The sequence below is a fragment of the Hemicordylus capensis genome, chromosome 4, assembly GCF_027244095.1.
Source record: "Hemicordylus capensis ecotype Gifberg chromosome 4, rHemCap1.1.pri, whole genome shotgun sequence".
NCBI lineage: Eukaryota > Metazoa > Chordata > Lepidosauria > Squamata > Cordylidae > Hemicordylus > Hemicordylus capensis.
This window is the reverse complement of record NC_069660.1, coordinates 204,271,450-204,343,388: the sequence shown is the minus strand read 5'-3', so window position 1 is coordinate 204,343,388 and position 71,939 is coordinate 204,271,450. Positions and strand designations below refer to the sequence as shown.

Sequence of the window (71,939 nt, the reverse complement as noted above, 5' to 3'; positions counted from 1 at the left end):
GGTTTTACAATTTTTAAAAAGTGTAATTAGATCAGTTGCTTGTTTACAGACTCTAAGTAGGCTCTTGAGTTATGGGATCCTTAAGACCTATGCTAAGGGCTTTTAAACCAAATTAGCTGGGTGATGCACAGAGCATCTGAGCCTCTAGTTCACCGCTGCTTTCCCCCCTGTTGCCGCCACCATATCACCCACCCCATTTCCCACCTGCCCGCCTGCAAACCACTTCCCCCAGCCCGACTGCCACTCCTGTTGTTTCCTTCCTGCTCAGCCTCCTCCTTCTTCTGCCCAATAACCCCCGCCATTTTCTCTGCCTGCCCTCTGGCCGGCTGGCTGGCCACCACCACTGTTCACTGTTGTCTTTTTCCCCCCACCAGGCCCCTGGCCCAGCTGCCGCCACCACCACATAGGAACATAGGAACATAGGAAGTTGCCATAGACTGAGTCGGACCATTGGTCCATCTAGCTCAGTATTGTCTACACAGACTGGCAGCAGCTTCTCCAAGGCTACAGGCTGGAATCTCCCTCAGCCCTATCTTGGAGATACCAGGGAGGGAACTTTGAATGTTCTGCTCTTCCCAGAGCAGCTCTATCCCCTAAGGGGAATATCTTACAGTGCTCACACTTGTAGTCTCCCATTCATATGCAACCAGGGTGGACCCTGCTTAGCTAAGGGGACAAGTCATGCTTGCTACCACAAGACCAGCTCTCCTCACCATTTTCTTCCCTCCCGCCTGTACCCATCGCTATCCAGCAGTTGCTCGTGAACTCTCGCGAGAGCTGCCTCACACAAGATTAGCCACAGGCATGCCTTAGAGAATTATATATATAGATGTGATCCCAATGTTGACATATAGTACTGAAATATGGGGTTTTGCTAATGCTTTGCAAGTAAAGAGTTCAATCATGCTTTCTACATATGGCTTTGAGAGTATTAAAATCTACCCCAGCGTAATTAATTAGAGCAGAGTTGAACATTGAAGCTTGTGACAGACTTAGGGTGTCATGTACGCTTTCCTGGTATCTACCCTCAGTAGAGAGATGTCAATATAGGAACACACTGCTCCTTCTTCAAGGTAGGCTGCCAGCAACTGAAGACTGATCTAGAGTCAATAACCAGACTCAGATACCTCTTCAGCACCTTAGAACTGCTTGGCTTTGGACTTACTGGCACTGTACAGCCACAGTCCACAGAAATCAGCTCTAGATAAACAATATATTAGTCTAAAAACAATTAATCAGTTGCTGCTAAATTTGTGCAAAGGCAAGCAAAGTGCTCCATAAGATGATTGCTTCACTTGATTAGCAAGCATTATGAGTGATTGTCTCATGTATCTATGTAGATATAGGTTTTGGTTTTGGTTTTTTAACCTTGGGTAGCTTGTCCTGTATTTAGATTTAATTTGCTAGTAATTTGTAATGTTTATTCTGGTTCAATGACTGAAATAAAGACTCAGACTCTAACTCTAACTCATTCATCAATAGCACATAACCTTACAATGCACATGGAGAAGGGTTTTGCAACCCTCCAGAACCTTTTACAACCAGACTGAAGCCACTTCTAATTATATGAAATTTATTAAGAAAAGAAGAGTTGCATGCACACAGATAAGGAACTGGGAAGAACAGTGAGAAATGTGGAGTAAAGAAAAGCACACAGGAATACAAAAGAAAATACCAACACATTGGAGCTCTTCTCATGATCAGTGAGAAGAGCTCTGGGGCAGTCTGTGGGGAGAGCGGGTTACACTTACCCTCCTCGCAGATGACCCACCCAGACAACTGGAGGCTGCTCCCTCCAGCTCCAGGGGTCAGGGTGCAAGAAAGCACTGCCATGCACCACCCCACCCCCTGGATCTCCAATAATGGGTGGTGCATGATTGGGACCCCCCTCCACCACCCTGAGTGTGCCTGCTGCGGCTGCTGACACACAATCAAATAAATGAAGTTGAGGGAGTGCTCACTCCCCTAACCTCATTTTAGAGGGAGGCTACTTAGGCAGGTTAGCCACCATGCAGACGCCAGGATCGGGCCCAATCCCAGCAGTCCACACGAGCATGCAAAACTGGGCTGGGCTCCCTTAGCCCTTTATTGCGCACACATGTGAATAGCCTCACTGAGCCCTTTCTCACAATCAGTGAGAAAGGGCATGAGGGCGTGCAGGGAGGAAAGCTGCTGACACCTCCCCACAGATGATCCCTCATTTCTCCCTGGGTGGGCAGAGCCCCCAGCTGCAAGGAGGGTTGGGGGACGAGACGGCAAGTGCACGGTGCATTATGGGTATCCCAGCAGCGATGGGCAGGTGCCCATCACTGCTGCCGTGCCAGCTAAAATCTGCTGGTACTGCACACGAGTAGGGAAATTGGGTTAAGGGAGTGAGTGCTCCCTTAACCTCATTCAAGAGGGTGGCTGAGCAGGCAGGTTTGCCACTAAACTGCCACCGTCCGGCAGCTGTGGCGCTCCCAGTGATTCTTATGATCAGCCAAGCCTGGGCTTGGCTTCCTGAGCCTGGTTTGGCTGATCATAAGAACAACCTCATTAACTAACTAACTAAAATTAGTTTTACCTGAATTCAGCTAATAGGTGGGCCCCTGGCTGAGACAGCATCAGCAAATGACATCATCTGGATGCCCCAGAAAACTGCCATCTGGAAATGCCCATGTCAAGCAGCAGGGCTATGACCAGTTCACAACCAACTCTTGTTTCAGCTGAAAAGAGAAGAAAGCAACCCCATTCATTTTTTACACTCCTGGATATGCTGCACCTGGACATTTTTCACCCAGCAGACTTTCCTGTGAGTTTACTGCGAGGCTTTACTGCAAGTTCAAAGTTGCCCCACAAAACCCATGCAAAGAGTGATTTTTTTTTACCTTGGATATAAATTAGGCTACACTATAACACACAATGAAAAACTCAAATTGTGTGTGAAGTGCCCCCCGATAGCTCATAGGGACTTTGGGGTAAACCTGGCCGATATGTGAACACCCACCCTCCATTCTGGAAGAGATGTGAGCTAAAAGCCCTGTGTGAAAAATGCCCTGGGTACAGAGGAGATGAGTGCATCAACAGTCACAATGCCAGCTGCAAACCCTGAAATTTAGAAGACCCCTGGAATTTAGAGGACCCCCTTTCTCTCCATGACTCAGCCCTATTTTCCTTTTCTTCTTGTTGTTGTTGTTGTTGTTGCCTATGAACTGGGACATTGCTAATGCATTTACTTTATTAATTTTCCTGTGCATGAAGATCAACTATGAAGGCCTTACCCAATGTCTCATTACCATCAGAGAACTGGTGGGTGAGCAGGAAAGATGTGGTGTGCCAAAATGATGTAGCGCACTTCCTTAAGGAGCCATCATTAGGCTCATCTCTTCCTGCATACAGGTAGTTACAAGAAAAACATATTTGAGTCTGTTCATAAGTGTTGCTGATGGCTCCTCTTATATTTGCTTGCTCTTTTCCTGCGAGCGATGTGTTATTGGTCTATTGGAACAGGTTTGATGCAGGGGAGGGATTGTTAATCATTTTGGATATGGATTTATTACTGGAAAATGGGATAGAAAATTAGAAATGAATTGTCTGTGTCCTTTCATCAGACTTCAACAAGGATAGACGTAAGTATGGTACAGAGTGGGAGAACCATCAGCTTAAACCCCTCTCTCTTCCAGGAATAACTGCTGGAGCTTATCAGTTGCCCTATGACTACAGAGGCAATGGGGAATATACACTGGCTCACTGGCCAGAAGACCAAGGTTTGCTGTGAGATCATACTCACTCCCAGAAAGGACATTAGGAAGGGAAGGGAAGGGAAGGGAAGGAAGGGAAGGGAAGGGAAGGGAAGCCTGGACCCAACTGGATTCACATACCTGAAAACATTCATTCTGGTATTCTCAGACTTCCTCCTGTACCTTTCCCCTCCATTCCCCTCCCCTTGTGTGCCTATTCTTAAAGCTCATTGTAAACCTTTATTCTGATTTATGTTCAGTACTTAGTTACTGTCGGCAGAAATAAACAAACAAAAACAGAAAAATAGAATCTAGCAATCCCACAGAATAGTTCGCATCCTGGAAGACCTGTCTTCCCAGTAGACAGAAATGACCCATTACTGGCAAGAACCAGAAATCAATACAAGTATAGCAAAATCAATTGCAAGCCAGGGTTTGAACAACTCTGGAGCAGACACATAGGGACAATGGTGCAATGGGGGATTAATGTTCCTGGGCCATAGGGTCTGGGGGGACATCAGGTGCCGCTTGCCCACCCAGGATGCCCCTCACCACTCCATTCCATTGCCTTCATTTCTCTTCCTACAAACTGCTGCAGCTGCAGCAGTATTTCTCTCTCCACTCAATGCTACCACCTTGTTGTCACCTTCTTCTCCCCCTTGCCATGGAGGCTGAATGCACAGGCATGAGCGTGGAAGCCTACTCCCCCTCTCCAGCCGAACAGAAGAAGTCTTGCTGAGAGCTCATGGAAGACAAATTAAATAGAAAGGCAACAATTTGTGAAAAGAGATAATAGCAATAGCAATAGCAATAGCAATAGCACTTACATTTATATACTGCTCTATAGCCGGAGCTCTCTAAGCGGTTTACAATGATTTTAGCATATTGCCCCCAACGTTCTGGGTACTCATTTTACCGACCTCGGAAGGATGGAAGGCTGAGTCAACCTTGAGCCCCTGGTCAGGATTGAACTTGTAACCTTCTGGTTACAGGGCGGCAGTTTTACCACTGCGCCACCAGGGGCTCATAATGAGGAAATAGAACCCATACACAGGCATGGTCACACTCAAGCACACAAACTAAACTCAATCCTACAGTCTAAACATCCTACTTAGAGAAATTATAGGGATAATCCATTCCACTTCCTAATATGCAACAAGTTGTTCTAGTAAGAACTAATCAGTCTACTTTCCTTTCACTGTCTCTACATCTGAACTAAATTTGGTGCAAATTGAGATCCACAAGTTAGATCTCTTGCACTTCAAATGTTCATGTGTCCACCATCTTGGATCAGGATGGATGTTGTCATTACAAACTGTAAACTGCACCCTTGAGGTGTCCCTGTGTGTCATTCACTACACTGTTCCAAATCAATTAGATAGTCCTCAAGTTAGTGCACTTGCACCTCCAAAATTTATGTGTCCACCATCTTGAACTGAGGTGGAGGACATCATCACAATCTTCGCCATTGAAGTATCTCTATGTGTCCCTACAGCTGCAGCAAATTTGGCTCAAATCGGTTAAGCGGTTCACAAGTTAGACCACTTGTGCTTCAGAAGTTTATGTGTTTGCCATCTTGAATCGGTGTGGATGACATCACAAGCTATGTCATTGAGGTGTCCATGTGTGTCACTCACTGCAACTGTACTCAATTTGATTCAAATAGGTTAGGCAGTTCACAAATTAGCCTGCTTGTGCCTCAGGTGTTAATGTGGCCACCATCTTGAATTGGAGTGGATGACATCATCACACATGACACCATTAGGGCATCCCTAAGTGTCCCTAAATCTGTAGCAAATTTGGTTCAAATTGGTTAGGCGGTTCACAAGTTAGGCCACTTGCACCTCAAAGGTTTACACGTCCACCATCTTGGATTGGGGTAGATGACATCATCACAAACTACACCACTGAGGTGTCCCTATGTGTCACTCACTGCAACTGTACCTAATTTGGTTTAAATTGGTTAGACAGTCCACAAATTAGCTTGCTTGCACCTCAGATGTTCATGTGGCTGCCATCTTGAATTGGAGGGGATGACATCATCACACACCACACCCTTTGGCCATCCCTAAGTGTCCCTAAATCTGTAGCAAATTTGGTTCAAATTGGTTAGGTGGTTCACAAGTTAGCCCACTTGCACCTCAAAAGTTTGTGCATCCGCCATCTTGGATTGGGGCGGATGACATCATCACAAACTATGCAGTTGAGCTGTCCCTATGTGTCCCTACAACTGTACCCAATTTGGTTCATATTGGTCCAGGCATTTATTATGATACTGCTCAGGTGCAGTATTAAAAAAAGGGTATGTGTATGAATGATCTCCCCCCAGAGAAGGCTTGTCCCTGAGTAGTGATGGGTAGTGATTTCCAACTGGTGGAAACTATAGATGGGCCTCTCCAGATGATCTCAAAGGGTGGCAGGGCTCATAAGACATTCTCTTAAATACCCCAGGTCTAAGCTGTTGAGGGCTCTTAACCAACCCTAAATAGTTTGTGATAAACTATGCTAATTAAATAGTCTAAAAACATTCCGCATTCCAATTTATCAAAGGAAAAGTAAAGGTAATGATACTTTGGGGGGCAATTCTACTAGCTTATGAGTATTTTTAAGTGTTCCTGTGAATCCCGGGGTCCCTTGGAAGCATGGGCATTATTGGCCCTGGGACCACAGGGGACATTTCCCCAAATGTACCCTAAAGCATATCCCAGAATCTTCTGCAATTTGTAGGAATTCCTTGGCAGACTTCTTGATGTTGAAAGAGTCTCTTCAAGACAGAAAATTCATACCATCTAGTGTAGGAAAAACCACTGTACCGCTGGGCACAGTCCAACACAGACAGCGGACAGAGCGACAGACTTGAGCGCGCATGTGTGTTGAGTTATTGCCAAGGTATCATTTTCACATCTCTCTCTGAGACGTGTTAATCCTCACATCTCTACCAGGCACAGTTGTTAAATGACATTATGTTTTACTTCCTATTTGGGCAGTTTTCTGCTGATGTCTCTCACCCTGTTGCAGCGAGCGTGCGTACTTAAGTGTCTCCAGGTTGTCTGGGCAGAACATTTTCTATGAGGCTCTGCAGTCTGCATCTCTTTGCATTATGGAAAGTCTTAAGTTTATGAAACAGGACAAACTTGTCTTCCTCCTACTGCAATTACTTCATGTACAAAAGGGCACACGAACTCATTAAAAAGGGGGTCTATTATTCAGGAGTTCCAGATAATGTGCACAATGAGGGATACTTGAAGTGTAATTAAGGTCAGGTTGCCACTGATTGTTAGGTAGGCAACACTGCAGGCAGGCATCTCTCTCTATACACACACACACATGCACACCCCACTTTCTTCTTTTTGGTGTCCTGTTCTTTGTGTTTGAATTTTCTTTTTTTTAAAAAAGGTCTGAAAAACAGACTTATAGAGGCTAGGAAGCAGAGTGTTTATTGTATACCTATGAATACCATCAAATGAACATACGCAAGTGTATCCCCTCATGGTGCAGTATTTTATTTCTTTTGATACTGCTCAGGTGCAGTATAGTTTTTAAAAGGGGTTTCATGATCTCTCCCCTTAAACTTACTCAGCAGAGCCTCCTACACAATAACACACAAACACAGAGAGAAGTTCTTGCCATATAATAGTGACCTTGTAGCACACATACTGAAAGAGTGGTCTTGGTGGACAGCTAACTGTTTGTCCCTGGAGCCTGTGACATGAATCTATCACTTTTCACACTGCAGGTGCCACAGTCCTAGTTTCTGTATTAATTTAAGGGACTGCCCACAGGATTCTTTGGGCCCAGGACAAATGTTATTCCACTGCTTTGTGAGCTTCATTCTGTATGTACTGCTGGGAGCTCTTGGAAGACAAATGGATTAGAATGTAATAATTTGTGGAAAGAGGTAATGGGGGAATGGGAACCCATACACATGCATGGTCACACTTAAGTACACAACTAAACTTAATCCTACAGTCTAAACATCCTACTTAGAGAAAATTATAGGGATAATCTGTTCCATTTCCTAGGTAACATGCAAAACTGGGCTATATAAACCAAGGACACAGTACTTTAAAAGTTAGCTGTACTTGTCCTGCAGAAATCAATGGGTCAAGTTCACCACAATTAATCGACATCCTATTTATTTCAATGGGCCAAGTATCAACAGTCTCAACAAAAGATAATTTCTTCCAGGGAAATGGAAGAAATTAGATTTATCATAATCTAAATGTTTCCAGTTCCAACTGTACTCAAGACATGAGAGGATTTTAGAGAGACAGCTCAATGTACAGTTCAGCACTGTTATAATAAAATAGACAAAAATTTGAACTGTACATTGATTTATTGTACTGTACTGTATATGTTAGCATCTAACCAGGCCCAAGCAGTGCTCCAGGAGATTCCAAGAAGATGTCCAAAACAGGTGGCAGCAGAAAGGCTCACACTGGCCTGGTAAGGCCTAGTGAGCCTCCAAAGAGACACAAGATGGAAGGAACAGCTCCAAAAGGTTCCCAGAGGAGACCAAGCCTCCACAGTGTGCTGCAAAATGCTGGGGGTGGGGGGGAATCAAAAGTGAGAAAAAACAACCCCCAAACTCTCAAAGCTCACCTCCTTAACAATCCTCTTTCTCCAGACTCCTCTCTCAACCCACAGAGCATGTGCGGGAAGAGCATGCCCATATATGGGCATCTGAGAAAAACGCAGACACGTGAGACACACAACCGCGAATGGCGAGGTCGGACATCACTTTGCCACGTGGATACACAAGACAGCGACCACAATTGCCGAGGTTGGGAAATTGCAATTTTTTTAACTATAGACACGCAAGATAGACTGCGAATGGCAATGTTGGTCACAATTTTTAATTCGCGGATATGTGAATCCATGTATAAAGAACCACACAGGGTCTGCCTGTACTACTTTGAATGCATTTCCCTCTTTAATACATTTGCTAGAAAACTAGCAGTTCAGAAACAAATATCCTAGTGAAGGCCTCTTCCCTACTTTTCTACCATTCTACTTGCACGGAACATCCTCCCCCCTCCAGAAATGTTATTCCCCTCCCTACTACATCAGGATTCTACCAACTCATGCCCTCTTTAATCTTCATGATGGGAGCTTCAGTCTTTTGAAGGCATGGAAACAGATTCTTAGAGAGAGTTCTGTCATCCGTCATTCAGTTGAATAACACAAAGAGGATATTCACATGTGCAAGCAAAACCGGGCTAAGGGAGCCCAGTCCAGTTTTGCACATGCATGTGAACTAACAGGATCACACCCAATACCAGCAGCACAACGGCGGCAAACCCACCTATGAAGCCTCCCTCTAAAACAGGGTTAGGAGAGCGAGGGCTCTCCTAATTCCATTTTGGGATTGTCGGTCAGACTCTGGGGAGTCTGGGGAGGGGAGATCCCCATAATGCACTACTCACTCGTGCGGTGCATTATGGTATTCTCCGGGAGCCGGGGGCCAAGGACTGGGGCAACACGGGGTGAAACGTCCCAGCATCCGACACCCAGAGCCACTGGCAGCAGCTAGTGCTCATCTAGGCGGGCGATCTGCCCACCCAGGGAAGTCTGGAGAATTGTCGGGGGGGGGAGTTTTTCTGGCTTCCTCCCTTCAGACAGAGTAGCCCTTTCTCACTAGTCATGAGAAAGATTCCTTGGGCTCAAAGGAATTCCTTGGAGACTCATCATTACTTTAGAGTTTATAGGGCAATGAAATGTCTAAACTCAATCCTAGCAGGCTAAACATCGTACTTAGAGAAAATTATAGGGATAATCTGTTCCACTTCCTGATATGCAAAAATGGGCTATATAAACCAAGAACCCAGTACTTAGAAAGTTAGCTGTACTACATGTCCTACAGAAATCCATGGGTCAGGTTCACCACGATTAATCTACATTCTATTGATTCCAATGGGCCAAGTGTCAGTAGTCTAAACAAAATGTATTTTCTTCCAAGGAAATGGTTTGTATCATAATTTAAAGGTTCCCGGTTCCCACCACACTCAAAACATGAGTGTAGAAAGGATTGATAAATGCAACAGAATAAAGTGGAAGAATCTTGTAGTGATAAAGTGGACTGCGCCACTTCAGAATGCAAGTCAGAATACTACTTTTGAATGTGTTTCCCATTTAATATGTTAGCTAGAAAACTAGCAGATTGGGGAAAAAATATGCTAGCCCAGCCCTCTTCCCTGCTGCACTACCTTTTTCTACTTGCACAGAACAATACATCCCCCCACCCCAAAATGTTATTCCCCTCCCTACAATATCAGGACTCTACCAATGCATGCCTTCTTTAGGCTTCATGATGTGTGGCTTCAGTCTTTTGAAGGCATGGGAACAGATTCTTAGAAAGAGTTCGGTCATCAGTTGAAGAACACAAAGATTCTTTGGAGACTTATCATTATTTTAGAGTTTATAGGGCAATGAAATGTCTGGACAATTCCTGGCAGATATCATATCCGCCTGAAGGTAACCCAAAATTATATTGGCTGCTGGGTATTCTGAGTGTTGCTTGGAGTACTGCCATAATTTTAAGTAGCTAATACCTGCTCTAGGTCAGATTATTGTTGGACTACCTCAGGGTTGATTACATTTTGTGTATGCAAAAAACCTACATCAAATATATAGCACCTGATGGTCAAAAAATGCTCTAGTTGTTGACATGAGAACCTTTGTGGGCTATTTGAGAACCAGAGGTCTGTTTCCAACAATGGCCAGCTGGATATTTCTGGAAACAGTACAAGTATCAGGGGCAGATACCTCCTAAGCATTTGAGGAGTTTCCCCCTCACTTTACTGAATGCTCTCCCCCATCAAAACTCCAATCCCCCAAATTCTGTCAAAACATTAAAAAACAACAACCCCAAAACCATATCTTCAATCCCCAAACATATTTTTCTCCTCCTAAAGTGTCTCTGCTTTCCCCTTCAAATTTAAATGAGGAGCTGCTCCTCAAGTCTTCCCTCGTTGACAAACAGAGGATGAAGACAACAGGTCTCCTGACTCCCATTCCGAAGAATATTGCCTTTAGATTTGGTGGTTCCATTAGGCAGTGATGGCCAAAAGCTGTTGATAGATCATATCCTCTATGAATTTATCTAATCTCTTTTAAAAGTAATCAAAGCTAGTGGCCATCACTGCATCTTGTACTGAATTCACACACAAAATGTCATTGGTTTCTTACAGAACCAATCTGCATTCAAGATAGCCTAATAGTGGTAAGGCATTGGAGATGTGAAAGTAACCCTCATCATTGCCAGCCTGTAGGGCCATCCCGACAATCCCTTTTTAACTTGGCCTATACAGTTTTAATGGCCTCTTTTGGGGGAATGTTGGTTTTGGGGAATACTGCTACAACAGTGAGCTTTCAATGGGCATTATTTGTAAAACCTGGCAATACAGAAAACATCTTCAGTGCTGAAATAATGTCTCTTGGTGATGTAATCCATATGCTGTCTGCAGGGTATGTGATATACATAATTATGCTGCGTTTAATACTGTATATGCAGTATATGTAATAATCTATGATAATGATGTCTGATTATTACAAATGTCCAGTGTACGCATGATATTGTTTTCATTACGTAAATTAGATTTAATCAAATTGTTGTAGATTTAGAAATGCAAACTTGTTTAATGATTGTGGGGGTGTGAGCCAATCAGTATAAATACAAGCAGCTCCTAGAAGAGAACATCACACTCAGTTGGCAGTCTCTGATCTTCGTGCTGAAGTCAAGGTAATGAGCCTTCTTTTTGACCATATAGGCATTCTTGCTTGTGATAATGCATATCAACAGAAATGTCTTCTGTCTTAGATCGTCTTCACAACTGTGAGCTGCATCCAAAGTCCCCTTCCTCCAGAAAAAAGAGCTTCCTCTTCCAGAGGAAGACTCCTTGTTCTGGAGGAAGAAGCTTCCTTTGGGTGAAGATAAGCATTGGATGCAACCCTGTTGTTCTGGCGATCAGCTGTATTGCTGTGCATAAATGACCTGCAAAAAGTTCTCATTTGTTTGTGTAGAAAAAGTAGGAATAAACAAGCCTCCTGAAAGATCACAAACTAGTGGACTCTTTTATTATTTCCTTACAGCTTCTGAATTCCATCATGAGTAACCTGTCTGGAGCCGATGCTAAATTGGTTGTTGATTTTTACCATATACTGAATGAAGAACACCCATGTGACAACCTCCTGTTCTGTCCAGCGAATCTCAGTGGTGCCTTGGGCCTCTTGGGCTTAGCTTCTGGACCTGAACAGGCTGCTGAGATTGATAAGGTGAGAGAACTCAAGCATCATAAATGCATGAATTCAGACTGGGTTCTTTGGTAGGGATGTGTGAAACGTTTCGGGTACAAAACATTTTGTACTCGAAACTAGCTGTTTTGTGTGTTTTGTTGACCAAATGCCTATTTTCCACATCTGAAAGTTTTGTACACAAAACAAAATGTCCCTGTTTTGGCTACATCTGAAAGTTTTGTACACAAAACAAAATGTCCCTGTTTTGGCTACAAAACGTTTTGTTGTTTCGGACCTCCGTTTTGTGGCAATCTCTGAGTCAGTCTTCATATTGTGTTTGACATATATTTGAATTTCCTAGCCTTCCAGCCTTCTGATCAGTGACCTAAAGCATGGGCTTACCTGCTGACAATTCCCTCCTTGTTCCCCATTGGCTCTTTTGCCTCTTTCCACTCTTTATTGACCCCACATTGGCCAGGGGAAGGGTCAAAGAAGGGGCAAGGGTGGGGGAGTTCAAGGATGGGTTTTCAATTCATTCAACAAGTTAGTTACTCATTCGTCATTCTGCTTTTCTGTCTCATTAAAGAGAGAGAGAGAGAGATAGATTGCATTTCATGGCATGCCTCAAGTTGCCATGATGATGCCATGCCATTGCCTATGCCTACCTGCCTTGTTGCCAGCCTGAGCCCAGCCTGCCAGCCTGCTATGGCTACTGCATGCCAGCCTGGAAGTGGATTTATCTGCTGCATTGCTTTTTTGTTCCAGAAGAATTTTTTTCACCCCCTTGAGAGGTGTCATGCCATTGCCTATGCCTGCATTGTTGCCAGCCTGAGCCCAGCCTGTAGATTCCCTAGTAGCATATGAGATTTCCAACAACAAACCATGAATCCACTCTCATATGCTACCAGAGAAGCTACACGCAAAACATCTCAGAAACAACAGAACCCAGTGCCCCATGGGTTAGCAACCCATAAGGGTGGTTGGCGCCCTATGTGCTCTACATCACCACTCGCTCTGGGCCACCCCAGTGCCCCTCAAGTGTAATTATGGGGCTGGTGAAACCTCCACCATTCCCTATGGGGAAGAACCTTAAAGATGCGTAAACTCCATTAAATCTTTAAAAATCAGCCTTCTGACAAATTCCTTTGAAATAATTCTGACAGCTTCCTTGCCCCCACTGGGCACTACCATCCACCCTACTCTGCTCTGGGCCACCCCCTTTCCCCCGGACGTGAAGCTATACTTTTGCTGAAACCTCCATTATTCCCTATGGGGGAAATCTTAAACTTTGAAGTTTAAGATTCACCAAAAATTCAAAGATCCACCAAAATTCACCAGAAATCTGCCCTTTGCCCAATTCCTCTGAAATTTGGGTGGTAGCTTGCACCCATTGGGAACTACCACCCCCACCCACTAGTTTTGCCCTGGGGCCATTCTTTAAAATCCAAAACATTTCAGATTCGTATTTTGCAATTTTGAACAAAGAACAAAATTGTGGTCTTTTGGATTGGCTGATTTTGAACAAAGAACAAAATGGGGGTGTTTTGGATATGGAACAAAAACAAAATAGAAAAAAAACTGCACAATTCTATTCTTTGGTAAATCATAGCTTGCCATCACTGCTTTTCACTGTTGATTACAATGTAATCACTAATTACACCTATCTACAGTATTTTTCCCTCAAGAGAAGGACTTGAATGCGAAATACAGACAATACTTGGTTAGATTATGATTGCAATTTAAGACCGTGACAATGCTCCAGCATTAAAAAAAATATATTGCTGATACAAGCAGTATAACAGGAATATAACAGTTTCAACATTGTAATTTCTGTGGAGATATCTATGTCTCTTTTTCTCTCAAATGAGCTCTTCAAATATCTACCCCTTGGAAGAGTTAGAGCCATGGTAGTGCCTTCAGCTGCACATTTCCACATTCTTGTGTGGTTTTAAAGCTTAGCAATAGTATTCATTGCTGAAATTTGTACTCTCGGTGCATTTTCATCAAAAAATATCTGGATGTTCTTTGTAAGAATGTATTTCGTGCATTCCAGAAGTCTCTTTACATTTTTTTTAAAAAAGATTCTAAATGTATATTTCGTATACATACTAAATACAGTGCCAGAAAGCAACTATGTCTTTGAATGTGCATGCCTGAACAAAGTGTTTATAGGAAACTATAATATAAGCTATAATATAGATGTGAAGAGGTTTAATCATATTGAATTGACTCATTGCCAACATATAGAGATCTAGTATATCTCTTCCTCAAATTCCAAATACCTAAGAGAGGACGGAAACCACTATTTTCTCAACCCTGGTGACTTGTTGCTGTTAGCTCTTGGTAGATATCTAGGTTGCCCAATCTGTTCAACATACATTTGGATCACTCACTTGGGAAGACTCAACTGCTAACTGTGTTAGACAGCCACAGCATGAATAGAGTTGAGTCATTCACAGGTTTGGAATGCATGAGATCTTCCATCTTGTGGTAACTGCAGAAGTCATCTTGTGGTGGAAAGTTCACATGGATCCATTCAAATATATTTCAAGCTAATAACTACTGCAGCTAATTTCTCTGTGTGACTGAAGTGAATGCAATGGGATGAAGTAAAATTGGGTGGCAGACCCAGAAACAGGAGACAATTGGCAACTGCCCAGAGCTTTGGATGTTTGACAACCAGACTAATGAGTAGTACAAATGTACTTGTATTTCTCTATCTATCTACAAATCTATCTACAAGAAAGGTTATAACACGTTTCCAAGGGTTTCCTCCCTAAATCCCTAAAATTACATATTTGCATTACGACATCAACCATCTAAGCATCAACTTTCATGAGAACTGAGGAGAAACATATTTAAAGGAAGAATTGCGCCCTCAGATTACATAAAATGTGTGGGTTTTGTTTTCACAGATAGATTTCTGATAAAGCATTCAGGTGTGAATTTTACTCCATCTCCTTGAATTGTGCAGGAATTAGAGCAACCAAATGGCATTTGCATCGCCTTTATATCTATCCTAATATTTTCTAAATGCACAGAGAAAAATGTTCTTTAGTAATATTGTATATTGCCACAAGAGCTATCAGACTTTGGTGGGCAAAGGTGGTTTCAAGAGGGGTTTTATTTAGGGACAGATTATCACATAAATTGATGATTTCATTGCAGGCCCAAGAAAAACTCCAAACCTGCCCCAGACCAAGACCCGAGCCTGAACCAGAATGCCGCAAAACACGACAATATCCTGAACCAGGGAACCCCAGACCACGATGCCTTCCTGAACCAGCAAGCCATCCTGAACCAGCAGCGCATGATGAGCCTCATCCTGGACCAAGACTGAACCAACCAGCACGCGATCCTGAACTAGCACATGATTCTGAAGCAACACCCCATGATGAGACCCATCCCGAACAAAGACGCCATCGTGAACAAGAAAGCACCAGAAAAAGGTGCCATGCCGAACCAGCACATCATCATCAACAAGCATACCATCATGAAATAGAACCCCATGATGAGCCCTATCCTGGACAAAGACGCCATCCTGAACCAGAAAGCCCCAGACAAAGACACCATCCTGAACCAGCATGCCATACTGAACCAACACACGATCGTGAACCAGCACCCAATCCTGAACAAGAACCCCATGAAGAGCGCCACTCCGAATCAAGACGCCATCGTGATAGAGAAAACACCAGACCAAGACGCAATCCTGAACGAGCACATGATCCTGAACCTGAGCCCCATGATGAGCCTCATCACAGACCAAAACGCCATCCTGAACCAGGACATGATCCTGAAGCAGCACCCCACGATGAGCACCATCCCGAACCACGAAGCCGTCCTGAACCAGAAAGCCCCATACCAAGACACCGTCCTGAACCAGCAAGAGATCCTGAACGTGGACCCCATGAAGAGTGCCATCCCGAATCAAGAAGCCATCCTGATAGAGAAAGCCCCAGACCAAGAAGCCATTCTGAACCCACACGTGATCCTGAAGAAGCACCCCATGATGAGCGCCATCCCGAAAAAAGACACCGTCCTGAACCAGAAAGCCCCCGACCAAGACACCGTCCTGAACCAGCACACGATACTGAACCAGCAACCCATGATGAGCCCCTGACCAGACCAAGACGCCGTCCTGAAACAGAAAGCCCCAGATCAAGACGCCATCCTGAACCAGAACATGATCCTGAAGCAACACCCCATGATGAGCACCATCCCGAACCAAGACGGCGTCCTGAATCAGAAAGCACAAGACCAAGAAACCGTCCTGAACCAGCAATAGATCCTGAACCTGAACCCCATGATGAGCCCAATAAAGGACCAAGACGCCATCCTGATCCCGAACGACCCAGATCAAGGCGCAATCCTGAAACAGCACATGATCCTCAAGAAACAACCAATGATGAGCACCATCCCGAACCAAGACGCCATCCTGAACCAGAAAGCCCAAGACCAAGACACCATCCAGAACCAGCACACGATCATGAACCAGGAACCCATGATGAAACCCAGACCAGACCAAGAAGCCATCCAGAACCAGAAAGTCCCAGATCAAGACGCAATCCTGAACCAGGAAGTGAAGCTGAACCTGGACACCATGATGAGCCCAATCCTGGAGTAAGACGCCATTCTGAAAGAGAAAGCCCCAGACCAAGATGCCATCCTGAACCAGCACACAATCCTGAAACTGAACCCCATGATGAGCCTCATCCCAGATCAAGAGGCCGTCCAGAACCAGCACGCGATCCTGAACCAGCACATGATTCTGAAGCAACACCCCATGATGAGCGCCATGCCAAACCAAGACGCCATCCTGGACCAGATAGCCCCAGACCAAGACGCCATCCTGAACCATCACACGATCCAGAACCAGAACCCCATGATGAGCGCCATCCCGAACCAAGATGCCATCCTGAAACAGAAAGCCCCAGACCAAGACCCGATCCTGAACCAGCACATGATCCTGAAACAACACCCCATGATGAGCACCATCCCGAACCAAGACGTCGTCCCAAACCAGAAAGACCCAGACCAAGACCCCATCCAGAACCAGCACGCAGTCCTGAAACAGCAACCCATGATGAGCGCCATCCCGAAACAAGACGCCGTCCTCAACCAGAAAGCCCCAGATCAAGACGCAATCCTGAAACAGGAAGTGATCCTGAACCCCATGATGAGACCAATCCTACAGCAAGACGCCATTCTGAAAGAGAAAGCCCCAGACCAAGACACCATCCTGAACCAGCACGCGATCCTGAAACCGAACCCCATGATGAGCCTCATCCCAAATCAAGACGCCGTCCAGAACCAGCACACGATCCTGAAACAGCAACCCATGATGAGCGCCACCCCGAAACAAGACGCCGTCCTCAACCAGAAAGCCCCAGATCAAGACGCAATCCTGAACCAGGAAGTGATCCTGAACCTGAACCCCATGATGAGGCCCATACCGGACCAAGACGCCGTCCTGAAACAGAAAGCCCCAGATCAAGATGCCATCCTGAACCAGCACGCGATCCTGAACCTGAACCCCATGATGAGGCTCATACCGGACCAAGACGCCATCCTGAAACAGAAAGCCCCAGATCAAGGCACAGTCCTGAACCAGCACATGATCCTGAAGCAACACCCAATGATGAGCGCCATCCAGAACCAAGACGCCGTCCTGAACCAGAAAGGCCCAGACCAAGACCCTGTCCTGAACCAGCACACGATCCTGAACCAGCAACGCATGATGAGCCCCTGACCAGACCAAGAAGCCGTCCTGAACCAGAAAGCCCCAGATCAAGAGGCCATCCTGAACCAGCACACGATCCTGAACCAGCAACGCATGATGAGCCCCTGACCAGACCAAGAAGCCGTCCTGAACCAGAAAGCCCCAGATCAAGAGGCCATCCTGAACCAGCACATGATCCTGAAGCAACACCCCATGATGAGCGCCATCCCGAACCAAGACGCCGTCCCCAACCAGAAAGCCCCAGACCAAGACCCCGTCCAGAACCAGCACGCGGTCCTGAAACAGCAACCCATGATGAGCGCCATTCCGAAACAAGACGCCATCCTCAACCAGAAAGCCCCAGATCAAGACGCAATCCTGAACCAGGAAGTGATCCTGAACCTGAACCCCATGATGAGACCAATCCTACATCAAGACGCCATTCTGAAAGAGAAAGCCCCAGAACAAGACGCCATCCTGAACCAGCACGCGATCCTGAAACCGAACCCCATGATGAGCCTCATCCCAAATCAAGACTCCGACCAGAACCAGCACACGATCCTGAAACAGAAACCAATGATGAGCGCCATCCCGAACCAAGACGCCGTCTTCAACCAGAGAGCCCCAGATCAAGATGCAATCCTGAACCAGGAAGCGATCCTGAACCTGGACCCCATGATGAGACCAATCCTGGACCAAGACGCCATTCTGAAAGAGAAAGCACCAGACCAAGACGCCATCCTGAACCAGCACGTGATCCTGAAACTGAACCCCATGATGAGCCTCATCCCAGATCAAGAGGCCGTCCAGAACCAGCACGCGATCCTGAACCAGCACATGATCCTGAAGCAACACCCCTTGATGAGCACCATCCCGAACCAAGACGTCGTCCCGAACCAGAAAGACCCAGACCAAGACCCCGTCCAGAACCAGCACGCAGTCCTGAAACAGCAACCCATGATGAGCGCCATCCCGAAACAAGACGCCGTCCACAACCAGAAAGCCCCAGATCAAGACGCCATCCTGAACCAGCACGCAATCCTGAAACCGAACCCCATGATGAGCCTCATCCCAAATCAAGACGCCGTCCAGAACCAGCACACGATCCTGAAACAGCAACCCATGATGAACGCCATCCCGAAACCAGACGCCGTCCTCAACCAGAAAGCCCCAGATCAAGACGCAATCCTGAACCAGGAAGTGATCCTGAACCTGAACGCCGTGATGAGGCCCATACCGGACCAAGACGCCGTCCTGAAACAGAAAGCCCCAGATCAAGACGCCATCCTGAACCAGCACGCGATCCTGAACCTGAACCCCATGATGAGGACCATACCAGACCAAGACGCCGTCCTGAAACAGAAAGCCCCAGATCAAGACGCCATCCTGAACCAGCACATGACCCTGAACCAGCAAGCCATGATGAGCGCCATCACAGATCAAGACACCGTCCTGAACCAGCACATGATCCTGAAACAGCAACCCATGATGAGCGCCATCCCGAAACAAGACGCCGTCCACAACCAGAAAGCCCCAGATCAAGACGCCATCCTGAACCAGCACGCGATCCTGAAACCGAACCCCATGATGAGCCTCATACCAAATCAAGACGCCGTCCAGAACCAGCACACGATCCTGAAACAGCAACCCATGATGAACGCCATCCCGAAACCAGACGCCGTCCTCAACCAGAAAGCCCCAGATCAAGACGCAATCCTGAACCAGGAAGTGATCCTGAACCTGAACGCCATGATGAGGCCCATACTGGACCAAGACGCCGTCCTGAAACAGAAAGCCCCAGATCAAGACGCCATCCTGAACCAGCACATGACCCTGAACCAGCATGCCATGATGAGCGCCATCACAGATCAAGACACCGTCCTGAACCAGCACATGATCCTGAAGCAGCACCCCATGATGAGCGCTATCCCGAACCAAGACGCCGTCCTGAACCAGAAAGGCCCAGACCAAGACCCCGTCCTGAACCAGCACACGATCCTGAACCAGCAACCCATGATGAGCCCCTGACCAGACCAAGAAGCCGTCCTGAACCAGAAAGCCCCAGATCAAGACGCCATCCTGAACCAGCACATGATCCTGAAGCAACACCCCATGAAGAGTGCCATCCCGAATCAAGACGTCGTCCCCAACCAGAAAGCCCCAGACCAAGACCCCGTCCAGAACCAGCACGCGGTCCTGAAACAGCAACCCATGATGAGCGCCATCCCGAAACAAGACGCCGTCCTCAACCAGAAAGCCCCAGATCAAGACGCAATCCTGAACCAGGAAGTGATCCTGAACCTGAACCCCATGATGAGACCAATCCTACACCAAGACGCCATTCTGAAAGAGAAAGCCCCAGACCAAGACGCCATCCTGAACCAGCACGCGATCCTGAAATCGAACCCCATGATGAGCCTCATCACAAATCAAGACGCCGTCCAGAACCAGCACACGATCCTGAACCAGCACATGACTCTGCAGCAACACCCCATGATGAGCACCATGCCGAAGCAAGACGCCGTCTTGGACCAGAAAACCCCAGACCAAGACGCCATCCTGAACCATCACACGATCCTGAAGCAACACCCCATGATGAGTGCCATCCCGAACCAAGACGACGTCCTGAACCAGAAAGACCCAGACCAAGACTGCGTCCCGAACCAGCATGCAGTCCTGAAACAGCAACCCATGATGAGCGCCATCCCGAAACAAGACGCCGTCCTCAACCAGAAAGCCCCAGATCAAGACGCAATCCTGAACCAGGAAGTGATCCTGAACCCCATGATGAGATCAATCCCACATCAAGACGCCATTCTGAAAGAGAAAGCCCCACACCAAGACGCCATCCTGAACCAGCACGCGATGCTGAAACCGAACCCCATGATGAGCCTCATCCCAAATCAAGAAGCCTTCCAGAACCAGCACACGATCCTGAAACAGCAACCCATGATGAGCGCCATCCCGAAACAAGACGCCGTCCTCAACCAGAAAGCCCCAGATCAAGACGCAATCCTGAACCAGGAAGTGATCCTGAACCTGAACCCGATGATGAGGCCCATACCGGACCAAGACGCCGTCCTGAAACAGAAAGCCCCAGATCAAGACGCCATCCTGAACCAGAACATGACCCTCAACCAGCATGCCATGATGAGCTCCATCACAGACCAAGACACCGTCCTGAACCAGCACATGATCCTGAAGCAGCACCCCATGATGAGCGCCATCCCGAACCAAGACGCCGTCCTGAATCAGAAAGTAGCAGACCAAGACACCGTCCTGAACCAGTAAGCAATCCTGAACCTCAACCCCATGATGAGGCCCATACCGGACCAAAACGCCGTCCTGAAACAGAAAGGCCCAGATCAAGGCGCAGTCCTGAACCAGCACATGATCCTGAAGAAACACCCCATGATGAGCGCCATCCCGAACCAAGACGCCGTCCTGAACCAGAAAGGCCCAGACCAAGACCCCGTCCTGAACCAGCACACGATCCTGAACCAGCAACCCATGATGAGCCCCTGACCAGACCAAGAAGCCGTCCTGAACCAGAAAGCCCAAGATCAAGACGCCATCCTGAACCAGCAGATGATCCTGAAGCAACACCCCATGATGAGCGCCATCCCGAACCAAGACGTCATCCCGAACCAGAAAGCCCCAGACCAAGACCCGGTCCAGAACCAGCACGCGGTCCTGAAACAGCAACCCATGATGAGCGCCATCCAGAAACAAGACGCCGTCCTCAACCAGAAAGCCCCAGACGCAATCCTGAACCAGGAAGTGATCCTGAACCTGAACCCCATGATGAGACCAATCCTACACCAAGACGCCATTCTGAAAGAGAAAGCCCCAGACCAAGACGCCATCCTGAACCAGCACGCGATCCTGAAACCGAACCCCATGATGAGCCTCATCCCAAATCAAGACGCCGTCCAGAACCAGGACACGATCATGAAACAGCAACCCATGATGAACGCCATCCCGAACCAAGACGCCGTCCTCAACCAGAGAGCCCCAGATCAAGACGCAATCCTGAACCAGGAAGCGATTCTGAACCTGGACCCCATGATGAGACCAATCCTGGACCAAGACGCCATTCTGAAAGAGAAAGCCCCAGACCAAGATGCCATCCTGAACCAGCACGTGATCCTGAAACTGAACCCGATGATGAGCCTCATCCCAGATCAAGAGGCCGTCCAGAATCAGCACGCGATCCTGAACCAGTACATGATCCTGAAGCAACACCCCTTGATGAGCCCCATCCCGAACCAAGACGTCGTCCCAAAACAGAAAGATCCAGACCAAGACCCCGTCCAGAACCAGCACGCAGTCCTGAAACAGCAACACATGATGAGCGCCATCCCGAAACAAGACGCCGTCCTCAACCAGAAAGCCCCATATCAAGACGTGATCCTGAACCAGAAAGTGATCCTGAACCTGAACCCCATGATGAGGCCCATACCGGACCAAGACGCCGTCCTGAAACAGAAAGCCCCAGATCAAGACGCCATCTTGAACCAGCAAATGACCCTGAACCAGCATGCCATGATGAGCGCCATGACAGACCAAGACACCGTCCTGAACCAGCACATGATCCTGAAGCAGCACCCCATGATGAGCGCCATCCCGAACCAAGACGCCGTCCTGAATCAGAAAGGCCCAGGCCAAGACCCCGTCATGAACCAGCACATGATCCGGAACCAGCAACGCATGATGAGCCCCTGACCAGACCAAGAAGCCGTCCTGAACCAGAAAGCCCCAGATCAAGACGCCATCCTGAACCAGGAAATATTCCTGAACCTGAACCCCATGATGAGACCAATCCTACACCAAGACGCCATTCTGAAAGAGAAAGCCCCAGACCAAGACGCCATCCTGAACCAGCACGCGATCCTGAAACCGAACCCCATGATGAGCCTCATCCCAAATCAAGACGCCGTCCTGAATCAGGAAGCACCAGAACAAGACCCCGTCCAGAACCAGCACGCGGTACTGAAAGAGCAACCCATGATGAGCGCCATCCCGAACCAAGACGCCGTCCTCAACCAGAGAGCCCCAGATCAAGACGCAATCCTGAACCAGGAAGCGATCCTGAACCTGGACCCCATGATGAGACCAATCCTGGACCAAGACGCCATTCTGAAAGAGAAAGCCCCAGACCAAGATGCCATCCTGAACCAGCACGCGATCCTGAAACTGAACCCCATGATGAGCCTCATCCCAGATCAAGAGGCCGTCCAGAAACAGCACGCGATCCTGAACCAGTACATGATCCTGAAGCAACACCGCTTGATGAGCACCATGCCAAACCAAGACGTCGTCCCGAACCAGAAAGACCCAGACCAAGACCCCGTCCAGAACCAGCACGCAGTCCTGAAACAGCAACCCATGATGAGCGCCATCCCGAAACAAGACGCCGTCCTCAACCAGAAAGCCCCAGATCAAGACGCAATCCTGAACCAGAAAGTGATCCTGAACCTGAACCCCATGATGAGACCAATCCTAGACCAACACACCATTCTGAAAGAAAAAGCCCCAGACCAAGACGTCATCCTGAACCAGCACATGATCCTGAAGCAGCACCCCATGATGAGCGCCATCCCGAACCAAGACGCCGTCCTGAATCAGAAAGCACCAGACCAAGACACCGTCCTGAACCAGTAAGCGATCCTGAACCTGAACCCCATGATGAGCCCCGTACTGGAGCTAGACGCCATCCTGAAACAGAAAGGCCCAGATCAAGGCGCAGTCCTGAACCAGGACATGATCCTGATGCAACACCCCATGATGAGCGCCATCCCGAACCAAGACGCCGTCCTGAACCAGAAAGGCCCAGACCAAGACCCCGTCCTGAACCAGCACACGATCCTGAACCAGCAACCCATGATGAGCCCCTGACCAGACCAAGAAGCCGTCCTGAACCAGAAAGCCCAAGATCAAGACGCCATCCTGAACCAGCACATGATCCTGATGCAACACCCCATGATGAGCACCATCGCGAACCAAGACGACGTCCCGAACCAGAAAGACCCAGACCAAGACTGCGTCCTGAACCAGCATGCAGTCCTGAAACAGCAACCCATGATGAGCGCCATCCCGAAACAAGACGCCGTCCTCAACCAGAAAGCCCCAGATCAAGACGCAATCCTGAACCAGGAAGTGATCCTGAACCTGAACCCCATGATGAGACCAATCCTACACCAAGACGCCATTCTGAAAGAGAAAGCCCCAGACCAAGACGCCATCCTGAACCAGCATGCGATCCTGAAACCGAACCCCATGATGAGCCTCATCCCAAATCAAGACGCCGTCCAGAACCAGCACACGATCCTGAAACAGCAACCCATGATGAGCGCCATCCCGAACCAAGACGCCGTCCTCAACCAGAGAGCCCCAGATCAAGATGCAATCCTGAACCAGGAAGCGATCCTGAACCTGGACCCCATGATGAGACCAATCCTGGACCAAGACGCCATTCTGAAAGAGAAAGCCCCAGACCAAGATGCCATCCTGAACCAGCACGTGATCCTGAAACTGAACCCCATGATGAGCCTCATCCCAGATCAAGAGGCCGTCCAGAACCAGCACACGATCCTGAAACAGCAACCCATGATGAGCGCCATCCCGAACCAAGACGCCGTCCTCAACCAGAGAGCCCCAGATCAAGACGCAATCCTGAACCAGGAAGCCATCCTGAACCTGGACCCCATGATGAGACCAATCCTGGACCAACACGCCATTCTGAAAGAGAAAGCACCAGACCAAGACGCCATCCTGAACCAGCACATGATCCTGAAGCAGCACCCCATGATGAGTGCCATCCCGAACCAAGACGCCGTCCTGAATCAGAAAGCACCAGACCAAGACACCGTCCTGAACCAGTAAGCGATCCTGAACCTGAACCCCATGATGAGCCCCGTACTGGAGCAAGACGCCATCCTGAAACAGAAAAGCCCAGATCAAGGCGCAGTACTGAACCAGCACATGATCCTGAAGCAACACCCCATGATGAGCGCCATCCCGAACCAAGACGCCGTCCTGAACCAGAAAGGCCCAGACCAAGACCCCGTCCTGAACCAGCACACGATCCTGAACCAGCAACCCATGATGAGCCCCTGACCAGACCAAGAAGCCGTCCTGAACCAGAAAGCCCAAGATCAAGACGCCATCCTGAACCAGCAGATGATCCTGAAGCAACACCCCATGATGAGCGCCATCCCGAACCAAGACGTCGTCCCGAACCAGAAAGCCCCAGACCAAGACACCATCCTGAACCATCACACGATCCTGAACCTGAACCCCATGATGAGACTCATCCCGGACCAAGATGCTATCCTGAACCAGAAAGCCCCAGATCAAAACACCGTCCTGAACCAGCACATGATCCAGAATCTTCACCCCATGATGATCCTCATCACAGACCAAGACGCCATCCTGAACCAGCACATGATCCTGAAGCAGCATCCCTTGATGAGCGCCATCCCGAACGAAGACGCCGTCCTGATTCAGAAAGTACCAGACCAAGACACCGTCCTGAGCCAGCAAGCGATCCTGAACCGGAACCCCATGATGAGCCCCATCCCGGACCAAGATGCCATCCTGAACCAGAAAGCCCCAGACCACGACAACATCCGGAAACTGTACCCCGTGATGAGGCCCATCCCTTACCCAGATGGTATCCTGAACCAGCAGCCTATCCTCAACAAAAATTTCCTCCGCCTTGTGATAGCAAACAAGCTCCTCGACGTCCTTGCCCAGAGCCTGAGGAACCTCCTCGTCCTGAAAGAGTACGTTGTTTGATGTAGTTTGATTAGCGTTGATGTTTAGGAGCTATTGCTAAATGTGCTTAACAGAACTATCCTTAATATCCAATGAGAAGCAGGAGAGGAAAATTGAAATCCATAGTTTCTCTCAAAATCTTTATTCAAGCATGGTTCTACCATGGTCAGAGAAGCATCACAGAGCTGGTATAGCAAAGTATCTGCCCCCAATAACTAGGTTTAAACCATTTTTGCATCTGACATGCCAAATGTTGACTGTACATTCTACCAGAGCTTAAACAAGATCCGTGTTTTTGCAAATGCAAGGCTATTTGTCTATTAAATTTAACATAAAGTAGCTTCTTAATGCTCCTGTTTGAGACTACCAGTATATTTCTGTGCATCTTATACAATTCCCAAATATGTTTCTATGAGCTCCTTTATTAATGAATCATTAAGGTTGCTTTCACAAAACCCTTAAAACCATTAAGTTGGGTTCAATGGGATTCTTATTTATATGTGTTTTGTATTAATCTATGGGCTTTATTTCTTGTGAGAACTTTTGTTAGCCATCCCATTATATCAATAAATGCATTTCTATTGGTTAAAATAAATACAATAACAAGCATAAATTAAGCGTAGCTGTAGCTTATTACAAAAGAACAGTTTGACCCACAAGGTCAATTCCATTTTCCTAGACTATGACATAATTAAGGGATTGCTGTCTGTGTGATGATGGGTGGTACTAGTAAGGCTGGTTTAGCAGGTCCAGGAAAAGCATTAGTACTGGGAAATGACAATCAAAGGTGGAACAAACAGGGTGGTGATACAAGAGCTGGTCTGTAACAGAAGAAGGAGGAGGAGGCTTCCTTTTGTTTTCCTGTGCAACTGCTCATTTCTAGGCCAATGGATTTATCTCTGTCGCCTATGAAGCTCAGTTAGGTGTCCTTGGATCATCAATTTATCTTTTAGATATTCTTGGCCAAGTGCCCTTAGAATTAACTTGCCTTTTCATTATCAGAATGTTCCCTGCTATGAGTGTGAGAAGCCAGAAGGGGTCCATACCGCCTTCAGCAAAATCCTCGAGGCTCTTAACAAACCCAGAACCAACTATGTGCTGAGCTTTGCCAACAAGCTCTATGGAGACTATGACGTTGCCTTCATCCAGGTATGACCCACTCATTGTGTGAACTGAAAGCATCGACAGCTCAATTGCAGTATAAGCGGCTTAATCTTCTACTGCCATCATACAAGCTGTATCTCATTTCCAGTTCACTAAAAGGAAGAGGGAGGGATATTTATTAGAGTTTAGTTTGCAGTCCATAGTGCTTGTTTTACAGAGCAACTCACAGGAAAAATCTTGAATTCAAAGAGGTAAACGAAAAATGTGCTGTCAAGTCGGTGTCGACTCCTGGAGACCAAAGAGCACTGTGGTTGTCTTTGGTAGAATGCAGGAGGGGTTTACCATTGCATCTGCCTGTGCGGAAGGAGATGATGCCTTTCAGCATCTTCCTACATCGCTGCTGCCCGATATGGGTGTTTTCCATAGACTGGGAAACATACCAGTGGGGATTCGAACCGGCAACCTCTGGCTTGGTAGTCAAACCACTCTCCCACTGCGCCATTAGATGGCTCTTGAATCCATAGACAGGGCTATAACTGAAATGCCTTTTCAGTGGTTCCTCCTTTATGCTAGGGAAGTCCATCAAATTGCATTTCTCTTCACTTTTAGAAGGCTGACAGAAACAGTTTGGAAAAGACTTTTTGGTGTCCTTATAATCTAGCATTGCATCTATGTATCATTATTGTTATATCTCTGGTTACATGGATACATTTATTCTCCCACTGCCCAGAAATTCCTTGACTCTGCTCGGAAACTGTACTTGACAGCAGTGGATGGAGCTGATTTTCATAATGCCCCAGAAGAAGTGAGAAGATCGATCAACTTGTGGGTTGAATGCCAGACACAAGGTAGGAGCAGGCCATCAACTGACTGCTTCTTTCTGAGCTTTAGTTAAACCTTTATTAATTAATTAATTAATTAATATATTTATTAAATTTATATCCTACCCAAACATATGTCTCTGGTCGGCTAACTATTAAAACAATTAACACTGTCAATTATGACAGTGAGATATCGAATCATTGCTCCATGAATACTTGTTCTAAAAAGCAACACCCAACGCAGTTTTGCTGGAGCAACCATTGTGCTGTGATCAGCCCAGAGAACCAATTGTTATGGGGGTGATCACTTATCAATGAAGTCATTTCTGCTACAAATATATTTTTATAAGATCCCAAGAATCTATTGTTTCCTGCCTATAATTTCCTTATGCTCTGGGAAAGGAATGCCAAATTGATATAAAGTATGAGGGAGTACTTAATCTACCCAAGCTGCTCAGTTTTCTCTCCAGACATACTGTTGTAAGAGGCGTATGTTCACTTTTCCTTTGGAAGAATACAGTGAAATACAACTGAGTTCAAAATCTCATGAAGCAAAATGAATTGTGTCCCTTTCCTTTCTTTGTAAGGTAAAATCAAGGAGCTCCTCATCAAGGACAGCTTTGATTGTCTCACTCAACTGCTGCTGGTGAATGCCCTCTATTTCAAAGGAGAATGGGATGTGAAATTTGACAAAGCACTCACGGAAGAAGCCCCATTTTATACTCATGACTCAGATGAGGTGTGTTATATGTAGACATTGTTTCCAGTTGGTCTAGGAATTTGGCAAAGCCAAGGAGAGGAATTGGATCAAAAGCTCCACTGTGACGTTCGGGCATGTTTTGGAAAAGTGAGGGAAGGTGTTGTCCCAGTGGCATCTTCATGAAGTCAGCTGATATAGCTAGATGCAAAGAAGGCTATGATTCTAATCTACCTTTCTGATTGAAGACAATGGCCTTCATACAGCTAAAGCCGCATTCAGATCCATTAGCCACAACTGACTATTCCCATTTGTTTCCATGAGAACTAAGCATGGCTAACTTAAGTTGGTTCACTGCTAACCAGGTTAGGAGAAATCTGGGTGGGGTTTTTGCTTTCCGCTCTTTCACTTGGAGTTTCTAGGAATGCTGAATGATTAAGTCAAGTGGAGTGCAATAAGGAGAACCTATCCCTGTATGGGAATTTTCGGGGGGAGATCTTCACCATCATATTGCTTCCAAATCTCCTAATCCAGAATAAATACCAGATCTCCGATCTTTCCTCACGTTCTGCACATCCTATTCCTTTCAATTGGGCTTCTGCAAAAGACATGCCTGATAGATTGTGCTGCCTTTCGTACAGCAATGGTAACTTGGTTCTGAATGTCACCATTGTGGCATGAAGTCAAGTTGGCAGTGACCAAATAGCAAACTGCTTCCAATGGAAGCAGGACTGGAACTAGACCAAGAACTCCCTTATGACTTTCAGGCATGATTTCAAAAGGTGGGAGAATGGATTCTCACTTTTACATCTTTGCATCCCCCCCATCCCCCCCTTAGGATGATATCTTCACAGTGCAGCTGATGCACAGGAAGGGGGTTTACAACTTTGGAACCATTGAGTTCGGCAACGTGCAGGTACAGGTGCTTGAGATTCCCTACAGAGACAATGAACTGAGCTTCTTCATACTGCTACCAACAGACTGCAGTCGTGAATCTCTTCAACAGGTAAATATATAAAATAGATATGTACTTGTATTTTTATGCTATATAAAAATATATACAGAATAAATATAATATACATGATGCCTGTCTTTGCCAACTTTGCATGAGTTTATCCACATTTGCTCTGTGATGATGTCTGAGTTTTGAGTCTTCTTGGGTTGAAATTGGATCACTGCACGTTTGGTTTGTCCCTCTAGCTGGAAGATGGCCTTTCCCACGAGAAACTGCTTGACTGGTCCTATGATCTGAAGCCCGAAGAGGTGGAGGTGGCCATTCCCAAATTCAGCTCAGAGAAGATCTTCGATGCCAACAAATACTTAGATCTGCCAGGTCTGTCTGACCCTGAATATGCTGATTTCTCTGGAGCAACAACAACAGAATATGTGGCTCTGACTCACCTCATCCACGATACTTTCATTGAGATCAATGAGGAGGGTGGTGAGGAACCAGAGGCACCACACGGCCCTAGGGACAGGTGTCATCGGCAACCTGTGCACGTTGTGGCTGACCATCCTTTCCTCTACTATGTTCTGCACAATTGTACCCAAAGCATTGTTGCCTTTGGTAGATACTCTAAGCCAGAATAAGGGGGGGGGGTGGATTTGTGCAATGAAATCAATGGAAAATGAATATGGAAAATGCTTTTTAAAAACATCTTTTTCATTCCTCCTGCTCTTTGATTCCTGCTCTGAAATGCTAATTATTACATAGATTTGGTCAAAGAAACCTAATATTCGGTGGTGGGTCGACTATGCAATACGACTATGATGTTTGAAAGGATTTTGGCCTTACTTGTCTGCAGTTTCCTTCTCCTGCCATTTTATGTCAGGTCACCTTGTCTAAAGAGCAGCCTTCTGCTTTAGTTCTGGACATTGTCCCAGCTCTTGAAGAAGAATCCAGGTCTTCACATTGCAGCCAAGTAAATACTGAGAGAGCCTCTGTCCCTTTCAGATCTACAAAAAGAGGGCAACGTCCAGGAGGTGCCGCCTTGCGCATCCCTGCAGTACAGTGATGGGGAAAGCTACACTTCTTCCTTCTGTGGGTTTCTTAAAGGGGCTGGTGCCCAGTTCCTTTGGGGATATGGCCACCCTCAATCAATTGCAATGAAATATGAAATGTTGTAAAATCAGTTTTGATGCGTGAATATTTACATTATTATTGGGGATACTCTCAAAACGTGACTTTCTTCTCTAGTGAAAAAAGCATGCCTTCCTTTCAGATCAGAGGTAACAAACACAGTGCTAGATCTGGACAGGATAACATCTGAAGTGAAAAGTCTAAAACTTCCCCTGTTCTCTGAAAATCTTTTTTTTAAATGGCACCTAGAGATGGAGCCTGGAGGCAGGAAAATGTCATCTCCTCTAGAATTTCCTGCCTGTCACATATCCTCATGTTGTTTCATGATACAGCCTACCTGAATAAATTAAAATTCATTTCTATAGATTCTACTGCATTTCATTGCCTAAAATTGTCATATAGCTGAAAAATACATATAGTCGTCGTATAGTTTGGCTGTTCCTTTTTAAAGAGCAAAACGTGGACAGTGAACATCTTTCTATGTAGCCTGTGAGACTCTAGATTTTCCTTGAATTACGTGAAACTCTTTGTTGTTTCTTTTTCCTGACTTGAACTGTAGCTGCACAATATCTTAATAAACAAAGCATTTAATAAAACCTGTGACTCCGTAGTTTTCACTAACACAGGATACATTGTAGTATATGAGTTCTCAAAAGGGTACCAGCAAGCCAGCCAATGTAGTCACAGCTGACTTCAAAAGAGAGGAAAGAACTCCCCAAAAATGAGAGGACTAGTAGAACCAAAGCAGTTTCATGTTCAACAACATCAGAGACAATACAGAGCCCTGAGGGACACCATACAAAAGTTCAGATTTTGTAGAACAACAGTCTCCAAGGAACACCATCTGGAACATACCCGAGAGGTAGGAGCGGAACCACTGCAAAGCAGCACCTCCCACTCCCAACCCCCTCAGATGCTCCAGAAGGATCCTATGGTCGATAGTATAGAAAACCTCCAAGAGGTCCAAAAGGACCAATAGAGTCACACTTCCTCTGTCAATTCCCAATTGGAGATCATCCATCAGGCCAACCAAGGCAGTCTCCACCCCATAGCCCGCCCAAAAACCAGTCTGAAATGGGTCGAGATAATCAGTTTCTTCCAAGAATGTCTGGAGCTGGGAGGCCACCACCCTCTCAATTACCTTGCCCAGCCACGTTGAAGACAGTTTGAAGACAGGCCTGTAGTTGCTCAACTCTGAGGGATCCAAGGCAGGCTTCTTCAGAAGTGGTCCAATAATTGCCTCCCTTAGACAAGTGTGGTGGGCACCCTGGGATTGGGACCACCAGCAGCTCTGCAGGCCCAAAAAGCCTAACTCAGGCCTGTGTCTAAAATTGCTGGTTTTCAGGAAACTAGGATGTAAGCTTTTGATTTTACTGAACTATAGTACCCAAATGGAATTCTGTAGTCAAGGCCTGAGGAGAAGGGACATTTACCCCATCCTGCCTTGGAGTTGTTTTTGCATTGTGCTATACTAATGTCAATCATGAGGAACTGCTTGAAACTTGCTATGGTAATCATATTCAGAAAGTCTTAGAAAACCACATTTTAGATATCAGAGCAGATTCATCGCCTGAGGGGAATCTCTTCCGTGCTCACAGATCAAGTGTCCCATTCATATGCAACCAGGGTGGAGCCTACTTAGCTAAGGGGACAAGTCATGCTTGTCAGCACAAGACCAGCTCTCCTCCTATTGTATCAGTTTGAATCTGTAACTGACATTTCCAGCAGTTCCCCCTAATTGTCCTTTCAAGTGGCAATGACAAAAGCTGATGACAAAGGTGTGCTATCCCTTTAAATGCCACAGGCCTTGGACGGTTCTAAGCCAGGCCTGCCTTCTGACAGCTGGGATGGATTCTTCAGCTTTGAATTTTTCAAACAGGCTTGGCTGCTGTTCCCTGATGGTTTGCTTGAATTCTTGCAGTCCTCTTTAGTACTGGGTAGCCATTCCCCAGGTCATCAGTATCTAGCCAGCAATGACTCTCTTCCCTGGTAAACTGCCTTCCTGAAAGGGAACAGGCACCTTAGCTCTTTGCCTGCCCTTCCTCCTACAGCTCTGACTCCATCTTCAGCCTTCTTCCTAAGACTTCCGTCCCATGCAGTATCTTCCACCCAATCTGCCTGAAACCCCCATCACAGGCCCTTAAATGTGTGTGTGTGAGAGAAAGAGAGTGATGTGCACACACTGCTTTGATAGTGCTGCCCAGAACAAAACTCTTTCTGCTCACTGATGGTACAAATTAGAGGGAACACTGGTGGGAGGGCAGGCATCTCATAGAAACTGGTGGGGAGAGAGAACTTACAACAGTGCTATTGTAGGACTGAAGGGAAGATTATCAAGTGACTTATAGAGTGAATTAAGATGCCATCCACTTCAGTTTCTAACTATCCTGCAGGAACTGAGCTACATAGGAACACATATATCCAAACTATTTTATTAGCATAGAATTGTGCTTTCTTAATAGTTACAAGTGATACTTCATTTGAAGTATTTATAGTCACCTATAAGTAACAGAGCCAGCGTGGTGTAGTGGTTAGAGTGCTGGACTAGGACCAGGGAGATCCAAGTTCAAATCCCCATTCAGCCATGATACTAGCTGGGTGACTCTGGGCCAGTCACTTCTCTCTCAGTTTTAACAACAAAAACAGAAAACAGAGTTTAGATATCAACAGTTAACAGAAAAAAAAAATATTAAATGAAAGAAAAAAAGTTCTGTGAAACCCACCCATTCTGCTGAAAACCTGGTGCCCTCCCCACATACATTCCCCCACCCTCTCAGTGCCCCTAGTCCAGCCCTGGTCCCTCCGCTCCAACCCAATTGCGTGCTGCTGCTGCTGCTGCTGCTGCTGCTGCTGCTGCTGCTGCTGTTACTGTGCATCACGTGGACCTGCCTGGCACCTGCGTGCAGCATCCCAACCATCTCCCGCTGGCGCCTCCTTCGTCCTCCTGCGCTCCAGACACTGGGCTTGCTCTGATTGCCCTCTGAGCTTGTTGCGGGCATTTGGAGGGAAAGGTTTAAACAACAAGCAGCAGCAACCAGCCAAACCAATTCTCTAGCCTGTGTTGTTTTCCTGCGTGCTCGTCCGACCGTTCCCCTTTCCCTGCTCTTGAGGGAGGACGGAGCTGCCTGAGCACATCATATCAGACAGGGTGAAAAGCTGTGGAGGAGCTGCGCCCTGAAAGGAGTGGAAAACAGGTTCCCCTTTCCCTGCCACAGGATGTCCCGAAATGTTCTTGAAGAAGACTTTTGAGCATTTTAAACTTGGAAACAGTTTGAAAAGATATCATATGTCTTCCAAGGAGGGAAGGGAGAGAACTCTAGACATCATCCCGTGATCTCCTGAGAGGAAGGCTGGGATAAAAGGCTGGAGGTACAAGAATCTCCCCACAACCCCCGGAATGTGTGTGCTTGTGTTTGCATGGTACGATGGTTCTTTGAAATAGGACAGGAATAAAGAACTTCTCAACATCTGCTGAGGGGACGCCTGAATGGCAATTCTGTGTCCCAAATGGCCCCTGTGCTGTGTCTAAGGACTAGGATTCAGGTGGTATACGAGTCTAGTGGCTGGCGATCAAATCAGTTGGCTTGGAAATTTGGGAAAGAAAGGATTATATTCTCTCCTCTTTTTTTCTCTCTTCAGTCCATTCAAAGAGCCTTGCCTGCCTCCATTCTCAGGGCTCTGCATTTCGGCTGATGCAGCAGGCTGGTGGTTGTTTGGTCAGTGCTCAGTCTGTTTCTTTAGCTTGAGAATGATTTTGAGACTTGCAGGTAAAGCAGCTTCAAAAGCGCGGGTGGTGGGAAATAATATATGCTTTGCTTAAATCAATGAGACTTACTTCTGAACGAAAGTGCCTAGAATTAGCTGCACACAATTCATTTCACTCAACTATATTTCAATAGGTGTCAGATGGAGGTGGGGGGGAGCCTGCGATCCTTAAACCACTTTTCTCAAAACCGTGTGCCCCAAGGAAACAACTTAGCAATGTTGACCAGGAGGAAGACTCCACTGATCTCAGAGGTCTTACAGGCTTGATAGTGGGGGATGAGATGGGAAGAAGGAGGCGGTGATGGGCGTTAGGCTGACCAAGGCAGAAGGAGGTGGGCGGCGGGGGTGGGGGGTGGGAGAAAGCAAAGGAGAATGGGCAAAAGGACGGAGAATGAACTGGGGCTGTTGTGATAGGCATGGGGGCTGGGAGGGGGTAGAGTAGAGCAACGGAGAAAGGATGGGAAGAACAAGGCAGCGATGGGCAATGGAGGCGGCAACGGGCATCACACTGACCAAGGCAGAAGGAGGTCATTACGGGCTTGAGAGTGGGGGATGAGAAAGAGATAATAGCAACTTAGCAAGCTGATCAGCCCCAGAAGATTCTCGGACTAAAAAGGGACAACCTTCCTGTGCAATCTAAAAAGGAGAATTCGTTGGTTTGCAAAATCTGCGGGAAATGGGGGAGGGAATGGTCTGGGGATCCCCTCTCTGCCGTTTGACATCTTGCTTGCCCAACCGGATGCAGAGTAATCGGACCTGTCACTTTCATTCAAGTCAAGTAGTGCTCCTTCTCCCCCACCCCCACCTCAAGGCTGCAAGCTCCTACCGGGACAAGCCCCAGTGAGGAGCGAGTTTACTACTAAGGACTGGTTCTCCAGCAGCGCCGCTATTTGGATAAGTACTGTAGTACTACTGTGTGTGTTTCATGCCATGCCTCTCATACTAGAGTCAGAGAAGCGAATTGCGCAGGCGCAGCAGCGCCCAAAATGGCCGCTGCGCCAAAGTTTGAAAGCCCGCACGGGCCACTGGCACTGGCAATGAAGGCCGGCGGGGGGAGGGGGAACCTCCACACACACCCCGCCACCCCAAGGAACACCCCCCGTAGGGGAGAAGGTAAAAAAATGTTTTTAATTTTTTAAAAAAAGATAAATAAATTCGCAAACCACCCGAACTGTGGGGGGTTGTTTGGTCCGGGGCCGGTTCGGGGTCGGACCGAACAGGGGGTGGTTTGGTTCGACCCCGACCGGTCGAACCAGTTTGCACATCCCTACTTCTCACACTGGGGGCTGTCTGGGACTATGTTGCACCTAGTGGTAATACTGCTGCTGGTGGTAATACTGCTGCTGTACTGTAGTAGTGGTAATACTACTGGTAATGGGACTTCTCTTTTTATTTGGAGGGATGTGGTGTTTTTGGTCAACCCATTCATTGATCTAGGCCAGCTTTTGAATGATGCTTTAGTTACTTGTATTCTAGTCATGGAGTAGTAGTGAGGCTAACAAACAGCCAGTAGCAAGACCAGTGAAGGCAGATCTTGAAGACCTGTGGGATTGTGGCCTCTAGCTGTGACTGCTCTGCAGAGGGGATTTGTGCAGGATCAGGGCCAGGAGTGACTCAGCAGTCCCTGCCTTAAGATCTGACCAGAGTGGCTATCTCTGGCCCTATAAGGGGACGTTGCTTCTGGCCTCAGTCTACCAGAAGCCCTGCAGCAGAAGGAGAGACCACCTGCTTCCCAGACAGCCCTCAGTGTCAGAGGCTGATGTTGGCTCTCTGTAGCTGCTGCTGTTTGTGTGCCTGTCTGCAGGAGAGGGTGAGACCATCTGCCAGCCCCTTGTTTGACCTGTGGGATTGTAGCCTCTGGCTGTGGCTGCTCTGCAGGGGACACGCCACCTGGTGGGGTCATCACCAAAAGGGCGACACCAAAGGAGGTTGCCCCTTTTGGGGAGCCACTTCAGGGCGAAGGCCAAGAAATGATGACCCAAGAAATCACATGTGGGTGGGTATTTAATAGTGCAACATCTGTTTTAATTACCTGTAGTCCTGGGTGGATTGTTTTAATTAGACCAGTTTATAATGTGGCTAGGCTAGGCATCTGGAGATGGAGAGACAGGGCGTGTACCCACTGATTGTGTGGTGGCAATTCTGGTGGTGGCGGGGAACAGATGAAGAAGATTTGGCAGGTCAGCGGGTCATTACAGGGGAAGGGGAATTGGAAATCAAATAGCTGTTTCTCTTTCCAGCTGTCTTGCCAGCTCTTCGACCTTGGGGAGCAGTGCCAACTACCCTTGGAACCTCACCTTGCTCCTTTGTAATGCCAGGTCGTACCAGAACAAATCAGAAACCATCCACAATTTGCTTTTGGATGAAGGCACCGACCTGGTATGAATTATGGAGACCTGTTTGGGGGAGGCTGGTGGTCCGGTCTGGTCCCAGCTTCTCCCTCCAGGGTACTCTGTTGAGGAGAGGGTGAGGACCATGGGCGGTGAGGTGGAGTGGCTGTGGTCTAATAATATATCTCTTACCAGCATTCCTGTGGAAGTTGTGAGAGGGCTAGTATGTGCACCTTCTCCCTTGAATCAGAATCTGTAACCATCGATTACCCACTGTGTTGCGTTTAATGAGTTCTTTGTAGGGGAAATCTCTTGTATTCAGGCTGACTTAGACTCCACAATTACTTCAGTGACTGATGTGGAGGTGTCCAGTGACTCCTCTTGTGTGGTTTGGTTGGATCGGTTCCAGTTTGTGAGTCCTGAGGTTGCGGACAAGCTGCTTGGAACGGTGCGGCCTACCACCTGTTCTCTTGACCCTTGCCCAACATGGCTTATACTATCTGGCAGAGGGGTTGTTGATGAAAGCCTGGTAGAGATCATAAATGTTTCTCTGAGGGAAGGCAGGATGCCTCCTCTATTTTATCAGCACCCCTTTGCTCCAAGCAACAACTTTTACAGCTTCTGCTCAAATCTGCTTCTGCTTTTGCTGCAAAAGTTTTGAATGACTGCCGGTGTTTATAAAACTAAACTGATTGAGCCTGCCTTCCCTGCTTTTCCTTCCAGTCTCCATCACAGTCTGGCTGTTCCAAAAAGTTCAGTTCTACAGCTCTTCCAAGCCCTCAGCTTGTACTTACTGCAAAAAAAAAATTTTTTTGAACTACAGGTTGGTAAGCCTCAGTAATTCCACTGGGTGTCTACTGGTTTGGGTCTGCTAAGAAGGTCACAACAGAAGATGGGCTGTGTTCATCTGTAACAAATGTCCAGACAGTCAAAGATAAATGAAACTCTCCCGTCTAAGCCCTCCTGGATCAAAAGGTCTCTTCTGCTTCCCACTACAGTCATTTCCTTCACAATTCTCTCTTTCTGATTTGCTTCCTTGCTCTGCTAATTCAGTGACTTCATTTCTCTGGCATAGCTCTCTTGGGCTAAGCATATTCTGACTGTTTCTAAGGGGTTCTATCTGCACCTTTGTGTTTCTCAAATGGCTGCTTTCTACAGGGGTATTCAATTGAACCAATTCCAATCTATCCAGTACAGGCAGATACTCTGTCCTGCACAGCTTCAATTGCTCAATGGCAGGGTCTACCTCTGCCTGTCTCAGTGACAAGGGCTGTTCCTACCCCTGCCTGTACCAAAACTGGGTACTGCTCCTCTACTTCTACCTGTACTGAAACAGGGTGCTACTTAGACGCTTGCCCCATTCCTGCCACTTGAGCCTCCCGAAAGATTTCTTCGGCAGCTGTCAGTTCTGAGATCCCACGGACTCCCCCGCGATTCTCAGGCTGATCCATTTTCTGCTCCAAGCCCTCACTAAATGGAATGCTTCTTTTTCTGCTTTCCTGGCCAGGGCCTGCATGCCTGCGTCAGGACTCCCAAGGAAATCTGCCTCTGTGCTCCAGTGAGCCAGAGAGGTAGGTACCTTCCCAACAGCATACAGGTGCTCCTGTGTATCCTCATAAGACTTCACTAGTCTGGGCTCGCCTCTAACTCCTATTTTTGGCTCAAAATTCAGGACATCTACGCCAGCGTCTGGACCTAACAAAGCTTGCCTAACTTCTCCACCTACTTCAATTCAAAAAACCCCATGTTCACTTTTGCCCCCGGATTAGCCGGGTCTCACGATCAGTGATACCCGGTTTGGGAAGGGAAGCGGCAGGGTCGGCTCTAGGGGATCTGGCACCCAGATACAACATTCTGTTGAGCGCCCTTAGTTATCGTGAAAAATAAAAATTCAAAATACAATTAGTGTGTATTCAAAATTTAATACACAAAGATTTTATGTAATTATGTATATAACATTGTATATAATATAATTATGTATATAATATATATGGACTTTGAAGAAGCAAGATAGAAAAAGCATCGACACTTTTGAACTTTGGTCCTGGAGAAGACATTTGAGGATACCATGGACAGCCAGGAAATCAAACAAATTGATCAGGTTGGGATAAATATACTAAGGTTTCAACCTTAGCTGAAGTAAACTTAGTTGAGTAAATGTCAGACTGCTAATTGTTTACGCTGATATAATATGCTGAGGCAGGCAGCTCCTCCCTCAAGAGCAGGGAAAGGGGAACCTGTTTTCCACTCCTTTCAGGGCGCAGCTCCTCCACAGCTTTTCACCCTGTCTGATATGATGTGCTCAGGCAGCTCCGTCCTCCCTCAAGAGCAGGGAAAGGGGAACGGTCGGACGAGCAAGCAGGAAAACAACACAGGCTAGAGAATTGGTTTGGCTGGTTGCTGCTGCTTGTTGTTTAAACCTTTCCCCCCAAATGCCCGCAACAAGCTCAGAGGGCAATCAGAGCAAGCCCAGTGTCTGGAGCGCAGGAGGACGAAGGAGGCGCCAGCGGGAGATGGTTGGGATGCTGCACGCAGGTGCCAGGCAGGTCCACGTGATGCACAGTAACAGCAGCAGCAGCAGCAGCAGCACGCAATTGGGTTGGAGCGGAGGGACCAGGGCTGGACTAGGGGCACTGAGAGGGTGGGGGAATGTATGTGGGGAGGGCACCAGGTTTTCAGCAGAATGGGTGGGTTTCACAGAACTTTTTTTCTTTCATTTAATAATTAATTTTTTTCTGTTAACTGTTGATATCTAAACTCTGTTTTTGTTGTTGTTGTTATTTACATTTTATATCCTGCTCTTCCTCCAAGGAGCCAAGAGCGGTGTACTACATACTTAAGTTTCTCTTTCACAACAACCCTGTGAAGTAGGTTAGGCTGAGAGAGAAGTGACTGGCCCAGAGTCACCCAGCTAGTATCATGGCTGAATGGGGATTTGAACTTGGATCTCCCCGGTCCTAGTCCAGCACTCTAACCACTACACCACGCTGGCTCTGTTACTTATAGGTGACTATAAATACTTCAAATGAAGTATCACTTGTAACTATTAAGAAAGCACAATTCTATGCTAATAAAATAGTTTGGATATATGTGTTCCTATGTAGCTCAGTTCCTGCAGGATAGTTAGAAACTGAAGTGGATGGCATCTTAATTCACTCTATAAGTCACTTGATAATCTTCCCTTCAGTCCTACAATAGCACTGTTGTAAGTTCTCTCTCCCCACCAGTTTCTATGAGATGCCTGCCCTCCCACCAGTGTTCCCTCTAATTTGTACCATCAGTGAGCAGAAAGAGTTTTGTTCTGGGCAGCACTATCAAAGCAGTGTGTGCACATCACTCTCTTTCTCTCACACACACACATTTAAGGGCCTGTGATGGGGGTTTCAGGCAGATTGGGTGGAAGATACTGCATGGGACGGAAGTCTTAGGAAGAAGGCTGAAGATGGAGTCAGAGCTGTAGGAGGAAGGGCAGGCAAAGAGCTAAGGTGCCTGTTCCCTTTCAGGAAGGCAGTTTACCAGGGAAGAGAGTCATTGCTGGCTAGATACTGATGACCTGGGGAATGGCTACCCAGTACTAAAGAGGACTGCAAGAGTAGTATTATATACATACCTGGGAGGAGCCTAAGTAAGGGCAAGTAAAGCCACAGACTAAGTAAGGGCAAGAAGTATGGGCAAAGTGAAGTCAGAGCCTAGTAAGGGCAAGACGTCACCAAGCCCCACCCACTGAAGGGCAAGCTGTCATCAAACCCCTCCCACGGAAGGGCATGACATCACCACAGCAGCGAGGAGTTGTAAACCCTCCAGAGAACATGCCCAGGCATGCCCAGAGCCTCCTGTACCATGAGCCCTACCCACCTGACCTGTGAGGACCAATAGGAAGGAGCTCCCAGCCAGCCGTTCAAGGCTTATAGTGTTGCTGCTGCATGGAGTATCCTACAAGGCTTGTAGCATAGCCCCTCTTTGCATAAAGGTAACAATTCTACTGTTTGCTTGTGGGTTTGATGATGCAATCTCCTCAGAGCCCTAATTTGGCAACAAATCAGCCAGATTCTACACCTAAGCCAAGAAAACGCTATATTAGCACCAGTTCAGATGATGAAGGACCTCCTGTGAAAACCTATGCTGAAGAACAAGCTGAGACAAGGGAAATATGGCAAGAGATCCTGGCAACCATGGCAGCTGAGCCACAGGTAAATATATTTTACAGGCTAGGTTTTGAGGTTGTGTGTGTGTGTGAAAAAGGACATTAAACTAATAGTCTTTTCTTTTCTCCCTTTAGAATTCAGCCCTTTTGAAAAGTCTGAAGCCTTCTCGTGAAGCAATGCAGAAATTCTTGGGTCTGAATATCAATGAAGAACCTTATATTGCCCCAGCGAGGCGTAGAGGGGCTATGAAAAAACTTGTGAGAGTTGTTATCTATGGAATTATGAATTATTGCCTGAGGTCTTACGCCAGGGACGCCTGTTCGGGCTGCAGCATTCGTGCCCCGGGTCAAGAAGGGCATGACTGCTTACGATACTCTGAGAATCAAATTGCTACATTTATTAAGAAACTCTGTTCTAAATTGTGTCTTAAATTATTTTTTCACCTACTTGTGTGTTTAGGGTTTGCAGTAAAATGTCTGGTTCTGACCGAGGAAATAGTCCACGAATCTTTAATTATTTTTACTAAACTGTATACTTCTGATAATCCACGGAATGTTCTGGACAATATTTTGAGGCCGGGAGATATGGAACTGTATTTTTTTGTGAATAATGTGATACAAGAAAAAGATTATAAAACATTTCTGAAGTCTCTACCACCTCAATAAAGATGATGATTTTTGAGCTAAAAAATATGGCTGTCTGTCTCCCTGCATTCATGAGTGCTGGAAGGGTGGTGGTGGGGAGCAGACTGCTGTCAGGAGATAAGACAGCAGCCTCTGTGCTGGTCTGTGTGCGAGAAGTGGGGGGGCTGGGGGGAGGCTGTATTTTAAATCAGCCCTGTTAGCCAAAAAGCATGAGAGCAGGGTGGGATTAGCAATTAACACACACACACACACATACTAATTAAAGGCATCAAAATTACTGTCCTGTAGATGTTAGAGAAGGCTAGCAATCTACACTTGGCTTTCTCTGAAAAATAAAAAATGATTCCAAGAGAGAGAGAGAAAATGGAGCTTGTCTCCATTCTTTCTGAAGTTAAAGCAGCAGTCATAAGATAAGACCTCTGTTAGGTCTCCAACAGAAAAAACTCTGTTCCTGTTGAGCATAGCAGCATGCAATTAACACATAGACGTTAATTAAAGACATCTACATTTCTGGTTAGAGAAATCTACATTGGGTTTCTCTGTAAATAAAGAGGCATTTTTTAAACAGTTCTGGTATTCAAAAAAACCCGCCAGGGTTCTGGTATCAAAAAACGGTCATAATTTAAAAAATGTGTAAGAATTAGATAACACCCGGAGGGTCTCTGTGTGTAAGAAGGGGGTGGGATGGGGTGGGAGTTAGAGAGGGATGGTCAATGCTGTAGGTTTACTATAGGCTAATTTTCTATAGAGCAGCTATGCAGACCAATAGAAATTTCACCCCATCCTTGGTTTTCTAAGAAAAAACCATACGTTCTGAGAACAAGGATATGCTTTTCTGTACCCCTCGATAGCTATTGGTGCATATTCTATAGGGTTTATGCAGACCAATCCAGAGGGTGCCCAGCCCTTTCTGACATGAACCCCCCTGGGGGTTTAAATGCTTGTGCTACACCAGAATTTTTCCTCTTTCTCTCCGCAAAGACCCCCCAAAGAATCAACAGGAGGTAAGTACATGGCCATTTTTTCTTATCAGTTTATGACCATGTGCTCAGCCTTGCTGAGCCGTTACATTTTTAAATGTTTCAGAACTGAGCTTTCTATAATTAAGGAATTGTTTAAAATGTCTTCTCCTTGCCTTTCAAAGCACATGTTCTGTCTTTTAAAATCTCCCCTCAGAGTTTTGTTTTTTTATTATTATTAATAGTTAAGCATGTGCTTAAGTATTAATAGTTAAGACTATTTTAAAGTATGGGCTGATGGTGATTTTAAATAGGTTTCAGAACTGAGCTTTCTATAATTAAGGAATTGTTTAAAGTGTCTTCTCCTTGCCTTTCAAAGCACATGTTCTGTCTTTTAAAATCTCCCCTCAGAGTTTTGGTTTTTTATTAGTTAAATGTTTTTATTAGTTAAATGTTAAATAGTTAAGAATGTTTTAAAAGCACATGCTTTTTATTTAAGCTCACAATAATAATGATTATGTTTAATAGTGTTCTATGTTCTTCATGTATTTCAAACCCCTCTCTCTGCCTCAGAAACCCTTTTTCACTCAATTATTGTCATTATACCCTCTTCTCTGACCGTTTTACACCCCCCCAACTCTGACCGTTTTACACCCCTCAAGCCTAGTCACTGCTTCCTCCAGCATGCCTCAAATGCCACCCCCCCAACAATGTACTCTCATCCAAACACATGCTACCCCCACCACATGTGCTCTCATGCAATCACATGTGCTCTCACCCTACCATGTGCTATCCCTCCACACCCCTCCTCCTCCCTCCTCCCCCCCAACATGTGCCCTCTCTCTTCTTCTCTCTCTGTTTTAAATGATTTATATATATAATTCTTGTATTTCAAATCCCCTGTTCAGTTCAAACCTCTCTTTTAAACTATTCCTGCCTTGAAGCCATGCTTTTTATTTAAGCTTACAATAATAATGATTATGTTTAATAGTGTTCTATGTTCTTCATGTATTTCAAACCCCTCTCTCTGCCACAGAAACCCTTTTTCACTCAATTATTGTCATTATCCCCTCTTCTCTGACTGTTTTACACCCCTCAAGCCTAGTCACTTCTTCCTCCAGCATGCCTCAAATGCCACCCCCCCAACAATGTACTCTCATCCAAACACATGCTACCCCCACCACATGTGCTCTCATGCAATCACATGTGCTCTCACCCTACCATGTGCTATCCCTCCACACCCCTCCTCCTCCCTCCTCCCCCCACCAACATGTGCTCTCTCTCTTCTTCTCTCTCTCTGTTTTAAATGATTTATATATATAATTCTTGTATTTCAAATCCCCTGTTCAGTTCAATCTGCTCTTTTAAACTATTCCCTCAGAGTTCCTTTTTTTTAATAGTTAAACATACATTATGTATGTGCTTAAATAAAGTACATACAATTCATAAAAGTAATTACAATTAATTCTTTTGATATATTCTAGCCATCCATGTAGATATATGGCACAGGAACAGCTTGCTTATGCAGCTACACATAGAACTATGGATACATCAGACTATGATTCAGCAGGTATTGATCATAATTAATAGGTATTATTATCACATATTTGTGAACCATGTGTATTAGTAAGTTTATATATATTTTCTGTCTTCTATAGATGACTTTATACTTACACAGCGGTCTAATTCACCCATGTATGAACCCTTAACTCCCTCTTCTGAAGCAGAAGGACCGGAACCAGAACAAGAACCAGAAGCAGAAGCTCACAGGGCACAGTGTAAATAGTAGTAATTATATATCCTATATCTGGGAGCTAGATTTGTACATGTGTATGTGATAGACCCCGAGTAACTGTATATTGTTCTGATTTTAGCCAAATCAAATACCTCAGCAGGAAGTGTGAAAAGAAAGCAGCTGTTTGAGGGTAAGAAACACATATGTTCATTATTCTTATTAGGATCAAACAGTTACAAACAGCTTAACAAAGAATCTTCCTCTCTCTTAACAGTCAAACAAGTACCAGAGGATTTGCCTGAGCTCCTTATCACAGATGAAGATCTTACAGGTTAGGTAACATGTCCTAACTAACACATTGATGATGTATATATGTTATAGGCTATTAGTTTAACAAAGAATCTCCCTGTCTTCACAGCCAACCAAGTACAAGTGGAATTACCAGAGATCATTATCACAGATGATGATGATCTTACAGGTTAGAAAATAAAAACCCCTAACTAACACATTGATGATGCATATCAACAATGTGCTAATAGGTTAACAAATAATCTCCCTCTCTTCACAGTCAGCCATGTGCCAATGGTTTTGCCAGAGATCGTTATCACTGATGATGATCTTCCCGGTAAGAAAATAAAAAACTCCTAACTAACACAATGCTGTTTAAGCATATATGTTATAGGCTCTGTGTAAATGTATATAATTTCTATCCTTTCTTCTATATTATAGGTAAGCCCAAGGTCTCTGCAAAACAGGGGCAGCCGTCTGCAAAGGGATGCAATGGCAAGTAACTTTTCACTCTATGATAGTTTATAATTATGCAGTTGCAAACAGGTTAACAGAGAATCTCCCTCTCTCCACAGTTAACCAGGTAGCTGAGGGTTCTGGTGTTAACAATAGCGTACAGGAGCTTCCAGGTAAGAAAATAAAAACCCCTAACAAACACAATGCTGGTGAAACATATATGTTATAGGCTCTGTGTAAATGTATATAACTTCTATCCATTCTTCTGATTATAGGTAAGCCCAAGGTCTCTGCAAAGGGATGCAAAGGCAAGTAACTTTTCACTCTATGATAGTTTATAATTATGCAGTTGCAAACAGGTTAACAGAGAATCTCACTCTCTCCACAGTTAACCAGGTAGCTGAGGGTTCTGGTGTTAACAATAGCATACAGGAGCTTCCAGGTAAGAAAATAAAAACCCTAACTAACACAATGATGAAACACATAGGCTCTGTGTAACAATATTTTATTTATTTTTAAACACAGGGGAGCCTGGTACCTCTGAAGGAGGGAGAGTGAAAAGAGCTTTGAAAAGAAGACATCTTGGCCAACGTAAGAGATACAAAATATTAATCCCTAATAAATTTATTCATTCCATTTCTATACAACCCTTCCAAAAAGTGCACAGGGTGGTTTACACAGAGAAATAATAAATAAATGAGATGGAACCCTGTCCCCAAAGGGATCACCATCTAAAAAGAAACAGGATAGACACAGGCAACAGTCATAGACCTGTATAAATAAATATATTCCTAAGCTATAAGGTCTTGAGGAATAAACGTATGTATCTTTGTTCTTGTTTATAGCTCATCAGTCAGAAGGAGTTCCTCCCGTGAAGAAATCAAAAAAACAGGAACATGAGGAATCGGGTAAGTGATCTATGTATTAGAACCCCAGCCCCTGTAATACCTTGGGTAGCAACCTTAACACATAATTATGAGTTTTGGATATCCCCAGGTGCATTAGTTTTTAAAAAGTGACAAGACTTATATCAGTAGCAGGGGTGTGGGAGTTAGGGCTTATAGTTTTCTAATACTTGTGTATGTGTTCTTGACTTTAGAACTTGCTGGTGATGCTGTGCAACAGTGGCCTGACCAAGCCCAGGTGCTCATATTTGCAAAGGAGCTAATTGAAGCTGGTGAACGTCTAACTCAGTTGAGCCACAAGATAACAGAAAATGAAAAGAGCATCACAGAGAAGCAGAAAATTGTCACGAGGTTCAAGCAGTACCAATCATGCATAACAGAATTTCTGGAAGGAGATGTCAGAAGATACAATCTGCCTGGCATGGCTGACTTTCTGAAAGATATTAAAAATGAACTGATGTATCCCTATAGCAAAACTACATTTGCCACACAGTGGGGAGGGGGTAGGACACTAAACTCTGATACACAAACTGATTCTGATTCTGTACAATCTACAGAAACAGAAGCAGAAACTCTCCCTGAAACACAGAACACTGTTGATTCAGTTGTGAGTTACCACTCAGACACTGATGATGGTGAAGGTGGGGATGTGTACTTAGAGCCTATCAGGAATTGGGAAAGGCTCAACAACCGCTACAGAGCCCATGAAATGTATTTTGAATTTCGTTTTGTGAATTTACATAGAGCACGCTCCTATCATGAAGCCATTGCGGGCATACACACTGCCATCCAGAGTCTATTAGACACTGTAAATAGGGTGATAGGCCCCAATGATTATGTTCAACTCCGATTACAGGGTGACCGCCTGAATAATCCACTGTTTATGGTCAGAAGAAACAGGAATGAGTTAAATGCTGAGGAATACTTAACAGCCATTAGCAACTTACTCCAAAGTTATGCTGAAATCTCGGGGGATGATACTTTAATGTTAAATGTCGTAATAGTAAACCCTCCAGAAGGGGGCGCCCGAAGATCCATAATGACCATCCCTTATAGTTCTATCATAGAGAGAAAACAACAACATTTGATTGATGCTCATATACAAGGTACCAATCTCTGTTTTGCCGGTGGCGTGCTAGCCCTCATGTCAAATAGTCCTACACTTGAACAAATAATAGCTGATGCTGAGAAAATGCACACGGACCTTGGTTGGTCACATCAGAAAAAGGTTTCCCTAACTGATGTGTCAGCTGTTGAACAGTATTTACAGGTCAAGATACCCGTTGTTCACTGGAATGGCACTAAGTGGGGGATTTTTAAAACTGATGAGCAGAACTACACAGACACCTGCTACATGCTGCTGTACAATGATCACTATTATGGGATTAAGAATATTGGTGGGTTCTTTGGGTCCAGAAACTTTTGTCAGATATGTAGTACACCCTATTCTCACACACATGATTGTATGTACACGTGTCGGCGCTGTTTGAGAAAAGAGTGCCCTAAAAAAGTAGGGAGGACACACAGGTGCCCCACATGCAAACTCCAGTGCAGATCCAAGGCCTGTCTAACCATACACGAAAAACTTGCATCAGAGGATAAGGTAGATTGCACTCTGAGAATATTATGTTCAAAGTGTGATCATTATGTAGATTTAAATCATGAATCTAAAAGGGTGTGTCAAGGGAAACAGTGCTGTACCTGTTATGACTATTTTGAGGGGGATATTGAAAATCATGACTGCTACCTAGGAAAAATTAAGCAACCTAAACTATCCATCAGATATGTCTTTTATGATTGTGAATGTAGACAGGAAAGTGGGGTACATATACCGAATCTAATTGTAGCAAAAGCTTTTAAACAGGAAACAGTAAAATCTGTTCCTAAAAAGAAATGGAAGCCCGCTGGTGAGAGTTGGGAATTTAAGGGAGACACCTGTCTAAAGGACTTTATTCGGACATTTACCTCAGACCTGAGTTTCAAGAAAACCCATTTCATATGCCATAATTTTCGTGGATATGATGCCTATCTAATCCTAGGGGGGATACTCAAGGAGCGGTTTGATGTTGATTTGATTACTCAAGGTGGCAAGGTGATATGTATAACTATCAAAAGATTGGGTATAAAATTTCTGGACTCCCTATGTCATTTACCAATGGCCCTGGCAAAGTTACCCAAAGCCATGGGCTTCCAAGAGGCTAAAGGATATTTTCCCCACTTCTTTAATACAGAAGAAAATTGGGAATATGTAGGGGAAATGCCTGACCCCATACATTATGGTTTTGACAGAATGATGCCCAGTGAAAGGTCAGCGTTCCTGGCTTGGTATGAACAGAACAAGTCAAACACCTTTGACTTGCAGAAGGAACTGGCCTCTTACTGTCATCAAGATGTAAACATCTTAATGCAGGCCTGTACAAAATATAGACATGAGCTCATAGAGATGACCCTCCGAACCATTCCTGTGCGCAAGGGTAAGAAATGGGTCTTTGAGTGTGTGGGTATTGAGCCTTTTCAATACCTCACCTTGGCTAGTGTGTGCTTAAAAATGTATCGCTACAAGTTTCTTGAGGAGGGCAGGATTGCCATACCCTCTCCAGATAATTATCACAAGCAGTGTAAAAGATTCTCCACACCCTCTATTCAGTGGTTGGCATATATAGAGCAGAAGGAAAAGATAGATATTCAGCATGCTTTGAAGGGTGGGGAATTTAAAGTTGTAATCCCCAGAAACCTAAGGTATGTTGAAGATGAAGCCAAAGAGTATTACCTCGATGGCTATGCTGTCATAGAGGGTGAGAAGACAGCCTTTGAGTTTAATGGATGCTTTTGGCATGGCTGTCCCCAGTGTTATGATTCGCAGGCCCAGCACCCCCTGCTGGCCAAAACATATGAATTTCTTCACAGTGGTACAGAAAGAAAAGCAGCTGTGCTAAAGAAGATGGGTTTTGAAGTCAGATCTATATGGGAGCATGAGTGGAATAACATCCTAAGAACCTCTGCAGAAGTGCAGAGTTTCTTGGCAGAGCAGCAGTTTCCAGAGTCTCTGCAGCCCAGGGATGCATTATTCGGGGGTAGGACCGGCTGTGTTAGCTTATATTACAAAGCAAAGAGGGATGAACAGATCCATTATAGGGATTTTACCAGCCTGTATCCTTTTATTATGAAACAGAGAGATTATCCTCTGGGGCATCCCAAAATCATTTATGAGAACTTTGGACCCCTCTCTGACTATTTTGGCTTAGCCAAAGTGAAGGTCTACACACCCCGGGGACTTTTTTCCCCCATACTACCCGTCAAGGTGGATGGGAAACTCATATTCCCTCTATGCATGACTTGTGCAACTACCAAACAGTTGGAAGAATGTGAACACACGAATGAGCAGCGGGCGCTTACAGGTACATGGTGTACAGTCGAACTGATGGAGGCTATGGCCAGGGGGTATAACGTTGTGAAAATCTATGAGGTGTGGCATTTTGAAAAAAAATCTGACAAACTCTTCACAGGTTATATCAATACCTTTCTCAGGCAGAAGCAGGAAGCATCGGGGTTTCCCCAGTGGTGTGTTAGTGCGGAGGATAAAGAGAAATACATCCGCGATTACCATAAAAGAGAAGGAGTGCTCTTGTGCCAGGATCAGATTGATGTCAACCCTACAAAGCGTCAAATTGCCAAATTGTTTTTAAATTCTTTGTGGGGTAAGTTTGCTCAGAGAACAAACCTGCCTAACACATCCATTCTGAGGGACCCTGATATGTTTTTTCACTATCTGTTTTCAAATAAGTATGAGGTTTCAATGTGTGAATTTATTGATGATGACACATGCTGTGTTTGTTGGAAACATACCCAAGACCGCATAACAACCTCAGGTACCACCAATGTTTTCATAGCCTGTTTTACAAGAGCCTACGGCTGTCTAGAGTTGTACCAACTGTTACACAAACTGCAAGACCGCTGTTTATACCACGATACAGATTCTGTGATATTTGTAAGCCGTGAAGGTTTGTACAATCCACCCCTCGGTGATTTTTTAGGGGAGCTGACCAGCGAGCTGCCCTCAGATCAATACATCACTGAGTTCGTGAGCACCGGTCCTAAATCTTACGGGTACAAGCTGTCTGGGGGCGAAACCTGTGTAAAAGTGAAAGGAATAACTTTGAATTATGCGAATAATCAAAAAATTAATTTTGACACTCTCAAAGATCTTGTCTTTGCCTACACTGCTGGTGAGGCCCCTCCGTGTGAGATTGTAGTGGAACAGAAAGGTATAGTAAGGAACAAAAAGCAGTGGACGCTCGAAACAAAAACTCTAAGGAAAACACAGAGGGTTGTTTTTGACAAACGTGTCATTGTTAACGGGTTTAAAACAGTACCTTACGGTTTTTAAATGGATACCCGCTGGCAGCACCCCTTCTCAGCCATTCTGGCTGGTCCTAGTAACTGTGGCAAAAGTTTTTTTATAAAAAAACATGTTGGACAATGCTCACTCTGTCCTATCTGTTGTTCCTGATAAAATTGTATGGTGTTATGCCTGTTGGCAGCCTCTGTATAAAGAACTGGCCTGTAAATATCCAATCATTACCTTTGTGGAGGGTATACCCTTGCAGCTGACAGATGATGAGCTGTTACCCCCCAATAAAAACTGCTTTCTTGTACTGGATGACCTTATGGCTTCTTGTTCTGACAACAGTCAGATTGAAAAGGGGTTTACACAATACGTTCACCACCGGAACCTGAGTATTTTTTTCATTACACAGAATGTATTCTGTAAAGGAAAAGCCGCACGTACCATAAGCCTTAATGCTAAGTATATGGTGCTCTTCAAAAATCCTAGGGATGTTACAGATTGTAACTCTGGCACGTCAAATTTTCCCAGGCAATGTCAGATATTTCATGGAGGCATACTCTGATGCTACTCAAAAGCCCTATGGTTATCTGGTTGTGGATTTAAATCCTGAAACCCCAGAATCCTACAGGCTCAGAAGTGGCCTTTTTCCTCCTGACTGGCCAGTGGTGTACACCATGAAGAAAGTACAGCCCGGATACAAAAGGGGAGGTCTTTAATCTTTGGTGACACATATTACAACCAGGCCTCCTCTGAGGGACATCATGTCTAAATGCCTGAAGAGAAATCTTGCCCTCTTAAAACTTATTATTAAAACTCCACCAAAGCAGAGAAAAGCCATTTTATGCTCAGCATCTGATGACCTAATTGCTGCTATATAAGAGATAGCGTTGAACACCTTGAAAGGGAACATTCCTTTATCCCCAAGACAGGTGAGCTTACTAAGAAGAAGGCGCAGCATAATTAAAAACCTGAGTAACAAATGTGTGTCTCTAAGAAAAAAGAAGCTGCTTGTAAAACAATCTGGGGGATTTATTGCTCCTCTCTTAAGCATTGCCATTCCTCTGATAACGGGTCTTCTAACTAGATGCTAATGGAACACGCTGAAAAAAATGTTCTTGGTTCCTAAAAGTCAATTAGAAGTTTTAAAGACTAATTTTCCCAAGGAGGAAAACATCAGGACTGGTGCTATCTATGCTTTAGATGCTGAAATGCAAGGGGTTCTTCAGAGGACAGGTTTAACAGAATATGAAAAAGCTAAACTCTATGAAGCTCTACTTCAAAAATATTTAACCCATGTAAGAAAGGGTGATGAAGAGAAAGGAAAACTAAACCTGTTTCTACCCCAACCCGAGCTGTCTGCTGCTGAAGTTCCACATAGCCCGGATCCCTCCTTTCAGGAAATCTTGGACACTTTACCTGTGCGTTGTAGGAACCCAACAAAGATTTTGTTAAACAAGCTGAGGCATAATGCTCCAGTTACAGCGTGGGATGAGAGGGGTCGTTTTGTCTATAAAGGTGCTGCTGTTGAAGGTTCCAACATGGTTGACCTGATCAAAGCATTCACCCAAGTTCATGCACTGCCCCCCAAACGTTTCCCTAAAGGCTGGGATCTGTTCATGAGCGGTTTGGCAGAGTTAAATGTCCCTACCTCTATTGCAGGAAACCCTACCAACAGGGAGTTTTTGGAGCATGTGAAGAATCCTACCCCTAGAGCTAGCCCTCTACTCTTAACTCCTACACCCCAGACTCCTAAAATACCCTTGAGAACTCACTGGCTCCAGTTGTAACCTGTTACATAATGTGACAAATAAAATTTTTCTCTGAAATATATATATATATTTTTCCAGCTGGTAGTTGCTGTTTTTGCGGGTAAGGAAGACACAAGCACACATACTTTTTTTTTTTTTTTTAAGCCTCAAGGCTTACTTTATTGTTCTGTGAAAATCAGTACAAGATCCACAGACTTGGGTGTTTTGGAAACAATTTGGGGCATGTCTAGGTATGCATTTCTTTTTCTTAACATACATCTCCACCATTTGGTCATTTCTTTCTAAATCCTCAGAATACAATTCTTGAATCTGTTTAAATGTTAACCCCTTACTCCTCTGTTGCAGAAAAAACACACAGTGGTAGCCACATGTCACGGCATCTGAAGCTTGTAGCTGACGTTGTTGAAAGATTATCTGGTTGGCATTTTTTCTTAGGAAATTCATGATGGCTTTGGGAAACCGAGGGTGATTTGGGGGGTGTCCATAAGAATAAAAAAATTCTCCCCGGTTGTCCTCTGTCAAGTAAATGGCAAGCCAATGCTCTCCGGCCTGATTGGAAGGATGCGTGTTCACCACTAGACCGGACGGTCTTTGTAGCAGTCTCTTTCTCGGCAACCCATCATTAGGAAAAACTCCAAAGAAGGTCTTTTGGGAGCAGGGGCTTACAGACAACACACGCGTTAACTGTATGCTATCCATTTCACATATAGTCAAACAGCACATTCCTCCTGTGATTTATCTCTATGAGATTATCGAATACTGCATACACAAGCATGTTGATTGTTGTCGGTAGGGGTCTGGCAAAACGTATTTCTGCTCTCAGGTTCCCGGTTTTAATCAGGGAATAGTGACCCCCACATTCTTGGTCTGGCGTCAGATCAAAAGCTAGCAGTGTGTAGCTCTTCCTATATTCTTCCCTGTTAATGAGCAGTGCTCTATCTTCCAGATGCTTACCAGTGGCCTGCGCAAGGCCCATGTACTCGCGGACACAATTACCGGTTTGAAAGTCAGGCTGGTACGGCTTCATGGGCACAGGGGTGCTGTCCATATAAAGACATGCAAAGTTAATTTCATAATGCTTGAAATTGAAGGGGTTCTTAGAGAATGTTCCGCTAAAGGCATCATTATCCACAAAACCAATTATGACAGTTTTGGGTAGTTGTCCTAAAAATAAATTTTCCTGATTGCTGACACGACTTCCAATCGGAATGCTAAACACTTTCATACTCACACGGTCCACAGGGTATTTCGCATTGGCTGTGAGCAAAGCCTCTGCATGTGCTAAACGCACAACAGGGTTCAGGTAACATTTCTTGATAAAGAGAGAAGCTGACACTATCTGCAACTTGTATTGGGGGTTAGCCCCATCAGCTATCAAACAGAATGCATCCTTGCTGCGTGTTAGCTTAATTTTCACATCTACACCATTTAGCAGTAGTTTTTTCTTGAAAAAACAGATCTGCATGAAGACGCCCCAGCAGGTCTACCTTCCGGCTTCTAGCTGTAAAGGCAGCCCTTTCTATAAATCCAGAATTTTCGCCATCCAACATTCGGACGTCCTGATGGGCGGCCGTGTCCTTATAAAATAAACCTGCTGAGAATTGGGTGGCTAGGGTGTTCTCGCTGTAATTCATCAGCGTTTCGATGATAGCCCTGTAGGGATAGGTACTGCTGCTCTGACTGACAAGACGGTCTCCCAGGGTTACATCCACCTGGCTAAACAGGGTTGCAATAGGGTAATTCACTAGCCCTACTGCTGCATCCTGGGCAAGAGCCGTTCCATCCTCATTGACAATTCTACAGCACACGTATAGAAGCGTGTTATTTAAGTCCATGTAAAAATCCCCTGCCCCTGCAATAAAGAAATCCAAAGGGGCATTGTCTGCCAGAGCTGTTAAGGGTGGCACTTCAACATACACGCTTCTTTCAATACTGGTTTGCGTCGGAGCAATTTGAAACAGGTCCAGTTCAGACTTAACACATTCTTCAGAGCTGCTATGTATAAAAGCCATTGTGTGTTTTTAAAAGATATCCCCGGCGGAGCCTCTCCTCTTCCTCTTAGGGCCACGTTTACGCTTATGAGCCTTCGGCTGTCTCACAGCTTTTCTTTTAAGAGGACAGGGAGGTCCCTTTAGTTGCACACGTGATGCTTTTCGTTTTCTCTTGATATACATGAGCCCTGATCCTCTTTGGGTGGTTGGGTTATGGGCCATCCTATTCACAACTGTTTGAGTGATGTGACCAGCAACGTCTTTAGCAATACCTTGGGCGGCTGTTTTAAAGTGTGGTTTAAGGATCCCCAACCCCTTTATCAAAAGGGGTGCTGCCATCCTGAATAGGCGCCGGAATATACCACCTATGCTGGCACCATACATGACAGGTGTGCCCACATAACCGGTGAGGGCCCTTCCTGCCTGGGCCCTGTAATAGTTTTTGTAAAGGGTGGGATCCCCATAACTTTTCAGAGTTGCCACTTTTAATTTTTTTTTTTTAACTGCGCACCTCTCTGGGGCCGAAAGTGCAGCTTCACAATCACCTTGCCGAAATGGAATGATACATTCCGGTCTTGGTCGTTCTTTATTTCTACTGTTATCGTGTTGATGTGGTTTTTGCTCACTGGGATATAGTGGGGCTTATCGTAGACAATGGTAACACGTTCCCCATTTTTCCCTTGTAGGGGTACGTTCCGCAAAAGGCGCACATAGTGGTCTCCCACTATCTGATGTTCCACAATGTCTGTATAAACAAACAGTGTGTTAAACCCCCCAGTTATGTCTGCAGGGAAAGGGAATATTTTGGTAGGTGTGTCAGGATGGAGTCCTAATATGTGGGCTAATTCTGCTTCCGCTGAAAAAGCAAAAGAATTGTCACGACCATCGATCTGTATATATGAACTCACAGGGTCATATTTCAGGGTCGTACCCTCCATGGCTGCCTTGGTGCTTGCAATTTCATTAATATTGTCAACCAAATCTGTAATGCTTGGGTAATACCCCTTTCGTACAGTGAAGAGCCGCATCCTTGGCCACCTGGTATATTCAAAGGGTGTATCCTCCGTAATAGTGTTCCAGCTGTGCGGGTATTGTATCTCAGTGAGGCCCACTTCCCACTCTCCAGGAAGATCCAGGGGCTTTGCTAATTGGATAGTGTAGGCAGAACTAGTGTTCTGTGGGAAGGTCTTATGGCTGGCATTACTGGGTAGAGTAACATAAAACCCTCTGCCTGCCATTCTACACCGGTTCGCATAGATCTGAAGCAGGCACCCAGCTGTTGAACTTATCAGGCCAACCTGCCCACTTCACTAAATGTTGTTTTACTCTTCCACGTTCTTTTGTATCAATAATTTTTTCAACCCTGTACACCTTGTCCGCCCCCTCTTTAACTTTCTGCATTTCTTCCTGATAGAAGCTGCCGTGAACCGCCTCCCCCATGTAATCTTTTAACAGGTAAACAGGTCTTTCCCTTCTTCTGATGACTTGGTCCACTATAAACAATTCTGTGGTGTAGTTCTGTTCATAGCCTTTCTCAAACCTTCCTTTAATCATGATCACCTTTTTTTAGCGTAAGAGTCTTGGCTTTTTTGTGGCTAGTGTTACTGTAAACAGTTTTCCATACAGCCAACTCATTGGAAGGCTTAACATCCACAGGCCTGTTTTGTATGGTTCTGTGAAAACTGTGGTTATAGCTCTTTATGAGTTCCGGTAAAACATCAATATATCTGAAGGTATTGTGAGCTGTGAAAAACCTCCACATTCGTGTTTTTAGTGTTCGGTTAAACCACTCAACCACAGCAGCTTTGACATCATTGTTTGTGACGAAATGGTGTATTTCTTGTTCCTTTAATAGGGCCCCTACTGTCTTATTTAAAAACTCGCCCCCTCTGTCTGTCTGGAGCTTTCTAGGTTTTCGGCCTTCACTGAAAATAGCTTTAAAAGCCCTGGCCACTTCCCTGCCCTTTTTGTCTTTTAGAGGTACACACCATGCGTATTTAGATAGAATATCCACAACTGTCAATATGTACTTGTAGTCATCGTTGTATTTAGAAAATTGTTGCATGTCCACTAGATCGGCTTGCCATTGTACATCAACCCCTGAAACAACCGTCTTGTTTCTTTTAAAATGTATCCTCGCAGGTTTATGCAGTGTGTAAGCATCCTGCTCTGACAGCCATGTCTTAACTTGTCTTTTACTCAGCTTAGTGTTCTGCCTGGCCTCTTGATATAGAGGTTCTACACCACCGTAGCTCCCTACGTTCCCTGGTGTGTAATATATTTTCTTTAGGATTTTCTCATGTTCTGCCATGGTGCTACTTAACACAGGTATGAAAACACATTTTTTCAAACAAAATTCTTTTATTGATCATTTTCAGCACAGACACATGTGATACAGGAAAGGTTGACATCACCAAGATGCATGTTCTCAAAGTTCCTGGCCTGTACAAATAAGAGGGGACAACACTTTAATAAAACAGGGCATTAAGTAAAACAAACTAATCATACACAATAAAAGGCATGTGGCTCACCATCTTGGGAACCTCCACATTTTCATTTAGCTCTTCAGGCATGGCCTTGGTAACCATACCACTATCCATACATTCCTCCTCACCTTCGGCTGCTGATGTAACGCTTACATCCCTTAAGTAAGCCTCTGTAGGGCTGGATGGCCATGGTGTCTCACAATCGTCGCACATCCAACAACGCTGATCGGCACACCGGTACTCCCGAGGCCTGTTTGACATGAAAGATAGGGAGCCAGACTCATCAGCACCCTTATTCAGCTGATGCTTCTTATTCACCCTTTTTTTCCTACGCAGCTTTGGTTTCACAGGAGCTTCTGTTTCAGAATCTGAGGATGATGAACTCACGTTTCTGGGATTGGGGGGTACTGGTTCTCTCCCCTCAGGTTCCACAATCGCCTCTTCAGACTCTCGGGGTCCAGTTACCATAGATGGTTCTTCAACCGATTTGTCCTGCTCCTCAGCTGCTGTTTTCTCTGCAGGTATTGTAAGTACACACCCATCAGTGACATCCTCCTCACTCTCAGATGCTGATGTGAAACACACAGCCCTACAATAAGAGTAATGATTCTGGCTAGGACTCGGCGTCTCACATTCACATGATGACCAATCTTCGCTCGAACTGCAGCATTTGAGCACACAATAGAATACCCTTGGCCTGGATGACCACTGCTCAGATCCGCACCCACACTCATCAGAATATGTATACTCCCCACATGAACTATCACAACATTGCTCATCACACCAATCAAAGTGGGGTCTGCTCCTAACCCATTCTTTTTTCCTACGCAGCTTTGGTTTCACAGGAGCTTCTGTTTCAGAATCTGATGATGATGAAGAACTCACGTTTCTCTGCTTTAGGGCTGTTCCTGGTGGTTCACGGCTCTCAGATTCCCACTCTACTTCTTGAGGATCTCTGTTCTCCGTTTCCACAGTTACGCCTTCAGGAGTGGCACAGGAGTCCAGATCTTGTCCATTTTTCAGGCTCGAGGGTGGAGAGTAGGAGAGGCTCCTCATTAAACCATATTTGGAACGACCCCTTCTAGGCTTCACAGGTGCCATCGGTAAAGGTAGGGTCACTGGGCATGAGGGTGTCTCAAAATCAGACATTCTCTCTGCAAAACTGTACAATGGTCCCTTCTGCAGGAACCTACACCTGAGCATGCTACTTATATCCACCAGTATCCCTTATCAACCAATAAGAGCACAATGACACACAGGGTGGGACCTCCTTCCTATTGGTCCTCACAGGTCAGGTGGGTAGGGCTCATGGTACAGGAGGCTCTGGGCATGCCTGGGCATGTTCTCTGGAGGGTTTACAACTCCTCCCTGCTGTGGTGATGTCATGCCCTTCCGTGGGAGGGGTTTGATGACAGCTTGCCCTTCAGTGGGCGGGGCTTGGTGACGTCTTGCCCTTACTAGGCTCTGACTTCACTTTGCCCATACTTCTTGCCCTTACTTAGTCTGTGGCTTCACTTGCCCTTACTTAGGATCCTCCCAGGTATGTATATAATACTACTTGCAAGAATTCAAGCAAGCCATCAGGGAACAGCAGCCAAGCCTGTTTGAAAAATTCAAAGCTGAAGAATCCATCCCAGCTGTCAGAAGGCAGGCCTGGCTTAGAACCGTCCAAGGCCTGTGGCATTTAAAGGGATAGCACACCTTTGTCATCAGCTTCTGTGATTGCCACTTGAAAGGACAATTAGGGGGAACTGCTGGAAATGTCAGTTACAGATTCAAACTGATACAATAGGAGGAGAGCTGGTCTTGTGCTGGCAAGCATGACTTGTCCCCTTAGCTAAGTAGGCTCCGCCCTGGTTGCATATGAATGGGACACTTGATCTGTGAGCACGGAAGAGATTCCCCTCAGGCGATGAATCTGCTCTGATATCTAAAATGTGGTTTTCTAAGAGCTTCTGAATATGATTACCATAGCAAGTTTCAAGCTGGTCCTCGTGATTGACATTAGCATAGCACAATGCAAAAACAACTCCAAGGCAGGATGGGGTAAATGTCCCTTCTCCTCAGGCCTTGACTACAGAATAAACAATTCCATTTGGTTACTATAGTTCAGTAAAATCAAAAGCTTACATCCTAGTTTCCTGAAAACCAGCAATTTTAGACACAGGCCTGAGTTAGGCTTTTTGGGCCTGCAGAGCTGCTGGTGGTCCCAATCCCAGGGTGCCCACCACACTTGTCTAAGGGAGGCAATTATTGGACCACTTCTGAAGAAGCCTGCCTTGGATCCCTCAGAGTTGAGCAACTACAGGCCTGTCTTCAAACTGTCTTCAACGTGGCTGGACAAGGTAATTGAGAGGGTGGTGGCCTCCCAGCTCCAGACATTCTTGGAAGAAACTGATTATCTAGACCTATTTCAGACTGGCTTTCTGGTGGGCTATGGGGTGGAGACTGCCTTGGTCGGCCTGATGTTGTTTAACATGAAACCGCTTTGGTTCTACTAGTCCTCTCATTTTTGAGGAGTTCTTTCCTCTCTTTTGAAGTCAGCTGTGACTACATTGGGTGGCTTGCTGGTACCCTTTTGAGAACTCATATGCTACAATGTATCCTGTGTTAGTGAAAACTACGCAGTCACAGGTTTTATTAAATGCTTTGTTTATTAAGATATTGTGCAGCTACAGTTCAAGTCAGGAAAAAGAAACAACAAAGAGTTTCATGTAATTCAAGGAAAATCTAGAGTCTCACAGGCTACATAGAAAGATGTTCATTGTCCACGTTTTACTCTTTGAAAAGGAACAGCCAAACTATAGGACGGCTATATGTATTTTTCAGCTATATGACAATTTTAGGCAATGCAATGCAGTAGAATCTATAGAAATGAATTTTAATTTATTCAGGTAGGCTGTATCATGAAACAACATGAGGATATGCGACAGGCAGGAAATTCTAGAGGAGATGACATTTTACTGCCTCCAGGCTCTATCTCTGGGTGCCATTTTTAAAAAAAAGATTTTCAGAAAATAGGGGAAGTTTTAGACTTTTCACTTCAGATGTTATCCTGTCCAGATCTAGCACTGTGTTTGTTACCTCTGATCTGAAAGGAAGGCATGCTTTTTTCACTAGAGAAGAAAGTCACGTTTTGAGAGTATCCCCAATAATAATGTAAATATTCACGCATCAAAACTGATTTTACAACATTTCATATTTCATTGCAATTGATTGAGGGTGGCCATATCCCCAAAGGAACTGGGCACCAGCCCCTTTAAGAAACCCACAGAAGGAAGAAGTGTAGCTTTCCCCATCACTGTACTGCAGGGATGCGCAAGGCAGCACCTCCTGGGCGATGCCCTCTTTTTGTAGATCTGAAAGGGACAGAGGCTCTCTCAGTATTTACTTGGCTGCAATGTGAAGACCTGGATTCTTCTTCAAGAGCTGGGACAATGTCCAGAACTAAAGCAGAAGGCTGCTCTTTAGACAAGGTGACCTGACATAAAATGGCAGGAGAAGGAAACTGCAGACAGGTAAGGCCAAAATCCTTTCAAACATCATAGTCGTATTGCATAGTCGACCCGCCACCGAATATCAGGTTTCTTTGACCAAATCTATGTCATAATTAGCATTTCAGAGCAGGAATCAAAGAGCAGGAGGAATGAAAAAGATGTTTTTAAAAAGCATTTTCCATATTCATTTTCCATTGATTTCATTGCACAAATCCACCCCCCCCCCTTATTCTGGCTTAGAGTATCTACCAAAGGCAACAATGCTTTGGGTACAATTGTGCAGAACATAGTAGAGGAAAGGATGGTCAGCCACAACGTGCACAGGTTGCCGACGACACCTGTCCCTAGGGCCGTGTGGTGCCTCTGGTTCCTCACCACCCTCCTCATTGATCTCAATGAATGTATCGTGGATGAGGTGAGTCAGAGCCACATATTCTGTTGTTGTTGCTCCAGAGAAATCAGCATATTCAGGGTCAGACAGACCTGGCAGATCTAAGTATTTGTTGGCATCGAAGATCTTCTCTGAGCTGAATTTGGGAATGGCCACCTCCACCTCTTCGGGCTTCAGATCATAGGACCAGTCAAGCAGTTTCTCGTGGGAAAGGCCATCTTCCAGCTAGAGGGACAAACCAAACGTGCAGTGATCCAATTTCAACCCAAGAAGACTCAAAACTCAGACATCATCACAGAGCAAATGTGGATAAGCTCATACAAAGTTGGCAAAGACAGGCATCATGTATATTATATTTATTCTGTATATATTTTTATATAGCATAAAAATACAAGTACATATCTATTTTATATATTTACCTGTTGAAGAGATTCACGACTGCAGTCTGTTGGTAGCAGTATGAAGAAGCTCAGTTCATTGTCTCTGTAGGGAATCTCAAGCACCTGTACCTGCACGTTGCCGAACTCAATGGTTCCAAAGTTGTAAACCCCCTTCCTGTGCATCAGCTGCACTGTGAAGATATCATCCTAAGGGGGGGATGGGGGGGATGCAAAGATGTAAAAGTGAGAATCCATTCTCCCACCTTTTGAAATCATGCCTGAAAGTCATAAGGGAGTTCTTGGTCTAGTTCCAGTCCTGCTTCCATTGGAAGCAGTTTGCTATTTGGTCACTGCCAACTTGACTTCATGCCACAGTGGTGACATTCAGAACCAAGTTACCATTGCTGTATGAAAGGCAGCACAATCTATCAGGCATGTCTTTTGCAGAAGCCCAATTGAAAGGAATAGGATGTGCAGAACGTGAGGAAAGATTGGAGATCTGGTATTTATTCTGGATTAGGAGATTTGGAAGCAATATGATGGTGAAGATCTCCCCCCGAAAATTCCCATATAGGGATAGGTTCTCCTTATTGCACTCCACTTGACTTAATCATTCAGCATTCCTAGAAACTCCAAGTGAAAGAGCGGAAAGCAAAAACCCCACCCAGATTTCTCCTAACCTGGTTAGCAGTGAACCAACTTAAGTTAGCCATGCTTAGTTCTCATGGAAACAAATGGGAATAGTCAGTTGTGGCTAATGGATCTGAATGCGGCTTTAGCTGTATGAAGGCCATTGTCTTCAATCAGAAAGGTAGATTAGAATCATAGCCTTCTTTGCATCTAGCTATATCAGCTGACTTCATGAAGATGCCATTGGGACAACACCTTCCCTCACTTTTCCAAAACATGCCCAAACATCACAGTGGAGCTTTTGATCCAATTCCTCTCCTTGGCTTTGCCAAATTCCTAGACCAACTGGAAACAATGTCTACATATAACACACCTCATCTGAGTCATGAGTATAAAATGGGGCTTCTTCCGTAAGTGCTTTGTCAAATTTCACATCCCATTCTCCTTTGAAATAGAGGGCATTCACCAGCAGCAGTTGAGTGAGACAATCAAAGCTGTCCTTGATGAGGAGCTCCTTGATTTTACCTTACAAAGAAAGGAAAGGGACACAATTCATTTTGCTTCATGAGATTTTGAACTCAGTTGTATTTCACTGTATTCTTCCAAAGGAAAAGTGAACATACGCCTCTTACAACAGTATGTCTGGAGAGAAAACTGAGCAGCTTGGGTAGATTAAGTACGCCCTCATACTTTATATCAATTTGGCATTCCTTTCCCAGAGCATAAGGAAATTATAGGCAGGAAACAATAGATTGTTGGGATCTTATAAAAATATATTTGTAGCAGAAATGACTTCATTGATAAGTGATCAACCCCATAACAATTGGTTCTCTGGGCTGATCACAGCACAATGGTTGCTCCAGCAAAACTGCGTTGGGTGTTGCTTTTTAGAACAAGTATTCATGGAGCAATGATTCGATATCTCACTGTCATAATTGACAGTGTTGTTTTAATAGTTAGCCGACCAGAGACGTATGTTTGGGCGGGATATAAATTTAATTAATAAATAAAGGTTTAACTAAAGCTCAGAAAGAAGCAGTCAGTTGATGGCCTGCTCCTACCTTGTGTCTGGCATTCAACCCACAAGTTGATCGATCTTCTCACTTCTTCTGGGGCATTATGAAAATCAGCTCCATCCACTGCTGTCAAGTACAGTTTCCGAGCAGAGTCAAGGAATTTCTGGGCAGTGGGAGAATAAATGTATCCGTGTAACCAGAGATATAACAATAATGATACATAGATGCAATGCTAGATTATAAGGACACCAAAAAGTCTTTGCCAAACTGTTTCTGTCAGCCTTCTAAAAGTGAAGAGAAATGCAATTTGATGGACTTCCTTAGCATAAAGGAGGAACCACTGAAAAGGCATTTCAGTTATAGCCCTGTCTATGGATTCAAGAGCCACCTAATGGCGCGGGGGGGAGTGGTTTGACTACCAAGCCAGAGGTTGCTGGTTCGAAGCCCCGCTGGTATGTTTCACAGTCTATGGAAAACACCCATATCGGGCAGCAGCGATGTAGGAAGATGCTGAAAGGCATCATCTCCTTCCGCACAGGCAGAGGCAATGGTAAACCCCTCCTGTATTCTACCAAAGAAAACCACAGTGCTCTTTGGTCTCCAGGAGTCGACACCGACTCGACGGCACATTTTTCGTTTACCTTTACGGATTCAATATTTTTCACGTGGGTCGCTCTGTAAAACAAGCACTATGGACTGCAAACTGAACTCTAATAAATATCCCTCCCTCTTCCTTTTAGTGAACTGGAAATGAGATACAGCTTGTACGATGGCAGTAGAAGATTAAGCCACTTATACTGCAGAGCTGAGCTCAGAGCTGAGCTCAGATAGTCGATGCTTTCGGTTCACACAATGAGTGGGTCATACCTGGATGAAGGCAACGTCATAGTCTCCATAGAGCTTGTTGGCAAAGCTCAGCACATAGTTGGTTCTGGGTTTGTTAAGAGCCTCGAGGATTTTGCTGAAGGCGGTATGGACCCCTTCTGGCTTCTCACACTCATAGCAGGGAACATTCTGATAATGAAAAGGCAAGTTAATTCTAAGGGCACTTGGCCAAGAATATCTAAAAGATAAATTGATGATCCAAGGACACCTAACTGAGCTTCGTAGGTGACAGAGATAAATCCATAGGCCTAGAAACGAGCAGTTGCACAGGAAAACAAAAGGAAGCCTCCTCCTCCTTCTTCTGTTACAGACCAGCTCTTGTATCACCACCCTGTTTGTTCCACCTTTGATTGTCATTTCCCAGTACTAATGCTTTTCCTGGACCTGCTAAACCAGCCTTACTAGTACCACCCATCATCACACAGACAGCAATCCCTTAATTATGTCATAGTCTAGGAAAATGGAATTGACCTTGTGGGTCAAACTGTTCTTTTGTAATAAGCCACGGCTACGCTTAATTTATGCTTGGTTTTGTATTTATTTTAACCAATAGAAATGCATTTATTGATATAATGGGATGCTTAACAAAAGTTCTCACAAGAAATAAAGCCCATAGATTAATACAAAACACATATAATTAAGAATCCCATTGAACCCAACTTAATGGTTTTAAGGATTTTGTGAAAGCAACCTTAATGATTCATTAATAAAGGAGCTCATAGAAACGTATTTGGGAATTGTATAGGATGCGCAGAAAAATACTGGTAGTCTCAAACAGGAGCATTAAGAAGCTACTTTATGTTAAATTTAATAGACAAATAGCCTTGCATTTGCAAAAACACGGATCTTGTTTAAGCTCTGGTAGAATGTACAGTCATCATTTGGCATGTCAGGTGCAGAAATGGTATAAACCTAGATGTGGGGGGCACATGCTTTGCTATACCAGCTGTGTAAAAATCATATGTTTACATTCAATGCTTCTCTGATCATGCTAGGACCAAGCTTGTATGAAGATTTTAAGAGGAACTCTGGATTTCTTTTTTTCTCTCCTGCTTCTCATTGGATCTACATCAAACAACGTACTCTTTCAGGACAAGGAGGTTCCTCAGGCTCTGGGCAAGGACGTCGAGGAGCTTGTTTGCTATCACAAGGCTGAGGAAGTTCTGGTTCAGGACTGTATGCTGGTTCAGGACGGCGTCTTGGTCTGGGGGTTTCTGGTTCAGGATACCATCTTGGTAAGGGATGGGGCTCATCACGGGGTGCAGTTTCAGGATGGCGTCTTGGTCTGGAGCATTCTGGTTCAGGATGGAGTCTTGGTCCAGTTTGGGGCTCATCATAGGGTTCCAGTTCAGGATGGCGTACTGATCTGGGGCTTTCTGGTTGAGGTTGGTGTCTTGGTCCAGTTTGGGGCTCATCATAGGGTTCCAGATAAGGATGGCATCTTGGTCTAGGGCTTTCTGGTTCAAGATGCCCTCTTGGTCCAGTTTGGGGCTCATCATAGGGTTCCGGTTCAGGACGGTGTCTTGGTCTGGGGCTTTCTGGTTCAGGATACCGTCTTTGTCCACTTTGGGACTCATCATGGGGTTCTAGTTCAGGACGACGTCTTGGTCCAGTTTGGCGCTCATCATGGGGTGATGGTTCAGGATTGCGTGCTGGTTCAGGATGGCAACCTGGGTTTCGGCTTTCAGGTTCAGGATGCCATCTTGGTCTGGGGCGTTCTGGTTCAGGACGGCGTCTTGGTCCAGTTTGGGGCTCATCATGGTGTGCTGGTTCAGGATCATGTGCTGGTTCAGGATGGCGTCTTGATCTGGGGCTTTCTGGTCCCGGATACCGTCTTTGTCCACTTTGGGACTCATCACGGGGTTCTGGTACAGGATGACGTCTTGGTCTAGTTTGGGGCTCATCATGGGTTGATAGTTCACGATCGCGTGCTGGTTCAGGATGGCAACCTGGGCTTGGGCTTACAGGTTCAGGGTACCGTCTTTGTCCACTTTGGGACTCATCACGGGGTTCTGGTTCAGGACGACGTCTTGGTCTAGTTTGGGGCTCATCATGGGGTGCCACTTCAGGATCGCGTGCTGGTTCAGGACGGCATCTTGGTCTGGGGCTTTCTGGTTCAGGGTACCGTCTTTCTCCGCTTTGGGGCTCATCACGGGCTGCTGGTTCAGGACGGCGTCTTGGTATGGAGCTTTCTGGTCCAGGATACCGTCTTTGTCCACTTTGGGACTCAGCATGGGGTGCTGGTTCAGGATGGCGTCTTGGTCTGGGGCTTTCTGCTTCAGGACGGCGTCTTGGTCGAGTTTGGGCATCCTCATAGGGTTCTTGTTCATGATCACTTGCTGGTTCAGAATGGACTCTTGGGCTTGGGCTTTTTGGTTCAGTACGACGTCTTGGTCTAGTTTGGGGCTCATCATGGGGTGATGGTTCACGATCGTGTGCTGGTTCAGGATGGCGACCTGGGCTTGGGCTTTCAGATTCAGGATGCCATCTTGGTCTGGGGCCTTCTGGTTCAGGACGGCATCTTGGTCCAGTTTGGGGCTCATCATGGGGTGCTGGTTCAGGATGGCATCTTGGTCTGGGGCTTTCTGGTTCAGGATTCCGTCTTTGTCCACTTTGGGACTCATCACGGGGTTCTGGTTCAGGACGACGTCTTGGTTTAGTTTGGGGCTCATCATGGGGTGATGGTTCATGATCGCGTGCTCGTTCAGGATGGCGACCTGGGCTTGGGCTTTCAGGTTCAGGATGGCATTTTGGTCTGGAATATGGCTCATCATGGGGCGCTGGTTCAGGATCACGTGCTGGTTCAGGATGCCATCTTGGTCTGGGGCTTTCTGGTTCAGGGTACCCTCTTTGTCCACTTTGGGACTCATCACGGGGTTCTGGTTCAGGATGACGTCTTGGTATAGTTTGGGGCTCCTCATGGGGTGATGGTTCACGATCGCGTGCTGGTTCAGGATGGCGACCTGTGCTTGGGCTTTCAGGTTCAGGATGCCATCTTGGTCTGCGGCGTTCTGGTTCAGGATGGCGTCTTGGTCCAGTTTGGGGCTCATCATGGGGCGCTGGTTCAGGATCACGTGCTGGTTCAGGATGCCATCTTGGTCTGGGGCTTTCTGGTTCAGGGTACCGTCTTTGTCCGCTTTGGGACTCATCACGGGGTTCTGGTTCAGGACGACGTCTTGGTCTAGTTTGGGGCTCATCATGGGGTGATGGTTCACAATCGCGTGCTGGTTCAGGATGGCGACCTTGGCTTGGGCTTTCTGGTTCAGGATGCCCTCTTGGTCTGCGGCGTTCTGGTTCAGGGTACCGTCTTTCTCCGCTTTGGGGCTCATCATGGGCTGCTGGTTCAGGACGGCGTCTTGGTCTGGGGCTTTCTGGTCCAGGATACCGTCTTTGTCCACTGTGGGACTCATCACGGGGTTCTGGTTCAGGACGACGTCTTTCTCCGCTTTGGGACTCATCACGGGGTTCTGGTTCAGGACGACGTCTTTCTCCGCTTTGGGACTCATCACGGGGTTCTGGTTCAGGACGACATCTTGGTATAGTTTGGGGCTCATCACGGGGTGATGGTTCACGATCGCTTGCTGGTACAGGATGGCTACCTTGGCTTGGGCTTTCACGTTCAGGGTACCGTCTTTGTCCACTTTGGGACTCATCACGGGGTTCTGGTTCAGGACGACGTCTTGGTCTAGTTTGGGGCTCATCATGGGGTTCTGGTTCAGGACGACGTCTTGGTCTAGTTTGGGGCTCATTATGGGGTGATGGTTCACGATCGCGTACTGGTTCAGGATGGCGAGCTGGGTTTATGCTTTCAGGTTCAGGATGGCGTCTTGGTCTGGAATAGGGCTCATCATGGGGCGCTGGTTCAGGATCGCGTGCTGGTTCAGGATGCCGTCTTGGTCTGGGGCTTTCAAGTTCAGGATACCGTCTTTGTCCACTTTGGGACTCATCACGGGGTTCTGGTTCAGGACGACGTCTTGGTCTGGAATAGGGCTCATCATGGGGCGCTGGTTCAGGATCACGTGCTGGTTCAGGGCGGTGTCTTGGTCTGGGGCTTTCTGGTTCAGGATACCGTCTTTGTCCACTTTGGGACTCATCACGGGGTTCTGGTTCAGGATGACGTCTTGGTCTGGAATAGGGCTCATCATGGGGCGCTGGTTCAGGATCACGTGCTGGTTCAGGGCGGTGTCTTGGTCTGGGGCTTTCTGGTTCAGGATACTGTCTTTGTCCACTTTGGGACTCATCACGGGGTTCTGGTTCAGGATGACGTCTTGGTCTAGTTTGGGGCTCATCATGGGGTGATGGTTCACGATCGCGTGCTGGTTCAGGATGGCGACCAGGGCTTGGGCTTTCAGGTTCAGGATGCCATCTTGGTCTGGAATAGGGCTCATCATGAGGCGCTGGTTCATGATCACGTGCTGGTTCATGATGCCGTCTTGGTCTGCGGCTTTCTGGTTCAGCGTACCGTCTTTGTCCACTTTGGGACTCATCACAGGGTTCTGGTTCAGGACGACGTCTTGGTCTAGTTTGGGGCTCATCATGGGGTGATGGTTCACGATCGCGTGCTGGTACAGGATGGCGACCTTGGCTTGGGCTTTCACGTTCAGGGTACCGTCTTTGTCCACTTTGGGACACATCACGGGGTTCTGGTTCAGGACGACGTCTTGGTCTAGTTTGGGGCTCATCATGGGGTGCTGGTTCAGGATCGCGTGCTGGTTCAGGACGGCGTCTTGGTCTGGGGCTTTCTGGTTCAGGATACCGGCTTTGTCCACTTTGGGACTCATCACGGGGTTCTGGTTCAGGACGACGTCTTGGTCTAGTTTGGGGCTCATCATGGGGTGATGGTTCACGATCGCGTGCTGGTTCAGGATGCCGTCTTGGTCTGGGGCTTTCTGGTTCAGGGTACCGTCTTTGTCCGCTTTGGGACTCATCACGGGGTTCTGGTTCAGGACGACGTCTTGGTCTAGTTTGGGGCTCATCATGGGGTGATGGTTCACAATCGCGTGCTGGTTCAGGATGGCGACCTTGGCTTGGGCTTTCTGGTTCAGGATGCCCTCTTGGTCTGCGGCGTTCTGGTTCAGGGAACCGTCTTTCTCCGCTTTGGGGCTCATCATGGGCTGCTGGTTCAGGACGGCGTCTTGGTCTGGGGCTTTCTGGTTCAGGATACCGTCTTTGTCCACTTTGGGACTCATCACGGGGTTCTGGTTCAGGACGAAGTCTTGGTCTAGTTTGGGGCTCATCATGGGGTGATGGTTCACGATCGCGTGCTGGTTCAGGATGGCGACCTTGGCTTGGGCTTTCACGTTCAGGGTACCGTCTTTGTCCACTTTGGGACACATCACGGGGTTCTGGTTCAGGACGACGTCTTGGTCTAGTTTGGGGCTCATCATGGGGTTCTGGTTCAGGACGACGTCTTGGTCTAGTTTGGGGCTCATTATGGGGTGATGATCCACGATCGCGTGCTGGTTCAGGATGGCGAGCTGGGCTTGTGCTTTCAGGTTCAGGATGGCGTCTTGGTCTGGAATAGGGCTCATCATGGGGCGCTGGTTCAGTATCATGTGCTGGATCAGGATGCCATCTTGGTCTGGGGCTTTCTGGATCAGGGTACCGTCTTGGTCCACTTTGGGGCTCATCATGGGTTGCTGGTTCAGGATCGCGTGCTGGTTCAGGATGGCGTCTTGGTCTGGGGCTTTCTGGTTCAGGATACCGTCTTTGTCCACTTTGGGACTCATCACGGGGTTCTGGTTCAGGATGACGTCTTGGTATAGTTTGGGGCTCATCATGGGGTGATGGTTCACAATCGCGTGCTGGTTCAGGATGGCGACCTTGGCTTGGGCTTTCTGGTTCAGGATGCCCTCTTGGTCTGCGGCGTTCTGGTTCAGGGTACCGTCTTTCTCCGCTTTGCGGCTCATCATGGGCTGCTGGTTCAGGACGGCGTCTGGGTCTGGGGCTTTCTGGTTCAGGATACCGTCTTTGTCCACTTTGGGACTCATCACGGGGTTCTGGTTCAGGACGACGTCTTGGTCTAGTTTGGGGCTCATCATGGGGTGCTGGTTCAGGATCGCGTGCTGGTTCAGGACGGCGTCTTGGTTTGGGGCTTTCTGGTTCAGGATACCGTCTTTGTCCACTTTGGGACTCATCACGGGGTTCTGGTTCAGGACGACGTCTTGGTCTAGTTTGGGGCTCATCATGGGGTGCTGGTTCAGGATCGCGTGCCGGTTCAGGACGGCGTCTTGGTTTGGGGCTGTCTGGTTCAGGATACCGTCTTTGTCCACTTTGGGACTCATCACGGGGTTCTGGTTCAGGACGACGTCTTGGTCTAGTTTGGGGCTCATCATGGGGTGATGGTTCACGATCGCGTGCTGGTACAGGATGGCGACCTTGGCTTGGGCTTTCACGTTCAGGGTACCGTCTTTGTCCACTTTGGGACACATCACGGGGTTCTGGTTCAGGACGACGTCTTGGTCTAGTTTGGGGCTCATCATGGGGTGCTGGTTCAGGATCGCGTGCTGGTTCAGGACGGCGTCTTGGTCTGGGGCTTTCTGGTTCAGGATACCGGCTTTGTCCACTTTGGGACTCATCACGGGGTTCTGGTTCAGGACGACGTCTTGGTCTAGTTTGGGGCTCATCATGGGGTGATGGTTCACGATCGCGTGCTGGTTCAGGATGCCGTCTTGGTCTGGGGCTTTCTGGTTCAGGGTACCGTCTTTGTCCGCTTTGGGACTCATCACGGGGTTCTGGTTCAGGACGACGTCTTGGTCTAGTTTGGGGCTCATCATGGGGTTCTGGTTCAGGACGACGTCTTGGTCTAGTTTGGGGCTCATTATGGGGTGATGATCCACGATCGCGTGCTGGTTCAGGATGGCGAGCTGGGCTTGTGCTTTCAGGTTCAGGATGGCGTCTTGGTCTGGAATAGGGCTCATCATGGGGCGCTGGTTCAGTATCATGTGCTGGATCAGGATGCCATCTTGGTCTGGGGCTTTCTGGATCAGGGTACCGTCTTGGTCCACTTTGGGGCTCATCATGGGTTGCTGGTTCAGGATCGCGTGCTGGTTCAGGATGGCGTCTTGGTCTGGGGCTTTCTGGTTCAGGATACCGTCTTTGTCCACTTTGGGACTCATCACGGGGTTCTGGTTCAGGATGACGTCTTGGTATAGTTTGGGGCTCATCATGGGGTGATGGTTCACAATCGCGTGCAGGTTCAGGATGGCGACCTTGGCTTGGGCTTTCTGGTTCAGGATGCCCTCTTGGTCTGCGGCGTTCTGGTTCAGGGTACCGTCTTTCTCCGCTTTGCGGCTCATCATGGGCTGCTGGTTCAGGACGGCGTCTGGGTCTGGGGCTTTCTGGTTCAGGATACCGTCTTTGTCCACTTTGGGACTCATCACGGGGTTCTGGTTCAGGACGACGTCTTGGTCTAGTTTGGGGCTCATCATGGGGTGCTGGTTCAGGATCGCGTGCTGGTTCAGGACGGCGTCTTGGTTTTGGGCTTTCTGGTTCAGGATACCGTCTTTGTCCACTTTGGGACTCATCACGGGGTTCTGGTTCAGGACGACGTCTTGGTCTAGTTTGGGGCTCATCATGGGGTGCTGGTTCAGGATCGCGTGCCGGTTCAGGACGGCGTCTTGGTTTGGGGCTGTCTGGTTCAGGATACCGTCTTTGTCCACTTTGGGACTCATCACGGGGTTCTGGTTCAGGACGACGTCTTGGTCTAGTTTGGGGCTCATCATGGGGTGATGATTCACGATCGCGTGCTGGTTCAGGATGGCGACCTTGGCTTGGGCTTTCACGTTCAGGGTACCGTCTTTGTCCACTTTGGGACACATCAAGGGGTTCTGGTTCAGGACGACCTCTTGGTCTAGTTTGGGGCTCATCATGGGGTTCTGGTTCAGGACGACGTCTTGGTCTAGTTTGGGGCTCATTATGGGGTGATGGTCCACGATCGCGTGCTGGTTCAGGATGGCGAGCTGGGCTTGGGCTTTCAGGTTCAGGATGCCATCTTGGTCTGCGGCGTTCTGGTTCAGGATGGCGTCTTGGTCCAGTTTGGGGCTCATCATGGGGCGCTGGTTCAGGATCACGTGCTGGTTCAGGATGCCATCTTGGTCTGGGGCTTTCTGGTTCAGGGTACCGTCTTTGTCCGCTTTGGGACTCATCACGGGGTTCTGGTTCAGGACGACGTCTTTCTCCGCTTTGGGACTCATCACGGGGTTCTGGTTCAGGACGACATCTTGGTATAGTTTGGGGCTCATCACGGGGTGATGGTTCACGATCGCTTGCTGGTACAGGATGGCTACCTTGGCTTGGGCTTTCACGTTCAGGGTACCGTCTTTGTCCACTTTGGGACTCATCACGGGGTTCTGGTTCAGGACGACGTCTTGGTCTAGTTTGGGGCTCATCATGGGGTGATGGTTCACGATCGCGTGCTGGTACAGGATGGCGACCTTGGCTTGGGCTTTCACGTTCAGGGTACCGTCTTTGTCCGCTTTGGGACACATCACGGGGTTCTGGTTCAGGACGACGTCTTGGTCTAGTTTGGGGCTCATCATGGGGTGCTGGTTCAGGATCGCGTGCTGGTTCAGGACGGCGTCTTGGTCTGGGGCTTTCTGGTTCAGGATACCGTCTTTGTCCACTTTGGGACTCATCACGGGGTTCTGGTTCAGGACGACGTCTTGGTCTAGTTTGGGGCTCATCATGGGGTGATGGTTCACGATCGCGTGCTGGTACAGGATGGCGACCTTGGCTTGGGCTTTCACGTTCAGGGTACCGTCTTTGTCCACTTTGGGACACATCACGGGGTTCTGGTTCAGGACGACGTCTTGGTCTAGTTTGGGGCTCATCATGGGGTGCTGGTTCAGGATCGCGTGCTGGTTCAGGACGGCGTCTTGGTCTGGGGCTTTCTGGTTCAGGATACCGGCTTTGTCCACTTTGGGACTCATCACGGGGTTCTGGTTCAGGACGACGTCTTGGTCTAGTTTGGGGCTCATCATGGGGTGATGGTTCACAATCGCGTGCTGGTTCAGGATGGCGACCTTGGCTTGGGCTTTCTGGTTCAGGATGCCCTCTTGGTCTGCGGCGTTCTGGTTCAGGGTACCGTCTTTCTCCGCTTTGGGGCTCATCATGGGCTGCTGGTTCAGGACGGCGTCTTGGTCTGGGGCTTTCTGGTTCAGGATA

General features: G+C 46.4%; 2 protein-coding genes and 1 long non-coding RNA gene across 4 annotated transcripts; 2 read left to right on the top strand and 1 right to left on the bottom strand.

Annotated features, from left to right (window-relative positions):
- The first annotated feature begins 24,879 nt into the window (after nt 1–24,879).
- LOC128323202 (leukocyte elastase inhibitor-like) lies at nt 24,880–30,360 on the top strand. The gene is made up of 6 exons (XM_053245924.1): nt 24,880–25,467; nt 26,455–26,601; nt 27,287–27,404; nt 27,965–28,116; nt 28,913–29,080; nt 29,275–30,360. Exons 1-6 carry the CDS (start codon nt 24,880–24,882, stop codon nt 29,662–29,664), a joined length of 1,563 nt encoding a protein of 520 aa, XP_053101899.1. The 3' UTR covers nt 29,665–30,360.
- A 14,234-nt stretch (nt 30,361–44,594) lies between these two features.
- On the top strand, nt 44,595–45,366 carry LOC128322752 (uncharacterized). Its single transcript, XR_008305946.1, has 3 exons — nt 44,595–44,649; nt 45,002–45,067; nt 45,322–45,366. It is a non-coding gene; the product is annotated as an uncharacterized LOC128322752 (long non-coding RNA).
- Nucleotides 45,367–58,616: 13,250 nt separating this feature from the next.
- Nucleotides 58,617–63,844, bottom strand: LOC128322211 (leukocyte elastase inhibitor-like). 2 transcript variants are annotated; one of them, XM_053243039.1, is made up of 6 exons: nt 62,988–63,844; nt 62,757–62,903; nt 61,935–62,052; nt 61,247–61,398; nt 60,283–60,450; nt 58,617–60,088 (listed from the first exon to the last, which is right to left on the bottom strand). In XM_053243039.1, exons 1-6 carry the CDS (start codon nt 63,129–63,131, stop codon nt 59,699–59,701), a joined length of 1,119 nt encoding a protein of 372 aa, XP_053099014.1. In that variant the 5' UTR covers nt 63,132–63,844; the 3' UTR covers nt 58,617–59,698. The 2 variants fall into 2 exon arrangements, with proteins under 2 accessions (XP_053099014.1, XP_053099013.1); XM_053243038.1 differs by having other exon boundaries at nt 62,757–63,844.
- Nucleotides 63,845–71,939: the final 8,095 nt, after the last annotated feature.

Excerpts from the sequence above, each read along its gene's own strand:
- LOC128323202 (XM_053245924.1), top strand. The coding sequence starts at position 24,880 with ATGAGCGCCATCCCGAACCAAGACGTCGTCCCGAACCAGAAAGCCCCA. Across the intron at positions 25,468-26,454 it reads TCGTCCTGAAAGAGTACGTT|AATGTTCCCTGCTATGAGTG; the intron begins GTTTGATGTAGT and ends TTTCATTATCAG. Across the intron at positions 28,117-28,912 it reads ATACTCATGACTCAGATGAG|GATGATATCTTCACAGTGCA; the intron begins GTGTGTTATATG and ends TCCCCCCCTTAG.
- LOC128322211 (XM_053243038.1), bottom strand. The coding sequence starts at position 63,131 with ATGACAATCAAAGGTGGAACAAACAGGGTGGTGATACAAGAGCTGGTC. Across the intron at positions 62,053-62,756 it reads ATGACGTTGCCTTCATCCAG|AAATTCCTTGACTCTGCTCG; the intron begins GTATGACCCACT and ends CCCACTGCCCAG. Across the intron at positions 60,451-61,246 it reads ATACTCATGACTCAGATGAG|GATGATATCTTCACAGTGCA; the intron begins GTGTGTTATATG and ends TCCCCCCCTTAG.